The following is a 72,089-nucleotide window of genomic DNA, read 5'->3' as shown; positions in this document are numbered from 1 at the left end:
GCGGGTGCAGGCTGCCCTCTGCTGGAAACACTCTTGCTTTACAACTCCTCGTCTAATTCAAGCACAGCAAGAACCAGGCATTCAACACAACAGTTGCGCTATGAGAGGAGCTCATTACCCTGGGTCTGAAAGGCAAAATTTAAAGATGTAGATTTGTGGGTTAAATTAAAGGGATCTTAAAGACACTTTCATGGGTGTCTTCATAGTTCAAAGTCATTATCCAGGGTATTTCTTTCTCTCCCCTATCAGAAGCGTCAATTGATGAGACTTTTGACCCAGACTGGAATGTGATTAAGATAAAATGATTCATGCAAAGCCTGCCCAGCATAAAGGCAGGCACAGGGAAGTTCCTCGTCTATTTCCTTCCTTCCTTCCTTCCTTCCTTCCTTCCTTCCTTCCTACTCTTTTCTTCCCTTCCCTTCTTTCCCTTCTTGATCTCCTTCCTTCCTTCCTCCCTCCCCCTTTCTTTTCTTTCTTTCTTTCGTTCTTTCTTCCTTCCTTCCTTCCTTCCCTCGCTCCCTCTCTTTCTTTCTCTTTCTTTCTTTCTCCATCTTTCATTCTCTCTTTCTCTTTCTTTCTATTTATTTTCTTCTTTCTTTTGCCTTTGAGGCCACAAAAGCCATGCTCAGACCTTAATCCTGACTCTACACTCAGGAATTACTCCTGGTGGTGTTTGGAGGCTCATAGAGGATGCCAGGGAATCACACCTGGGTCAGCCACATGGAAGGCAAATGTTGTACCTGTTGTGCTATTGCCCCGGCGCCAATTCTATTATATCTTTACCATTGTCTTTGTCATAATGATATTAGAAGTACATTGTCAGACCAGATATTACAGTGTGGCTGAGAAATTAGACATTTCATTTGGGGGCTCTGGAGACCAGAAGTGGAAGTGTGACGTGTCGTCGGGGCTGGTTCAGGAGAGACCTCTCTTCCTGACGTGTTGACAGTCACTGTCTCACTATGTCTTCCTGGCATTTCCCCTGTGTGTACACAGAGAGAGTCAGCTCCTGTATCAAGTCCTTTTTTGATGAGAACACCAGTCTTATGGGACTAAGTCTCATAGTTCTAACTTTATTTCACTTTATGTTTTGGCTGTTTTTGACACTGCTTAAGAATTGTTCCTGACTCAGTGCCCAGAGATCACTCCTGGCAGTAGTTTGGGGTCCATATGCAGTGCCAAGTATTGATCCTAGGTTGACAGCATGCAAGGCAAGAGCCTTTCCTTGTGCTCTCCTTCTGGTCCCCATTACACTTTAATTCATGTCATAAAGACCTTATCTCCAATACTGTATAGAAGGGCACCAGTTAAAGCTTAACTGTCACTGTCACTGTCCTCCCGTTGTTCATCGATTTGCTCGAGCGGGCCCAGTAACATCTCCATCAAGAGACTTGTTGTTACTGTGTTTGGCATATCAAATACATCACGGGTAGCTTGCCAGGCTTTGCCATGCGGGCGAGATACTTTCGGTAGCTTGCCAGGCTCTCCGAGAGGGGCGGAGGAATCGAACTCCGGTTGGCCATGTTGGCAAAGCTTAACAAGGAAGAAAATAAAAACATTTCCTGGCATGTCTTGAAATGTTTGATTCCTTGTGCATATACATTAAGGCTCCAAATGGGCAGATGGAGCATCCAGGGAAAATGACCCTGAGGTCATAGGATTCACTCCCGCTTTTCAGTATAGAGTGGCAAGGCCTTCCTGGCCCCTCTTAGGAAGACTTCTAGTGAGAGCTAAAACAACTGGCATGTAGCATAAACAAAAGATGTGAAGAACTTCATTTAAACAGAAACTTTAGCACGAACAAATCAATCCTCAAAGCCAGTAACCGAAGTCTTCTGAGTAAGGTAAGTTTTGTTTCTTTTGGATTTTTCTGTACTTTCATCTCACATGTTACAAACTGCTTCTGGGGCTGACAATAAGCATAACTCAGCTTGTCCATGTTGATGACAGTGCTCCAGGGGTGTTAAATGACTCGTGGTTCATGGAGGGAGGAAGGAAGGGCAGTTAGGACTAAGAACTGATGTCATTTTATGCTCCCAGTACCATTTTGGAGGTGGAACTCTCCAATAACTATTTTATTTGCAAGGCATTTAGTATCCAAAGCATTTGGATTTACATTTGGCATTAGTAATAACTATAGTAGAAACACTGCAAGTGTTAGCTAAATTTTTGTGGGTTTTGTTTTTTAAAAATTTATGACTGCTTTGGCCAAAACCAGCAACTTTTCCAAGGCCCATTGCCACAGTTCTTCACAGTTCATTTCGAGGAAACAGGCCCTCACGTTTTCATATTTTCTATTTTGCTTTCTGAGATTCACGTTTTTCTTTGTGTATTGGGAATAAGAGATTAAGGAGGGGGAAATGAGTGCAGAGAAGAAAACAATAGATCTATTTTGAGAACAATGGGCATCTGGCTGCTAACTCATCCTTCTCTTCCTATGGAAAATATGTCATCCTTCGACAAGTAGGCTAAGTCTGTTGCTATGGAAAGCCTTTATTTTGGAAAAATAACAATCTTTGTGGTTTAAGGAAACCTTCTTGGTTAACTCACAAGTATCCTCATCAGTAGTTTGAGTTGTAGCAGATACTTCTGTGATTTCACTCACTTGGTGAAGTCACAGGGCTTTCTAGAAATGAGAAGCGCGTGGCTGAGGGCACAGTCTCAAGCTCTTACCAGATTCACTTTCTCCCCACCTTCATCTCTGCCTTCCAACCACCTTGCTGATCCTGAATATACCTTGATTTCTCTCTTCAATCCCTAATCTTTTAGGTTTTTGTTTCTTCTCAGATGTCTCCACTTCCATAAGTGACGATCAGATTTGCAATGATTTGCATTTTGAACAAAATCATTGGATGTCTTTAAGTATCTCATGATCATTAGAACACTTAGTTTGGGGTCCTGGACCCCCCGAGTGATTCTAGCTGGCCAAATGCCTGTGTGGATCCAAGTGCCCAAGGATGTGACACTGTTTGGGCCCTGTATTGCTGGAGATATCTGGGTCTCCCTTGTGGTGCTGGGGGCCTGCTGGTCTGTACCAAGAGATGCCGTGACACCATGTGATGTTGGGAATCAAATCTTGGTCGACACAGGCTAGGTATGTGCCCTAACTGCTCTACTAGCACCCGGTCCCTATGATACTTCCTATAATTAAAGGGAACTCTTTCTACCTTTTATTTCTTGTTGGCTTTAGGGCCACACCTGCAGTTCTTTGGACTTACTCCTGGCTCTGCACTAAGGGGTCACTGCTAGTGAAACTTAATATATCTTATGTAGTGCTGGGGATCAAATGTGAGTTGCCTGCCTGCAAGGCAAGTTTCTTACCTGCTATATACTATCTCTTCTGTGCACTGTCACTGTCCTCCCATTGTTCATCGATTTGCTCAAGCGGGCCCAGTAACGTCTCCATTTTGAGACTTGTTGTTACTGTGTTTGGCATATTGAATACGTCATGGGTAGCTTGCCAGGCTTTGCTGGCGCAGGCAAGATACTCTCGGTAGCTTGCTGGGCTCTCCGAGAGGGGTGGAAGAATCGAACTTGGCTCGGCTTTGCTGGCTGCACGTAAGGCAAACGCTCTACCACTGTGCTGTCACTCCAGTCCATCTCTTCTACTGCAATGTATTTTTTTCTGCCGCGATGTATTTTTTTAAACAGAATAATAGTAGTTCATATTTTTGAGCACACACTAGATAGGAACTCTGTTGTTTATACATGCATTATTTCTACTCCTTTTAAGCATAAAATTGTGTAAATATGGAAATAGAGTCTTGGAGGAATTGAGCTGTTTGTTTGCAAATGCATCACTTTCATGTGTACAGTTCAGATGTAAATCCTTTCCTTTCATGCTGTCACCTCCTTATGTTGGCATTCTAGCCACCATCCCTGTCCTTCTTGTCAAACACACACAATTCCATTTGGTACTTTTTTAACATCAAGCTTAGAACCCTGTATTGTGTCTAGATGCATGGAAAATGCATAAATTAAATTAAACACCCATTGCAAAAGCTTCCTGAAGCACAGAAGAAACAGAACAACTCTGTTTGGAAAGAAAGAGATGGTCCAGAGTCAACATCAAATCCTCTTGGTCCGACCATCTCTCCTGGTCTCCTGTCTGTTGCCCTGATTCCCAGCCTGTCCCTGCACCTCAGTCTGGCAGAATTGTTCAACATCTGCATCCTCAAGGCAGTTCTTGGAGCTGTCCAAACTGGATCAGATGTTCTCATGTCACTGGTCAAGCCCAAGCCCTTTGTCCTTTTCATCCATGGCAGCTTGTGAATCCCAAACTTCCCAATAGCAACACTGTGCTGGACTCATCAGACAAGGGGAAACTATGAAGAACTATGAAACTTAAGGCCTCGAGTGCCAAGTTCACAAGGGGCATTAATGTGGAACCATCATACGTGAGGGTTCCTAAGTTCATTTTATGGTGCAGCCACTAACATCCTTCGGAGCATGTGGAGAAAGAATTCTCTTTGGATATATTTTCAATTTTGCTTTTAAGATTGCTTCCCCTCCCCAGTTTTTATTTAGGTACCAAGACTTAGGATATTGTCAATTCTAGGGTTTCAGGTATAAAATGTTTCAAGCCCCCACCCATCACCAAAGCATCCGAATCCCTCAGCCATAGTCTCAAAGTTCCTTCCCACCCCAGACCCTTAACAGACTCACTTCTGTTAGTTAATTTTTAGGATCTGATTATTTTTTATTCACTTCCTAAGTTTGTCTATATTCTACATATAAAAAAATCATTCTGGATGTGTCCTCTTTTCTCAAACGGATAGAGTGGGAAACCCTCCAGTTTTATCTAATGCAAGATGCATCATTTTATTTTTTCTAATAGCTGTGTATCCACAATATTGTAGCATATATATTCTACAGCTGTCTCTTTAAAAAAAAAAAAAGACATGTCCTAGAGTGTTTCCAAGAACTTGGACCGCTAAAACACAGATTTTCATACAATATTGCATGCACAAAAATGCTATCTAATATTAGTTATATATATATATATATATATATATATATATATATATATATACACACACACACACATACATATGTTAAGAACATGTAACTGTTAGTAAAAGAGTACTCAAGCCAGAATGGGAGGAATGGAGTGGATTTACTTTATTTACTTTCATCTTCTCTCCAGGATTTGAGACATGCCGCTTGATGATCTTACTAAGAAACAGAACATTCCTGAAACATATATGGATGCAGTCATTCCCTAAATATACATAGATACATATAACTTTGGGAAAAGACTTAAACATGGCATCAGGAAACAAGCACTGCTGTCTTCCATATTTAAAACCAGGTAATAATTACACACCCTAGGAGTTTGGGCAAGGAGATTAATTCAAAGGCAACTGTCCAGGAAAAACAAGCCATTTCCTCTTGTATGGAAATGGTTCATAAACACTTGAACTGTGTAGTCTTTGTACTGAAGCATGTCAAGTCTCTAGTGACTCATGTTCATAGAAATTATTAATTGCAAGGCAGGATATCTCACAAATGTTGAGTCTTGTATAAAATTAACAATGACTTCTTCAGAGATGCAGAGAGGGAGCAAGTGGGTCCCGGAAAGAGGGAAGACGGCTCAACAAGAAAACTCTGGAGAAATATATGTGGAACTGATATCCTCAAGGTGCTTCATTTTTGACTCTTCTGTTTCTGTAAATTACTTTTTTCAATGGATCTTAGGTCTCTGGGAAGGAGGAGGTGGAGGAGGAAGAGGAGGAGGAGGAGGAGGAGGAGGAGGAATTGGAGGAAGAAATGGAGGAGAAAGAGGAGAGGGGAGAAGGTGGAGGTGGAGGAGGAGGAGGAGGAGGAGGAAGAGGAGGAGGAGGAGGAAAAGGGGGAGGAAGTGGAGGAGGAGGAGAAGAAATTGGAGGAAGAAAAGGAGGAGGAGGAGGAAGTGAAGGAGGAGATGGAGGAGGAGTAGGAAGTGGAGGAAGAAATGGAGGAGGAGGAGAAGAAGGAGGAGGAGGAGGAGGAGGAGGAGGAGGAGGAGGAGGAGGAGGAGGAGGAGGAAGAGGAGGAGGAGGAACTGGAAGCAACAGACTGTCATAGTCAGAGTATGAGGTTGAGGTTTAAAAAAAAAACTGCTGGATTTAAATCTCAACTCTCCCACCCAATAATTACAGGACTGCAGACTATTTACTTAACATCCTTGAATAATCACCATTTCAGACTATTTGTAGTTTTGGCACCCTGCAGCAGTGGCTTATAGTTTTGCCTTTGATTGCTGTATTTGAAATATTTGCATCAGCATAAAGTGGCAGATGACAGCCTTATTTCTTCACTTTCTAAAGTCTTAGTTACAGCAGATACAAGCAGATAAACTAAGAGCAGTTTATTTCATTCAGCCTTAAAGAAACAAATGACAAGTGCCATGGTTTTTAGAGACTTCCATAAACCTTCTTTTACTCCCTAAACTTTATCACCCTCCTTTTACCAGCCAAGAACTTGTCTATTATCAACGTCCACTGGTTTGTCTTTTATTTTGTTTCACCTTTTCATCAATCTTATATACCTCTCTGTAGTGCACATAGGTGATATCAACCAACACTTGTCTTTTTTCCTTCTGATTTATTTTATTTGCATAATTCCCTCAAGCTTCTTTCTTAATTGTCTTAAATGGAAAAAATTTATTCTTTATAACTCAATAGTTATACATTCTATACATTTACATCTCTTTATCCAATCACCTCTGACAGGCACACATTACTTCCATATTTTAGCTAAATAACGATCACGATCATCCTGTTGTTCGTCAATTGCCTCGAGTAGGCACCAGTAACGTCTCCTTCGTCCTAGCCCTGAAATTTTAAAAAGTGCCATATTCAAGGCTCCTTCAGGGTTAGGAGAATGAGACCCATCATTGTTGCTGGTATTTGGCATATTGGGTACTCCAAGGGGAGTTTGCCAGACTCTGCCGTGTGGGCAGGATACTTTTGGTAGCCTGCCAGGTTGTCCAAAATAAGAATGAGATTCCCGGCCGGGTTTTATAGTCTCTGAATCTTGGCCATTGATGGGATTACACGGCACCAGAGGCGGGGGTGGGGAGGCAGTTGGTGGGTGTGACCCCTGTCTACTGTAATATGGAGGATCTGGGTGGAGGATGCTCAGCCCCGATCCGAGAAGGCTTGGAGATCTCAACCCCGGGACCCGCATGCCTTTGTTTCTCTGCTGGTACCTCCAAGCATGTGGAGAGTGGTCTGAGCATGGTTGTGGCTGGTTCTGGAGGTCTTCAGCTGCCGGAGCTCTGCTCAGGGTGGGGAGGGAAACTCAACCCACCCCCCTCCAAGGGACCTCGGCGAGGAAAGCCAGGCACAGGGGCAAGAGACTCTGCAGCTATATAACTCTGCAATAAAAATGGGCTAGATATAACTTTCAAAAGGTTGAATTGCTGATGGTTCTATCTTTAGTTTAAGGAAGTTGCCGCAGCATATTCCAAAAATTTACATTCTCACTAATAGTGTATGAATTCCTTTTCCTCTACACCTTCCCAATGCTTGATGTTATTGCTCCTTTTGATATAAACCATTTTCAAAGTATATCATTGTCTCCTGAAATTATTCTCCTGATACTCATAATGATGAACTATTTTGATGCTCTTGAGCCATTGGTAAATCATCTTTGCAGATCTGCAGATGGCTCATAGAAATAGTATATCTCCTTGGATATCTACAGATACCTTCTTTGGATATTTACAGATGGCTCATAGAAATATCTATTCAAACTTCTTCCCATTGTTTTGCCATCTTTGTTGGGGGGAGCGGTATGACAGGGATTGAACTCAAGGTCTCATATTTGAAATGCATACACTATATTCCTGGCCCCAGGGTTTGTTTGTATTTTTGTTTCTTTCCATCTTTCTATGCCTAGGTTCTATGTATTCACAGTGTCTTATAGTTACATAGGTCTCTCATCTCCTTTATTAAAGTTATTTGTAAGTATTTTATTGTTTGTATACAAACGTAAATGGAATTTCCTTCTTAACTTCCTCTCATTTATCATTTGCATGTAGAGATCCAACATATTTCATTGTAACTAACCACTGTGTGGTACTAATGTTTCTAATAGAATTTTTGGAGTGTTTTCACTAAATATATTATCCTATCATTTTCAAATAATGCACTGTAGCACTGTCCTCCAGTTGTTCATTGATTTGCTCGAGCAGGCACCAGTAACATCTCCATTGTGAGACTTGCTTGTCACTGTTCTTGGCATATTGAACACGCCACGGGGTGCTTGCCAGGCTCTGCCAGGCAGGCAGGATACTTTCAATAGCTTGCCAGGCTCTCTGAGAGGGACTTTCAAATAATACCAATTTCAAATCTTTCCCAATCTCATTTTCTTTTGCTAATATCCCCCATTTCATTGAAATGTTTGAATTATAAATGTGTCCTGAATATTGTCAAATAATTTTTCAGTATCTATTGATATTATCTGATCATATCTTTCCTTTCGCTTATGTAATGTGTTACATGTATTGATTTAAATATTAAAAAATATCCTGTGTATCTGGAATGAACCTTAGCTGGCATATAGTTGATGCCTCATTGAATTTTATTTGCTAGCAATATATGAGTTGTTTTGCATTTATGTTAATCAGAGATAGTCATTTGCAGTTTTCTTTGTTATGTTCTTTTTTCGAGTGTCCAAATTAGCCTTCTTACTTTTTTCCCAATTTTATTTTAATTTTATAAAGTTGTTCACAATAATTTATTATATTCAATATTCCAACACCAATTCCACCACCATCACAACTTACCACCACCATTATTATTTTAAATTTTAAATATGGTGATATAACCAGAGATGATTTTGAGGTCCGAAGGCATCTCTGCAGCTTGTAACTCCCTTCCAAGATTTATTTGTGAGTCTCTGGATTATGGCTATTAATGGGCTTATATGGTGCCAGGGGCACCAGCTTCCTGGGAAAACAAGAAAATGGGGGGCGGTTGCCCATTCCCACCTCCACGAGAGCCTAGATATTTCAGTTGCAAAAGCCTCAGACCTGAGTCTTTAAGCAGATTCATTCTCATGGATGAGGCTCATCCTGAACCTGTGGAGATCGGCCATGAGCATGGCTGCGATTGGGTTCTGGAAGTTTTTGGCTGCCAGGGCTCTGTTGGGGCTGGGGCTGAGCTCACCCACCCCACTCTGGGTTGCCCTGAAAATGAGGTTCAGCCTGGTGTAGCATCCTTATTAGGGGTCTCTGCAGCTAGTGGCTCTCATCCAAGATTTATTTGTGAATCTCTTCGTTATGTTCTTGTCTGGGTTTGGTATCAGATCAATATTGACTTCATAAAATGTGTTTGGAATGTGTTTATTCGATTACTTTGAGGAATCTGAAGACAAGCTTAAATTTTTTTAAAGTTTTCTAAATTCACTGATAAAACCACCTGGTGAGGACTGCCCTGGTTTCATTTCTCTGGTTGTGATAAAATGTGTTTTCAGTTTTAGTTTATCCACAATTTAGTAGAAAGTGCACAGAAGAGAGCAGGTGAGTGTCTCTATTGTTTCTTAGTCAAAATTCTAAACTACTATTCAACAGAGATATTTTCAACAAAATAGTTGTAATTAAAATGCCTTTGTGATAGATCCCAAGATCTTATGATGATGTATCTATTTTAAATGCTTGACAGAAAGGATAAGTACACCCATAATGGTTGATCTATTTCCATATCAGTTGCATCACTGGAGGGAACAAAAAACAAAAAATTGCTAGGTGACTGTTAAGTTGAACTTACTGTGGCAGGGAAATACAACTTTTAGAGAGGCTGGAGATGCTTGCACTGATGTATCAAATGAAGGTAGAATTTGTTCCATTTGGGGTTCCCCCAAGCAGTGCTCAGGGAAATCCTCTGCCAATAGGCTGGTAGTTTCAATTTGCAGGCCTGAAGATGTGACTCTGCTCGAGTCCTGTGTACCAAGGCTTACCCAGGCCACTCCAATGGTGCTCATAGCTTCTAGCTTAGATTTAATTAGTGAATAAAACACTTAATTATTCCTAGGAAATGTGTGTTTGACTGTGCTGAGTGGTTAAAGCTGAGTCTGATTTGCCAATTCAAGGCCCACCTGAAGAAAGAATGCTGCTATGTGGAATTGGTAAAGGTTGTGTCAGACTTTATGTCCCCAATCCCTTGCAAGTGAAAATGTCACAAGTTGTGACTACACTTGCCCAAATGCGTACCTCACTGTCCTTGGCAATTTTTTTCAACATCTACTAAAATAGTTGGCAAGGACCTATGAATCATAATCTTCAGTAAAAAGGGAATGTCGTGAGAAATAATAAAATGGAATTAGTTCAAATTCAGTAAAAATGACTAATGGGAATTGCTGAACTTATAACCCTTCTCTCATTCTTCCTCAAACAGAGCCAAAAGTCTTTTTAAAAAATAGGGAGAAAATCTTGTGCTAAGTATCACTGGCAAGGATATACTCAAAAAATTGCTAGGTGACCGTTAAGTTGAATTTACTGTGGCAGGGAAATACAACCTTTAGAGAGACTGGAAATGCTTGTTCTTACTTAGTTTTCAGCATAGATTGTATCTGCTACGTTTAACTCTCTTCATTGAAGTCAGGGGAATAAAAAAGACATATGTGCATTTTCTGGGATAAGGTTCTATTGTAATGACAAATGTCTTACCTACTGCCAAGTAGTGTATTTACAGGAATAAAAACTAGCTACGGGAGAAATAAATAAAATTACTGGTAAGAGCTATCACATTCACCAGCAAGTGATCACTTCAACTCACTTCAACTTTTATTCTAGAAAAATAATATATAATATCCACGAACAAAAAAATTCCAAGAAGACAGATATCAAAAGAACAAAGCTTTAGTCTTCCTATATCCACTATATGTGTATGCTTCTGTACATCATGTTTCCCTAATGGTATAAACATGGTAAAAAAACTGTTAAGTCCAAGAAATTACATGCCCAATCAGAATGTATAGACAGAAGTTCTGGGTATTTAATAATGAAATTTATATTAAGGCTTGAAATTCACATTAAGGATTCTGAATATTAAGGAATTCTTCCCAATAAGAAACCACTTATCAGGATAAATGGGTTGTACGTTACTTTGATATTTTACATTCAGTCATGAAAAATTATAGGGGTTGGTGAGATAGTATAGTAGTTCATTAGAGTGAATGCTTTGCAATATGCCCTGACATCGGTTTGATCCTCAACACCACTTGACCCCCCTGAGTATCCTAAGGTGCAGCTCTGGAAGTTTCCAAGAATGGCAGAGCCCAAGCAACCCACATCAGTCCTCTGAGTACTGCTTGGAAAGTCCCTTCCTCCATAAAAAAAATTACAATAAAATTGGTGCCTTATTTTTCTTTCCTGAATCTCTCTCATCCTTTCAAAAGCCACCCAGAATTTTATGCTTATTATTTCTATGTATTTTTTATACTTTTTCTATAGATGCATTCCTAAGCAACACATGGCACTGCTTTTCCTATGCCTAACTTTCTTATACAAAAAATTATGATTTATTTGGAAATATTTTATTCTTATCAAGAAAAAATGAATTAACTTTCTTACATTAAAATTCCAAACTTCTGGACATGAAAAAATATCAATACAAAAGCAAAAAGAGCAAGCTTCACACAAGAAGGTATTTGTAAAACTTACAAAGGACTTACCCTATTCAGAAACCAAAGCACCGACTATGTCACATTACACCTGAACCACTGCCATGCTCACAGTTGCTCTCCACATGATCCGGCCGAGCCTGGCCCATGAATAAATCCACAGAAAACCCAAGTATGTGGGATTTTGTAACTGAAAACTCTGGGTTCAACTGGAACTGGGATCCTCCACCTGTATCCTCCTGCTTCCAGCAACTCAGCAATCACGCCCATAAGCCACCTCTGGCTGGAGCCAGATAATCTTGTCATTGGCTGGCTGGAGCCTGATAATCTTGTCATTGGCTGTGATCCAGAGTTGCATGTCCTTCTTTCCTGGAAGGGAGCATAAGAGGACACATGCCATAACTATGCCACCAGACCCCACGCCAAGCTGTTTCATTCCGGGTACCCTGGAGGGGGGCAGGTGAGGCCCATTCCCACACCAAGGGTCCCAGCCCCAGCAGCTGGAAACCTCCAGAACTCAACTACTGCCATGTTCACGGTTGCTCTCCATATGCTTAGGCCAAGCCTCACCCATGAGTGAACCTATTCCTGGACCGCAAGTTATCTTATACCTCATACCACTCATATTCCAAGAGTACCCCGAAATTCGATGGGGTTTAAAGTAGGAGGCAACCAATCTCAGAGGGAAATATTTTTTACAGATACATATATATGTATATGTATAACATGCCCACACGGCAGAGTCTGGCAAACTCCCCGTGGTATACCCAATATGCCAAATACCAGTAACAATGATGGGTCTCATTCTCCTAACCCTGAAAAAGCCTTGAATATGGCACTTAAAAAAAAAAATCTCAGGGCTAGGACGAAGAAGACGTTACTGGCACCTGCTCGAGGCAATCGACGAACAACAGGGTGGTCGTGGTCGTGGTCATATATATGTACATATATGTGTGTGTGTGTGTGTGTGTGTGTGTGTGTGTACACAAGGCTCAACCTTTAACGACATGCTAGTGATCTCTCATAGAAGGGCTTAATGGCCCCTGAGTGAAATACAACAATCCTCACACCCTTTCCCCTAAGGAAAATTTTTGTAGCATTTTCAGTGGTTTTTCATAACAAACAATACAAAATAAATTATTTCCGTTCTGCTTTGGGGCAACGTTGGGGTTCAGGATGGAAATATCCTGAACATCCAAAATACAGTGGTAGTCCAACAAAGAAAACGATAGGCCAATATCCCTGATATTGAACACGGATGCGAAGATCCTCAACAAAATATTAGCAAATAGAATTCAACAACTCATCAAAAAGATCATACACCCCGACCATGTGGGATTCATCCCAGGGATGCAAGGAGGGTTTAACATTCGGAAATCAATCAACATAATCCATCATATCAACAAAAGTAAAGATAAAATCCATATGATCATATCAATACACTCAGAGAAAGCTTTGACAAGATACAGCACCTGTTTATGATGAAAACTCTCACCAAAATGGGTTTTGAAGGAACTTTCCTTAAGATAGTCAAAGCCATCTACGACAAACCCATGGCAAGCATTATTCTCAATGGGGAAAAACTAAGGGCCTTTCCTCTAAGATCAGGGACAAGACAAAGATGCCTGCTATCACCACTTCTGTTTAACATAGTACTGGAAGTAATTGCAATAGCGATTAGGCAAGAAAAAGACATTAAAGGAATTCAGATAGGAAAGGAAGAAATCAAGCTCTCACTATGTGCAGATGATATGATACTATATCTCGAGAATCCCAAATCCTCTACCAAGAAACTCCTAGAAACTATAGACTTGTACAGTGAAGTCGCAGGCTATAAAATCAATGCCCCAAAATCCATGGCCTTCCTATACACAAATAATGAGAGTGAGGAAAGTGACATGAAAAAAATAATCCTGTTCACAATTGTGCCCCAGAAAATCAAATACCTCGTAATCAGCCTAACTAAAGAGGTAAAGGACCTCTACAATGAAAACTACAAAATGCTACTCCATGAAATAAAAGAGGACACGAGGAATTGGAAACATATCTCCCGCTCATGTATAGGACGGATTAATATTTTCAAAATGCAATACTCCCGAAAGCAATTCAACGCAATCCCTATAAGGATACCCATGAAATTCTTCAAAAAATAGATCATGCACTCCTGAAATTCCATATGGAACAACAAATGCCCATGAATAGCTAAAGCAATTCTTGGGAAAAAGACGTGGAGAGGCTTCACCCTCCCCAACCTCAAACTCTACTACAAAGCGGTAATAATTAAAACAGCATGATAATGGAACAAAGGCAGGGCTGCAAACCAGTGGAACAGGGTGGAATATCCTTACACACAACCCGAATGTATGAGCATCTAATCTTTGATAAGGGAGTAAGAAATGTGAAGTGGAACAAGGAAAGCCTCTTTAACAAATGGTACTGGTACAACTGGACAACCATATGCAAAAAAAAAATGGGCTTAGACCTGGACTTAACACCATGCACAAAAGTCAGACAAAAATGGATTAAAGATCTCAACATCAGGCAAAATCCATAAGGTACATTGAAGACAAGGTCGGCAAAACCCTCCATGATATTGAGGCTAACGGTATCTTCAAAGACAGCACTTCACTGACAAACCAAGTGGAAACAGAGATAAACAAAGGGAATTATCTTAAATTAAGAAGTTTCTGCACCTCAAAAGATACAGTGACCAGAATACAAAGACAATCTATAGAATGGAAAAGGATATTTACCCAATACCCATCTGATAAGGGGTTGATATCAAGGATATGCAAAGCACTGGTTGAACTCTACAAGAAGAAAACATCTATCCCCATTAAAAAATGGGGTGATGAAATGAACAAAAACATTTCCAAAGAAGAAATCCGAATGGCAAAAAGACATATGAGAAAATGCTCTACATCACTAATCATCAGGGAGATACAGATCAAAACAACAATGAGATATCATCTGACACCACAGAGACTAGCCCACATTCATAAGAACAAAAGCAACCTGTGTTGGTGTGGATGTGGTGAGAAAAGGACTCCCCTTCACTGCTGGTGGGAATGCTGACTGGTTCAGCCCTTTTGGAAAACAGAATGGACGATTCTCAAAAAATTAGAAATTGAGCTCTCATTTGATCCAGCTATACCACTCCCGAGAATATATCCTGGAGAGGCAAAAAAGTATAGTCAAAATAACATTTGCACTTCTATATTCACTGCTGCACTATTCACAATAGCCAAAATCTGGGAAAAACCGAGTGCCCAAGAACAGATGACTGGTTAAAGAAACTTTGGTACATCTACACAATGGAGTACTATGCAGCTGTTAGAAAAGATCAAGTCATGAAATTTACATACAAGTGGTACTACATGCAAAGTATCATGCTAAGTGAAATGAGTCAGAAAGAGAGGGATAGACATAGAAAGACTGCATTCATCTGGGTAATATAGAGTAACAAAATAGAAGACTAACACCCAAGAATAGCCTAGATAAATACCAGGAGGTTCACTGCATGGCTTGGATGTCAGCCGCACATGCTAGGGGAAACGGCAGCTCAGATAGAAATAAAGGGTATTGGGAGGATCTTCCCAGGATGAGAGATGCATGCTGAAAGTAGACTATAGACCGAACAGGATTGCCCCTCAATGCCTCTTTTGCAAACCACAGCACCCAAAAGGAGAGAGAAAACAAAAGGGAATACCCTGCCATAAGGGTGGAGTGAGATGGGGGTGAGGAGGTGGGAGGGATACTGGGAGCACTGGAGATGGAGAATGGGCACTAGTGGAGGGATGGGTACTCAATCATTGTATAACTGAAACCCAAGCACAAAAAATTGTAAGTCTACAACTGTACCTCATGGTGTTTCACTAATTAAACACACACACACACACACACACACACACACACACATACACACACAAACCCTATCAGCAAAAGGGGGAAAAGAACAAAACAAAAACAAAATATGGTGGTAGGAAGGTGTAATTGTGGTGGGATTGGTGTTTGAATATCAAATGTAATCAAATATTGTGAACTATTTTATAAAATAATAAAAAAAGACTCTGAATATACTATTCCCAGCAGCCCAGCAGACATCCATTACCTCCACTACCTCCACTACCCAGCCACAGACACGCTCCAGGATGCTTTTCAGACACTCAGGCCAAGACTCATGTACAAGTGAAGCCCCACAGAGCGAGGGAAGCGGAACTCTGTTACCTCGGACTCCAAGCTCAACGGAGCCAGGAACAGAGATCCTCTGCCTGCGCCCAGCAGCCTGGCAGACCTCCATTACCTCCACTACCTCCACTACCCAGCCACTGACATGCTCCAGGACACATTCTGGACACATCATAAAAAACTTAATACAAGATTACTGCACAATATTTGATTGCATTGAAATATGGTTTGAACCATGGGAACACCTGCAAGGATGATTAGAGGCCACCCTAAAATCCTCCATTCCTCTCAGAGAGTCTGGCAAGCTACCGAGAGTTTTCTGCCCACATGGCAGTGCATCACAATCTATCCGTGGTGTATTTGATATGCCAAAACCAATAAATACAATGGGTCTCATTCCCCTGACCCTGAAAGAGCCACCAATATGGCAGCATTAAGAAGGATAAGGAGAGGCTGATAAAATCTCAGGGCCGACCTAGGCTTTAAAAACGAAGAAGGACAAAAATGACAGCCTATACTTTCAATGCACGTATACTGGCTTCAGATGCATCCATCGAGGACCTGATGGTACAAGCGCGAAAGATCAAGTACGACATCATTGGTCTGCCAAGATAGGACCTAGAAGATCAGCCGAAGAACTCCACATTGGGACCCATGGCCTAGAATGGAACGAACAGGGTGAGAGACTGTCTGAGTTCATCATGTCGACCAAGACCATCCATGGTAACTCACAGTTCCAGAAGGCCGAATCTAAACATTGGACATGGGAGTCTTCCAGTGGATGGTTCCACAACAAAACTGACCACATCATATTCAATCGACAGTATTGCCTGACTTATGTTGCTGTTGTCCAAAAATTCCAAATGCAATGGACCACCGTCGTCTCCATGCAAAATTCTACTTCAAAGTACAGGGAGAAAGGGCTAAAAAGTTTAAGACGAGAACTCCCAGAATGACCACCAACTGGGAGCTCTTTGGCACTATTTCAGCAACATTGGAAGATGCTGTCATTGACAAAATTGACAAGGAATATGATTGACTGGTTCAGCACCTCCATGATTGTGTAAATAATGCCGAGAAAGAGATACCAACAAAAAGACGACTGTCTTCAAAAACTCTCAAGCTCATTCGCCAAGGTGGCATGGTGCAAGCCTCAGGCAACTGCAAGAGAATATCTAGGATTGCAAAGCAGTGCAGAGAAGTGATAAAAGAAGACCTCAAAGAGAGAAGAGCAGCAGTGCTGGTAGATGCGGCAGAAGCTGGGAAAAGCATTCACAAGGCCTGCCTATCCTTCGCCAACTACAAGACCAAGATGACTGCCCTCCGACATCTTGATGGATCTATCACATCTTCCAGAAGGGCAATGGAGAAGATTATCTATGACTTCTACTCAGATCTCTTTGATAGCCACGTCTACCTGCCCACATACCAAATTCCGCAGGATGGATATTTGTTCCCAACATTCTCCCTTCCAAAATCTGACACAGCATTTCATTGAAGAGCACCTGGCCTAGACAATGTCAGACCTGAACACTTGAAGAACCTGCCGTCAGTACTCATCAATACACTGGCTCGGCTCTTCACACACTACCTGTCTGAATGCAAGGTTCCATCCCAGTGGAAAACCAGCAGGATTGTTCTACTGTACAAGAAAGGGGACATCCAAGACATTGGCAACTATTGCCCGATCTGCCTTCTGTCTGTTGTCTACAAGCAGTTCACACGAGTCATCCTGAATAGGACTGGTAGAACACTAGATGAGGGACAACGATGTGAGCAAGCCGGGTTCCAAAAAGAATTCAGCACAATGGACCATATCCACATGGTAATCAAGTTCATTAGGTTTCTCGGGAGTTCAAGATGCCGCTCTGTCTAATGTTCATTGATTTAAAGAAGGCCTTTAATTCTGTTGAGGCGGAAGTGATCATCGAGGCCCTATCCAAACAGGGCATTCAAAGTCAATACATCAGGATCCTCCATGAGCTGTATTGCGTATTCACTACCAGGATCTCACCATTCTACAGGAAGGTGATCATTGACATCAAGAGAGGGGTTCGACAGGGTGATACCATTTCAACAAAAATCTTCAGTGTCACCCTCAAGAACGTCATGCAACGACTGGAATGGGAAGGAATGGGAGTGAAGATAGACGGTCAGCAACTCCACCACTTCCGCTTTACTAATGGCATCGTTCTTATAACACCAAACATCAGCCTAGCGGCACAAATGCTGGCCAACTTCGACTGTGAGTGTGGAAAGGTTGAACTACAGCTGATTCTCATGAAGACAATGTTTATGAGAAACGGTCTCATTCCTAATGTTCCTTTCACTCTCAACAAGACGAACATCTCTGAATGCAACAGTTATGTGTACCTAGGTCGAGAAATCAACATGATGAATGACTTGACACCTGAGTTGCGCAGGAGGAAGAGAGCGGCTTGGAACACCTTCAAAAAAGTCAAAGAAATCGCTAAAAGGATGAACAACCTCCAGCTCCAGGCATATCTCTTCTATTCGACTATTCTTCCTGCATTAACATACGCCTCAGAGACCTGGGCCCTATGAAAACAGGATGAGAATGTTATTTGGGTCTCCCAAAGAGGAATCGAAAGAACTATGCTTGGAGTATCACGCTTCACTCAAATGAGAGAAAGAATCTGGAGTTCAGACCTCCATTGATGGTCAAACATCAGGGATGCTGTCTTGTTTGCCAAGGCCTCGAAAATCAGATGGGCTGGACACGTAATGAGATTTGGAGACAACCACTGGACTAGAGCAATTACCGACTGGATTCCATGGGATGTCAAAAGATCGCATGGCCTCCCACCTATGAGATGGTCAGAGTTATTTATCAAGACACTGAACGATGAGTTTAAGGCTCTTTGTGTTCATAGAACAAGCAGACGCCACCTGGCTACATTAGCACACAACAGGGACATATGAAGATGTTACTGGCGCACACTAGAGCAAATTGATAAGTAATGGGATGTCAAGTGATCAAGTGATAATATTCTTGCATGAGTATTTGTATTCGGTAACTGGTATTTGCGACTGAGGCATTTGTGCAAGTGGAGCAATAGTCCACCTGACAATGTCACTAGAACTGTATCCATGAAGACCACCTGCTGCAATGCAAAGACTCGGTTTAGAGAACAGAGAAGAAATCAAGATCAAGTTCAGATATCTTGTTTGCCATTGGATGTGTTTTCTGTGCTAAATAATACAATTAACCCCAACCCCAGTCAGAATGAAGAAGTTATATGATATAAAAAGAAAATTTAAAAAAAAAACCTTAAGTCCCAAACAGGGTCATTGGTACTCCTGAAGTTCAAGGTCATCGGATGATCCATTACAGTATGCTAAACTGTAGAAACACTCTCCCCTTTTCCCAAAACAAATGAAAATCTATGCTCTAGGAATCTAAAAATGTTTCTTATTTGGAAAAATGTTCTTTGTAAATAAATACACCATGATGGTACTACCCTTGATAGGTGATTTGGGTAGGCCCCAAGTCCAATGAATAATATCTGATAAAAGACAAAATTTAGAAGTTGCATAAAGGAAAACTCATGAGCAAATAAGAGATGAGATTAGAATAATGTGACCAGAGCCATGGGTTTTCTGGAATCTACAGAAACTGATAGAGGCAGTAATCCCGTTGTCATTCCGTTGATCATCTATTTGCTTGAGCGGGCTCCAGTAATGTCTCCATTTGTCCCTGCCACATGCTAATGTAGCCCAATGGCATCTGCTTGCTCCAGGAACACGAAGAGCCTCAAACCGTTTGTTTAGGGTTTTGATGAAGAAGTCTGACCATGTTGCATGTGGGCAGCCATGCATCCTTTTGACGTCCAATGGAATCCAGTTGGTAACAGCTCCAGTCCAGCAGTCGTCTCTAAATCGCATTATGTGTCTTTTCGACAGCTTGGCAAATGAGGCAGCGTCCCTGATCTTCGATCATCGACAGTGGTAGAACTTCGGATTCCTTCTCTCACTTGAGTTATGTGTGATACTCCAATCATAGCTCATTTGAGTCCTCTTTGGGATACCCAAATAGCATTCTCATCCTGTTTTCGTAGGGCCCAGGTTTCTGAGGTGTATGCTAGTGCAGGAAGAACGGTGGAGTCAAAAAGATGTGCCTGGAGCTGGAGTTTCTTCATCCTCTTAACTTCTTCGATGTTCTTGAAGGTGTTCCACACCACTCTCTTCCTCCTGCTCAGTTCTGGCGCCAAATCGTTCCTCATGTTGAGTTCTCAACCCAGGTACACATAGCTGCTGCATTTGGAGATGTTCGTTTCATTGAGAGAAAATGGAACATCAGGGACTAGTTCGTTTTTCATGAATATTCTCTTGGTGAGATTCAGTTGCAGGAATCTGCAGATTCAGATCCAGGATTACACCCGTAAGACCTGCTGGTGCCAGATAAGTACCTCTTCCACCAACTTCCACTACCCAGCTACCGCCACGCTCCAGGCCACTTTTCCCACGCTCAGGCTGAGCCTCACACATGAGTGAAGCCCCACAGAACCAGGTAAGGCTGAACTTTGTGACCTTGGACTCCAGGCTCAATGGGACCCAGAAACAGAGATCCTCTTCCTGCTTCCCCAATCTCCAGTGATCCAGGGATAACATCCATAAGACCCACCCATACCAGGAGCAGCATCTGCAGACTTGAGCTCAGCAAATAAGGACAATGAGGACTAGAGTTTGGATGTAATGACACATGGGGGATAGATACAAGACTCAATGATTCTCAGCTTGAAGAAATTCTTTAGAACGAAGTAATGATATCTGTGAGTCTTCAGATGACCATTATAAGAATGTGACTGAGGTCTGAATGCAGAAACAGAGTTATGTAAAGGAGGATGTGCCTGTAAGAATCAAATTAGAAGTGTGTGGGGAGAGGAAGGGAGGCAGGGCTGGAACCATAGTACAATAGGTAGGGCACTTGCCTTGCACACCTGTAGGATGACACTGCTTTGTCCTTCCTCCACAAGGAGTTTATCTGGTTACACCCATCACAGTGCTCTTGAGGCACTTCCATTCCATTGTGTTTATCTGTAAACAGTCTTCCCTATGCTCCTCTCCCCACCTAGTTAATCAGCTTTCCCCCTTATCAGACCCTGTTAATTTGTAAGGTCAGATTCCTCAGAAATCTATGATTTTATATGTATGAGTGAAATATTGCCTTTCTCCTCTCCTTATGCCTTATGAACAGTTTACTTTAAAGCAATGCCCTTTTTGTATAGATACAGGAAGACAGTTAACATTATGCTTTGTAACTTAGGATTTGATTGGCTTTGAATATTATTCACTCCCAGGCATCTGCTTTCTCGACTTAAGCCTCAGTTGCCCTTAGTTCCTAACACCCCAAAAGCAGGATCCCGACAAGGGACTGAATGGACCCAGGGAAAGCGGTGAGCTACCCTGGCATCGAAATGGGCCAGGCGAAAGTTAAGAGTTTGATCATAGACAAATGCTGTCATGATCCAAAGTAACGACGAGACTAGGATCCTGCTAGGGGTGGGCAAGACTATCTAGCCTGAGCATTGTAGTCTGAGATCGAGATGGCCCTAGGAGAGCAATTCTATAAGTTTAAGATATTTCTTACTGTATCCATACAAAATGATTTATATTATATATGCTTTTATGCTTGTCAAACAAGGAGAGGGGAAACACACCCATAGGATTCTGCTCTAGGGTGGGTCGTCCTGCTGAGAGAGGATCTTTCCTAGGAGGGCTTTCCCTGAGGGAAAGAATTCTACCTCTACTGATTGTGACCACACCTATGTGTAATGATTACCCCAACCCCTCATGCTTTGGGATTTAACTAGACTGTAAGAATGGGCTGGGGGATCAGAAGGAACAGAAAAAGGGATCAGAATCCAGACTCCAGAGAAGGAGGATGAAGGGGAATGGAGAAGGAGAATGAAGTAGCATGGGGGAGGAAGAAGCAGGGGCAGAGGCAGAGAAGAGAGACTGATGTGGATAGAGAGAGGATTGGAATAAACTGCGACTAAGACCAACCAGTCTGGCCCTCGTTCCTTCCTTTGCCTGCCCATCGCCATCGACCTTCCTGGGGTGGGGGAAGAAGGGTGAGACTACTGAACGCAGGTGGCGGGGGAGATAGAGCCACCATCGCTATGTGCTGTACCCCCTTCATGAGTTTACACACACACCGTTGGCCTGGGTTCAATCCCCCGCATCCTGTATGGTCCATTGATCATTGCCATAAGCATCACCAGGAGTGTAACCCCTGGTTGTGGCCCCAAAACCAAAACCACAAGAAAAACAACAGCAAGTGGTGTGATCACAATGGCCAGGCTGAGTTGGAAGGGAGTTGCTGCCAAGTAGAAGGAAGGGATAGACCCCGGCTAGGCAACTGACTCTTTTCCCCCTCACCAATGTCCATGAGGACGGTTCAAACCCGTTGGAGATTAACCCGAAAGGTTTTAGGCTTCAGCAGTGAATTGCCTTTTTACCCTCCTCTAGAGAAACTTACAGTATTTTTTAAAAAATATTATTTTCATATAGTTGTTCACAGTAATTGATTATATTCAATATTTCAACACCAATCTTACCACATTACATCTTCCTACCACCATTATTTTGAATTTTCCCACCACCACCAAAGACTGCCCCAAAGGCAGATGCAAAATAATTTATTTTGTGTTGCTTATTATGAATAATTGACTGAAAATGATCCATAAAGTTTTCCTTAGAGAAAAATGTGTGAAAATTGTTGTATCTCATCTTGGAGCCATTAAGCCCCAGTATTAGAGAGATCACTAACATGCTGTTACAGTTTGAGTCTTATGTGCTGATAGATAGATAGATAGATAGATAGATAGATAGATAGATAGATATAGATATAGACATGTGTGTACATATACACCCACACGTATGTGTGTATGTTTTTAAACATGTTTGTTTGTCTTCTACCTTATGTCCCATCAAATGTGGTGTGCTACTCTTGCTATAACAGTGACTGCACACTCCTGGAATTCTAAAATTTTACATAGGGTGCTAGAACTGGAGTTAAATTTTTTAACTGGATTGTGATTTGGGTGTTTGGAGGCATCTCTGCAGCATGTTGTTCTTTTCCAAGATTACAGTATTCTTGCAAGCACGCCTAATCCCCTGAGTTTATCTTTAACCTTTTACTTTGTGCTTTAAAATTCCCCCAAGTCATGCTTGGTTATTTAGGTGAATCTGGACTTTGTAGTTGTAGTGAATTTTTGTAGTGCTTTTCTACTTCCCCTATAGCCTTTAATATTTTACTATAGAGCAGTGTTCTGTGCTTAAGCACAGAAAGACCAGTAATGCTATGCTCCTAATATTTGAGGGCTGATGAACTCTGAAATTTCAGTAGGGTGTTTGCCTTGCACGTGGCTGGCCCGGCCGAACCGGGTTCGATTCCTCTGCCCCTCTCAGAGAGCCGGTCAAGCTACTGAGAGTATCTCGCCCACACAGCAAAGCCTGGCAAGCTACCCGTGACGTACTCAATATGCCAAACACGGTAAGAACAAGTCTCACAATGGAGACGTTACTGGGCCCGCTCGAGCAAATCAATGAACAACAGGAGGACAGTGCTACAGTGCAGTGCTAGGCATCTGTCATAATTACTTGACTCAGACTATGGTTGCTGTAGTTACTAACACCCCACAAGGGGCATCCCATGATGGGACTAGGATGGACCCGGGATGAGTGCCAAAGCTACCTTGACATCGAAATAGGACAATCTAGAGAGCATAAAAGCACAGTCTTGGTGCAAGCTGTTATGACTGAAGAGACAGAACACCCCATGGGGAAGGACGAGCTGACCTGGCCTGTGGACTTAGCCTGGGATTTATGGTAAAGGCTTGCTTGCCCTTGGAGACCAGAGAACTAAGTTTTGGAATCTATACCTCTTATTGTGTTTATCTAAATAACTTCAAATATTAATAAGAAGTAAATTTAATTGTTTAAGGGAAAAACAATACACATGTCCCTGGGAGACAGTGTCTCCTTGACTTCATCTCCACAAGAAAATTGCCTCCGCCAAAATGCTTTACCTCTGTAAATGATCAATCACACCAACAAAGTCCTATTTCTCGAACCCACATCAGATGCTTTATAAGTATACGAGCAATTCTGTATTAAAATGCTATTTGACCATCAGTCTGTGGTCTCCGTTCTCTGTTTCTCTGCTGGGGAGGCCAAGGAGGCAGCTCTCAGCACTGAAAGCACATTTCACACCCCTTTTGAACTTTTGAACCCACACTCACCCCTCACCCACGTCCAATTCACCTCTGCCTCCATGGAGTGTTTCTATATTTTGCTCTTCAGCTTCAGCCAAATGCCTGTGAGGAACTTTCTTGAGGGCCACTGGGGTGAAGAAAATAAAGGCAAGGTAAAGGGTTTTTCCGTTGAATTAATAGAATCTTCACAATCTTCTGTGCCCCAATACCCTCTATTTTGCAAACATGCTTATAGTTAGAAACTGGCTTTTTAAAATATCTGGCTGAGCAAAATAAAAAAATTATCTTTGTAAAATTTTGAATCTAAAGTTAAAAAAGCAAAAGATTTTTACTGGAACCATAAACATACAGTATAGCAGTTAAGGTCATCACTTCAGGCATCTCTGGTTACAGCCCTGCCCGCCACTCTACTGCCAGTACTCAGAGTCAGAGAAGCCCCCAAGCGTTGGCCCTATCACTCAACCTAGAATTACCCTGAGAAGCTTCCACACCCCAAGCAGTGTTCAGGAGGAAATTAATTAATTAATTAATTAAACCCCCAAAACACCTTTTTCTGAGAAATCAAAAAGTCTAAGAATTTGAGCTTTACATTATCATCGAAAGAAAAGAAGATTGATTTCTTTTAATTAAAAGACAGTAACATCAAAATTAGTGTTGAATATCTCTGCTTTCTAAGCCATTACCAATGTTGGAAATTATGTTTAAAAGCTTAGAGTTTGAAAGCGTTTTATAATTCATAGGAGCTGTGAATTATTAATGAAGAATCACATAAATCAGAATGAGTTTTGGACTAGTTCATTGATAATGTTTATGTTTCTTGCATTCTTTATGATTGTCTAGTTTCAATCCTTTGTGCTGGCGAAGGAACACGACACAGGCCTTTCCCTGTATCATATAAAAGTAATTTACAGGAACTCTCTCGGAGATATTCTTGCATTTGCTCCATTTTATGAAAAAGGAATCTGAGAGCTTGGAGAAGTTGAGGAAATATAAAATAATTAAAGTTTACTTCCAGTGCGACTGTAATAACAGCCATAATAAAATAGTTTTCCCCAACTTTCTCATACCCATATTTCTGCAATACAACTACTAACCACAAGAGGGAAGTATAGACTCGAATTTTTAGAGGTGTTTTTTTTTTTTTGGTTGTTTTTAAAAATATTGCCAATTTTGCCCATTCTCAAATTGGTCATAATACCTCAAAGGGAAAGACATATGTCAATTTAAAAAAACTTTCTATCTTCTACTAATGTTTGAATTTTGTTGGAGCGAAGAGCCAAGAAAGAAAAAAGTGAAAAGATGAAACTGCACTCAAATGTGTTTTCTTATCTTAAAACACACATTGAATAATGAAGCAGTCATGGCTAGAAGGCACGCTTTCAATGAGAGAAAAAAAAATGATTCTGATATTTTCAGAAAGGTATGGAAAATTCATCGTGAGATTCATAGTTATTCTATGTTTGTTTGGGGCTGCACTGAGCAGTCCTGGCTCTGTGCTCAGCCATCACTCCCGACAGTGCTCAGGAGACTATATTTGGTGCCAGGGATCCAACCCTAATCCACTCTGTGCAAGGAAAGCGTCCTACATGCTGTACCACTGCTCCAGCCTTACATAGTTAGACCTAAAAACAATGCCTAGTTTGAATCATGATCACGATCATGATCATCCTGCTGTTCATCGATTGCCTTGAGCAGGCCCCAGTAACGTCTCCTTCGTCCTAGCCCTGAGATTTAAAGTGCCATATTCAAGGCTCTTTCAGGGTTAGGAGAATGAGACCCATCATTGTTACTGGTATTTGGCATATTGGGTACGCCACGGGGAGTTTGTCAGACTCTGCCATGTGGGCAGGTTACATTCGGTAGCCTGCCAGGTTGCCCAAAGTAAGAATGAGATAATAAGATGTCGCACAGCCAAGAATGCGGCCACACGCTTCTGGGAGCTGGGTTTTATAGTCTTTGGGTCTTGGCCATTGATGGGATTACACTGCGCCAGGAGGGTCAGTTGGTGGGTGTGACCCCTGCCTACTGGAAGATGGAGGATCTGGGTGGAGGATGCTCAGACCCGATCCGAGCAGGCTTGGAGATCTCAGCCTCAGTACCCGCATGCCTTTGTTCCTTTGCAGGTACCTTCATGCGTGTGGAGAATGGTCTCAGCATGGTTGTGGCTGGTTCTGTGGCTGGGGGCTAGGGAGAGTATAGTGGGTAGGGTGCTCACCTCGCACACAGCCGACCCTGGGATTCAGTCCCTGGCATCCCATATGATCCCCAGAGAACCACCAGGAATAATCCCTGAGAGCAGAGCCAGGACTAACCCTTGAGCATTGCTGGGTATGCCCCTACTCCCCAACTCCCCAACCAAAAAAGAAAGGGGCTCGTGTAGGAGGGAACCTGGGGACACTGGTGGACGGAAGTTGATACTGGTGGTGGGATTGGTGTTAGAACGTTGTATGTCAAAAACCTCAATTACCAAAACTTTGTAAATCATGCTTCAAAATATTTTTTAAAATAAATTCCTGTGCCCCTCTAGGAGAGTCAAGCAAGCTACCGAGAGTATCCTGCCTGCACGGTAAAGCCTGGCAAGCTACCCATGATGTATTTGATATGCCAAAAACTGTAACAACAACTCTCACAATGGAGACATTACTGGTGCCTGGTGGGCAAATCAATGAACAATAAGAGGACAGTGACAGTGACAGTGACAGTGATTTAAGTAGTGCGATGGTAGTACTTGCAAATTACTACAAGGATCTAAGAATGTAATGTAGTGGGGCACAGTTTACCCCTAATATTGATGTGAAAGTAAAACCCGGTTCACTTAATAAAGCCTTCTTGAATTTCCCAGAGGGGGGCAGAGATCACTTCCACAGGTTGCTTTCTTGAAAGCCACAGAGAAAAGTTTCCAAGGAACTAAACTGTGTTGAGCAGGAAGGCGGGCAGAATGGGTGTGTGTGAGTGCTATGATGAGAAGGTAGGGAGGTGTCCATAAGCAGGAAATCCGCCTTAGTATTATCATCATATGGAGACTTTGGAGGTTTCTCCTGCCTCTCTGAAAGACAAAGGCTGGTCTCCAAACTGCAACCTGCCATTTAACTGCAAATCTCCCATGTTTTCTGTCCCTCCTTCCCTGGCTTCCATTTCTCTCCAGATTTGCTCTCGTAGCATTGAGATTCCTGAGAGAGTGTTTTACTTCAGACTTTTGGAGGGAATTGAAGAGAAAACATAATGTTTTAAATTCAGATTTTCAAGGAAGCTCATAATTCCCATGCCTGCATTCAGGACCAGTGATGTAAACCATTTTAACTTGGAGGCAGGGTGGGTGTAGTGAGATTTGCTGCAACTTACACGTTGACCACTAGATGATGCCCTAATTGTCTCAGTTCAGGACTGGGAAACACGTGGAACTCACAAAGGACCTCCTACGCAATCATTTTTCAGAATGGATCTTGTGGGAAGTGCTGGAACTGAAAAACGCTCTCCAACTAGTGGAAACAGTGATTATGCAAGCAAATAATTCAGAGAGGAAATGTCCCTTGACACTTAAGATGACTTATTTTTTTAGTAGCTTCTTTCTTAAATCGAAGTGAAATTCACAATATAATAAGAATCATTTTAGAGTGAATAACTACTAATACATTAGTGTCATTTGCATTAACAATCTTACACAACCACCATTGGTATCTAGATCCAAAATACTTCCATCATTCCAAATTAATCCCCTGTCCATTAAGCAGTCTCTCCCTATTCTTCCTCATCTCATACTTGGCAATCAACCAATCTGCATTTTGTTCCAATGGAGTAATCTATTTTGAGCAGTTAAAGCTGAGTCAAAAAATGCCTTCTGTATCTGTCTTTCATTTAGCACCATATTTTCACGTTTCATGTCGTAGCGTATATCAGTGCTTCATCCCTTTATATGACTAAATATTCTATTGAATGTATGTACCACAACTTGTTTATTTATTCAGAAGCTCTTTGAGCTCTTTCCACAGCCAGGCTACTATGAGTAGTGCTGTTATAGACGTGCATGGATGGACCTTTTAGAATACCAGTTTTAAACTCTTGGAGTGGAATTGTTGGATCACATGGTAATCTGATATTTAACCTTTTGAGGCACTAGTGATCTCTTCCACAAGGGGTATACTATTTTCCATTTCTACCAGCAAAGTGGCTGAGTTTGAACTTTTTCCGCATCTTCAGAACATTTCTTTATTATTACAACCATGGAGGGTGCCAAGTCCCTCATTGTGGGCATTTATTTGCTTCTCCCTGATGAATGATGATATTAAGTATATTTCCCAGAAAAAGAAGACACTAAATGTCACTTGATTGCTTGATCACCTCTATATGGTTTGAGAAAATGAAGGTCTTTGTCCATTATTCATTTATTATTTATTTTTATTTTTTTGCTTTTTTGGTCACACCCAGCGATGCACAGAGGTTACTCCTGGATTTGTACTCAAGAACTACTCCTGGCGGTGCTCAGGGGACCATATGGGATGCCAGGAACTGAGTCTGGGTCAGCTGCATGCAAGGCAAATGCCCTACCCACTGTACTATCGCTCCAGCTCCTTTGTCTATTTTTTAAAAGAGCCTTATTTTCTCTTTTGTTATTTAGTTGTAAAACTCCTTTTTATATTCAGACCCTTATTAGAAATACAATTTGCAAGAATTTTATCCCATTCTGTAGGTTATCTTTTAATTTTCCTAATATTCTTTGGACTAGAGTGATAGCACAGCAGGTAGGGCATTTGCCTTGTGTGCAGCCAACCTGGGTTCGATTCCTCTGTCCCTCTCAGAGAGCCCGGCAAACTACAAGAGTATGCCACCCACACAGTCGAGCCTGGCAAGCTCCCAGTGGCATATTCGATATGCCAAAAACAGTAACAACAAGTCTTACAATGGAGACGTTACTGGTGGCCACTCGAGCAAATTGATGAACAACAGGATGACAGTGCTACAGTGCTAATATCTTTTTTTTTTTTTATTTTATTAGTGAAACACCATGAGGTACAGTTGTAGATTTACAAATTTTTGTGCTTGGATCTCGGTCATAGCACGATCAAATACCCATCCCTCCACCAGTGTCCACTTTCCACCACCAGGACAACATCCCTCCCCCCCCCCCCATCCCCTCATCCCCCCCTGCCACTGTGGCAGGGCACTCCCCCTTGTTCTCTCTCTCCTTCTGGGTGCTGTGATCAGCAAAAGAGGCATTGAGTGGTGAACATGTTCAGTCCAGTCTACTTTCAACCTGCATCTCCCCTCCTGGGAGGATCCTCCAAACACCCTCCACTTGGTGTTGCCCTTTCTATCTGAATTGTCCTTTCCCCTAGAATACCCGGCTGGCCTCTAAGTTATGGAGTAATTCTCCTGGTGCTGATCTCAGCTATTCTTGGGTATTAATCTCATATTTTGTTACTTTATATCCCCCAGATGAATGCAATCTTTCTATGTCTTTCCCTCTCTTTCTGGCTCATTTCACTTAGTGCTAATATCTTTTGATGAACAAACATTTTTAATTTTATTAGACCAAGTGCTATCTATTTTTTCTTTTGTTTCTAAGACTTAGAGGATTATATTTATTGACAAACCCAATGTCCTATATTTTCTTCTAAGCACTTAATGATTTTAATTCTTAGGTTATAGATGCATTTTGAATTAATTTTTTTTATATATGGTATGAGATAGGAGTCCAAGTTTTTGTATTTGGGTATCTAGTTGCTTCATTATCATCTGTTGAAAACATCCTTCTTTCCCCATTGAATGGTCTTGACACCTTTGCTGAAAATGAGTTAGTCTTAGTCATATGAGTCTCTATTAGCTTCACAGTTTAAGTCCTTTGGTCTATATGTATACCATAGGTCAGTAGAACATCGTTGTGATTAATGAAACTTAAAGTTAGCTTTGAGATTAAGACATGAGACTTATTAGCACTTTCTTCTTCTTAAACAAGATTCTTTTGGGTAATTGGGGTTTCTTGCAATTTCATCTGGATTTTAAGTCTCTTTCTGCATAAAAGGTCATTAGAATTTGAAATTGAGTCCTCAGAACTATCTGGGGCCACTCAACTCCTGGGGCCAGGCATAAGGATTAGGTCCTCTGACCCCAGTTAGCGGTCACAAACTTTCCTTTAATTATGGCGTAATAACCTTTGGTTAAGATCTAACAGTAACTACATGAATTGGTTTTTGTTTTCATTATTGCTAACCTTGAGGTTGAATACAAAGTAGATCATTTATGAGATACCTACTAGCTATGAAATTTTATGGTCTTGAGATTCTATGAAACTGATACTTCAAGTATCTAATTCCTAATTCCAAAAAAATGCCCAATCCCTAATCCTAGCTGTTTTGAAAACCTCTTCGTTGATGACATCATTGTTTTCCCTAATTCTCATAAGCTTCTATTCAGACACATAATCTCTTGTCCTGTCCCTGAGAACATGTTAAATGGTGGATCACCCATTGATAGCAGAAAGCTGTCTTTTCCTCCAGTTCATTTAAGCAAGTATTAATCATGTCTCATGTCTATAAATAACAATTCTAGAAATAACAGGGAGAAAATTAGGAAATTTTAAGGTCCTTTGCTCATGTTATTTTCTGCCCAGCTCATTTTTCTCATGGCAGCTCTTTTCTGATCTTTTCATTGGGTACTTCCTGTCTTTACTCCTGGGCTCTCTGGAGCGTGTCATTCTGTGAGCTAAAAGTCCCAGGAAAGGCTAGATCTATGCTGTTTTTAAATATTCAAATTACACTTTCAAAAATAATTTTGGTGAGGAGAGTAAAAAAAAAGTCTTATTATTCCATTGATAAATGTACTTAATAAAATGTATTTGATAACTACACTTGATAAATGTATTCAACTGAAAAATGTATTTGGCAAAATCTAACACTCTGATAAAAAGTAGTTAACAAACTGACTCTGGAGGAAATGTTCCACAGCATAGGAATAGCCCATATCCAACACAATAGATAACAGAGAAAAGATGAAAACTTTTCATTGATGGGGAAAAGGACAAAATGCCCACTCTTTCAATAGAAACTCTAGCTAGAGTAATTAGTCAAGAAAAAGAAATAAGTATACTTACTCAAATCAGATAGAAAAAAGTAAAATTGTTCTCTTTCTTAAAAATGCCATAATACTATCCTAAAAACCGTAGACTCCACCAAAACAAAAATAAAACAAAACTATTAAAGCTAACAAACAGTAATCTGGGAATAAATACACAAAACATATTGCTTCTATGATTTAGTAAGTTATCTTATAGAACAGCAGTAGGGCATTTGCCTTGCGTGCAGCCAGCCTGACAGAGCCGGGTTCTATTCCTCTGCCCCTCTCGGAGAGCCCGGCAAGCTACCAAGAGTATCTCACCCACACGGCAAAGCCTGGCCAGCTACCCATGACATATTCAATATGCCAAACACAGTAACAACAAGCCTCAGGATGGAGACGTTACTGGGCCTGCTCGAGCAAATCGATAAACAACGGAAAGGCCGTGACCGTGAAAGTGAAATTGAAAAAATGACTCTGGGGCCAGAATATACAGTGTATAGGGACATTGCCTTGCATGCAAACAACCTGGGCCTTCTCCCTGACGTCCCATATCTTTCCTTAGTTTTCCCGGAGCACACAAACAAAGTAAGTACCGAGTAACACTAGGTACGGCCCCAAAACACACACACACACACACACACACACACACACACACACAAAGATTTCATTTTATAATAGCATCTAAGCAAATAAATACTTGTGATTATTTTTACTTATGAATTTTTTAACCAAGATGGTAAAAGACTAATATTCTTAAAACTGTAAAATATTTAAAGGAAAAAAACACAAATAAATGGAAATATAAAATGTGCATATCCCCAATGCTATCTAAAAACTTGATGCATTCACTGAGAAAATTAAATTACATTTTTCATTAAAAATTTTTTAAAGACTAAAACTGACATTTACTGCCAAAATGCAAAACACTCCTTAAAAAAGATATGTGCACACCTATGTTTATTGCAGCACTCAGTACAATAGTCAGAGTATGGAAACAACGCAAATGCCCAAGAACAGATAAATGGATAGAGAAGAACAGATAAATGGATAGAGAAGCTGTGGCTTGGAATGGAATATTATGCAGCAATAAAAAATACACAATGGAATACTATGCAACAATAAGAAAAGATAGACTCTTGCAGTTCACTGAAATTTTGGTGAAAATGAAGGTATCATGTTGAGTGAAATTAGTCAGAGGGAGGACAAATATAGATGAACTCACTCATCTGTAATCTATACAGAAAACAAAACAAGGGGATGGGCAGTATCAAATGATGACAAACTCTTGGATCAGAAAACGCAGATTACCAAGCAGCACAGAAGGAGGTGGGGGAAAGAAGATGTCAACCAGAAATAACATAAGGACATTGGTGGGCAGTCACAGGTACTTTGTTGGTCATGGGGTGCAGTAAGTGTACACAGACACCATAATTGTTATTACTAGCGTAAACATGCTAATTTGATTACAATAATAAAAAATAAATATAAGAAATATAATCACAAAAGAGGAAAGAAATAATAAAGGAAGGAGGAAGGAAAAGGGAGGGAATGGATGGGAAGAAAAGGGAGAGGAGGGGAGGGGAGGGGTGGGGCGGGGAAAGGAAGGGAAGGGAAGGGAAGGGAAGGGAAGGGAAGGGAAGGGAAGGGAAGGGAAGGGAAGGGAAGGGAAGGGAAGGGAAGGGAGAGAAAGAGAGAGAGGAAGAGAGGAAGGAAGGAAGGAAGGAAGGAAGGAAGGAAGGAAGGAAGGAAGGAAGGAAGGGAGGGAAGGAAGGAGGGAAGGAAGGAGGGAGGGAAGGAGAAGAAAAGAAGGAAGGAAGGAAGGAAGGAAGGAAGGAAGGAAGGAAGGAAGGAGTGGTTTAGAGGTAAAGTGTTGCTTGGCATGCATGATGCCCGAATTATATCCCAGCTTCTCAAAAAATGAGAACGAGTCAAAGATGAACGAAGGAAGATGTATATACCTGTACATGTATATTGATACTGACTGTGAAGTATTATTCAATATTTTAAAAAGGGAAAGATTCTGTTATTTGTGACAACGGATATGAACCCTAGGTGGCAGTATGCTGAATAAAACAAGTCAGAGTAAGAAAAACACTGCATGGTATCTTATAGGTAAAAGTTAAAAACAACCCCCTCCCTCCCTCAAAACATAAATAAATAAAGTGCTCAAAGAAACAGGGAGCAGAAATGTGGTTACCAGAGGCTAAGGATACTGAGTAGAAATTGGTAAAAAAAATATATAAACTTTTCAAGTTACACAGTTATTAAGGTCTAAGGATCTAATATATAATAATCTGGCTACATTGGCAACACTTGATCACTTCACTGGACTTCCCGTTAATCGATTTGTTACTCGAGCGGGCGCCAGTAATGTCTCTATTTGTCCCTGTCGCTTGCTAGTGTAGCCCAATGGCGTCTGTTCATTCTAGGAACAAAAAGAGCCTCAAACCGATGGTTCATGATCTTGATGAAGAAGTCTGACCATCTGGTAGGTGGGCGGCCACGTGGTCTTTTGACGTCCTGTGGAATCCAGTCGATAACGGCTCTAGAAAATATTTTCTAAGAAAATAAAGCTTGAATGTTCTCATCAAAGAAAGGGGAGAAATACATTCTTAAAAATTAAACCAGTTGTTACTGGGTAAGAAGTGTCTTTCCCAGTGTTGTTTATTGAGCACTGCCAGCTAAACAGATAGCCCTGGTTTTATTCTCTTCCATCCTATTTTAAGCACTCAGACTGGACGTAACTATGGGGCACATATACTGTTCCAAGTTAAGTCTCAAGGATAAAAGGGCCTTGTAGATGAGTACCATATTTCCACCAGGTTCCTTCTGTACCTGGGGACCCACCTTGGGAGGGTAATAAGAGAGGGATGGCCAAGGATTTAGATTCTAAGCTAGAGTGGATCAGGTTTAAATTCTGTCTCTCTCCCCATTCCCTTGGCAAGTTACAGAAACGTGGTGAACCTAGCTGTAAACGAAGAGCCTCACAGACCTACTAATCGTCAAATGATGCTTCATTTCACTTAATTTTATTCACAGTGCTGGAGATTAAACCTTGGGCTTCATATGCTCTGCCACAGAGCTACAACCCCTTTTTGTCCCATGGTCTAATGAGAGATTTAAAGGGATGGGAACTCACTCTTCTACCGACTATAAGGCATATACTGCAAGTCTTAGCACACTGACAATATTCATTTGCCTCTTCCCATATTAAGGCTTTTGTCCTTCATTGAGCTCATTCAGTATGTTTTTTTGGGCTGTCTGAAGAATCCCAAGAACCACTGGATGACATGCAGAGAAGATGGGCTGTACCCACAACAGAAATTAGTACAACCTGTCAAGCCATAGTGATAAACTAATGTCCTGGTCATCCGTGATGACTGTATCTCAGGTGTCTCCCACAACAGACTTTCCCAAATCATTATTGTCTTATAACAGGAAAAATTTTAGACCTCAGAGTAGGGATACAGGTAGCCCCCACTTCATAAAAGTTCCGTTCACTCTACTTGATCGTTAACAAATGTCTTGCATCAGTACCTATTTTCACTGTGCTCAAAGACAATTCAAAGAAACTTTTGGAAGTTATAAGGGAAGGTGGTAACAATGTGCGGGCTGGTTTTACAATGTCCTCAAGGCTGCCAGCATCCTGGACAGCCAGAATGACCTGCAAAGCAGCTTTTAAAAACTGCACTCTACAGGCTGTATTTTTATTACATCAGTACTATTCTGAAAAGTGTTATTCTAGGTTATGTTTGTTATTTGATATGATATGACAGGTTATTTGGGGAGGGGTCTGGGAATGCTCAAAAATGCTTGAGAATGAATAGCACTCACAGCCTTGCTTCACTTGAAGAGCACTCACAGTAGCAGAGAAAACCCATAACTATTCTGTAATAAGATGATCACAGATCACAGATCATCCTGTTATTCGTCAATTGCCTCGAGCAGGCCCCAGTAACGTCTCCTTCATCCTAGCCCTGAGATTATATTCAAGGCTCTTTAGGAGAATGAGACCCATCATTGTTACTGGTATTTGGCATATTGGGTACGCCATGGGGAGTTTGCCAGACTCTGCCGTGTGGGCAGGCTACACTTGGTAGACTGCCAGTTTGTCAAAGTAGGAATGAGATGTCATAATAAGATGTCCGGTTCCAGGAGCTGGTTTTTATAGTCTCTGAGTCTTGACCGCTGATGGGATTACATGGCGCCAGGGGGCCAGGTGGTGGGTGTGACCCCCGCCTACTGGAATTTGGAGGATCTGGGTGGAGGATGCTCGACTCCAATCAGAGTAGGCTTGGAGATCTAGGCCCCGGAACCCACGTGGCTTTGTCCCTCTGCCGGTACCTTCAGGTGTGCGGAGAGTGGTCTCAGCATGGTGGTGGCTGGTCCTGGAGGTCTTCGGCTGCCGTAGCCCTGGTCGGGGCGGGGAGGAAAGCTCAACCCGCTCCCCTCCAAGGGGCCCTGGCGAGGAATAGCCAGGCGCGGGGGCAGGAGACTGCAATAAGATGAGAGTATGAAATATTTATTGAGGACATGCTTTGCACCAGACAACAGAGATAATTTCACAGAGCTACCGAATGGAAAGTTATGGTCCTTGTTCTGAAACATTTACAGTCCAATGAGAGGAGAAAGGTGAGTGCATGCAACAGAGATAGAAGCGCTGTTTCCAAGCTCTGTGTCTCTGGGTCAAAAAACCCTTGTTTCTCTTTTAGTTTTCAATTGTTCAATGAAGGTGTACCTCCTTTGAGACTGAAACAAAATCAAATTTGTTTGGAATCTTATTAGACAAATAGACAGAAGAGCTCCTAAATGAATGAATTCTAAATTCTAGAGTTCCAAACTAGCTCTGTTAACCTCTGTGATAAATGATGACTCATGAGGACTTTAGGTTCACAGTCTGACCCCATGCAGACATTGTTTAAGTCTTCCTGTCATTCATTACCCATGTCAAATCTCCATCAACCAGTCAATTCGATTCTAGCAGTTTGAATCCAGTCTTAGTATTACCACCACCATGCTGAGCCTGGATCCTCAGTCTCTCTTGCTTGCTCTGCAACCACAAGCCAGAGTGCTTTCTAAGAGTACAGAGACAGATGAATCACATCTTAAGATGTGACGCAATCTTAACGGTCTAATTTAAAACCACCAACAGAATATTTTGAGAAGTCACGGAAAAGGGTCAAAAGTGCTATCAGAAAGCAATGAGAAAATATCCTACCTAAAGGAGGAAATAAAATATCAGATTTCTAAAACTACTGACCACACTTTGACATTTCTCAGACTTCTTGATGTCTAGAGAAAATTAGTTTTGGTTTATACTCCATAATTTTTGCTAAGGAGTTCTTTTCCTTGTAATTATATGTTTTTCTACCTTTCTTATTCTGAAGAAAAATAAATGCAAACAAAACAGTATGTTTAAAGGTCTTACATATTTTGTCATTTTTAATACTAATGAAAAACCTCTTTTAGAATGAAATACCATATTGTCATGTTTATTTGATTACTATACAGAAGGATTTTATACTTTGCAAAACACAGTCTGTAATAAAAATGAGTCTGTGGTCGTCTATAATTGACAAGAAACTCTCATGACCATAACATGGTTGTATATGGTGATCCCAAGACAACTGAGGAGTTAGCTACAGTTCATCCAGAACATTTGACCTTTTGTCTTTCTGCTCAGGCTTCCAGCCTCTGCAACAGTAATGCATAAACTCCAGGAGGCATGAGGAAGATCCCTGAAAAACAGCACATTTAAAAAAATGTCAGACCTCTTGTAGCTCAGGCAGTTTCTTTTAGGGAGAAATCTAAGTCAGAAAAGCAAGCGACTGCCGTGGCCCACCCAACAAGCTGGGTTCTCACAGCACTCCGCTTGCCCCCCAGGCCGATGCTGAGTGCTAGGCTGGTGTATACCAGGAGCAGCTGCAGCAAATAGCTGTCAACAAGCCAAATTCTTCTGCACTGGTTTCTTCAGATAAGGGGGGCTCAGTGCCAAGGGGAATCTCAGAGTCTGTAAATTCTAATCCTGGAAAGTTCTGGGCAGAGGGTCTTAAATTTCTCTCCAGAGCAGAGGTACTGGGCTAGATTATGCGGTGTTTGGGTGGGGCAGAGAAAAAAAAACCAAGTGCAATTCCAGGTGACCCTGAGGAAAGCTGAATCAGCCTCACAGGTAAAGGCTCAGACTTTGCAGACTGAAAGAGTGGGATTCTGGTGGTTATGGGATATGTTCCTGAACTTTCTGGAAGCAGATGTGCAGATCCTTTCAGACTGGGCCTATGCAGATCTTGATACACTAATATTGTTTAACCACTTGCTCTGTAGCAGGTACTGTGCTAAATGTTCATATTTCTTCTTGCTTTTCACCTTCACAACAGTGCCAACTGAAAAATACTATTGTGTCTTCATTCCTTAAATGAGCAAACAGAAGGCTCAGTATTTCGAAGTCATTTATAAGACACAGTGAACTGTGCTAGACCAGATTTTCTTCGACTTTTACTTTGTGACCTCTTTTTCATCTGAAAAATGTTTATGTAACACCAGGTCACATAGAGGGGTATTAATCAGGTATAGAAAACAAACAACTGGGGCCAGAGAGATAGTAAAGCCCATAGGGCACTTGATTCACAAGTGGCTGACCCTAATCCTTGGCCCCAAATATGCTCCTCCAAGCCTTGCCAGGTATATTTCTGAGCACAGAATCAGGAGTAAGCATTCAGAACTGTTGGTTGTGTTCCCCACACCCTCCTGCCCCAAAAAGATGGAGAGGCAGGAAATCAAACAATTACTGATGAAAAAGTCACTGTCACTCTCCTCCCGTTATTCATCGATTTTGCTCGAGCAGGTCAAGTGAGATTTGTTACTGTGTTTGGCATATCGAATACGTCATGGGTAGCTTGCCAGGCTTTGCCGTGCGGGCGAGATACTCTCGGTAGCCTGATGGGCTCTCCGAGAGGGGCGGAGGAATTGAACTCGGGTCAGCCATGTTGGCTACGTGCAAGGCAAACACCCTACCTGCTGTGCTATCGCTCCAGCCCACTGATAAAAAAGAACGAGTACATTTCTCTCAAAATAAGTTTTCTAGATTTTTCTGTGACCTTTACCAGTAGGCGATGGGGCCCCTTATAATTTGTCACCCTCAGGCTAAGATACAGGTCTGGGCATTAATCCCAGTTACTGGAATAATATTAGAAGGTTTCATTACTTCACAAGTGTCTAGGTAAACACTTTTGCCTGGCCAGCTCTCTACCAATATCTGCCTCATTTGTCAGTTCTGTAAGAAGCTCTCAATGACTGTCCAAATCTAGCTTCTGTAAGAAGCTCTCAATGACTGTCCTTCCTCTTAGAGTACCATCTCTTTTTGTCACTGCATCGGCATTGAGTATTTCAATCATCAATCCTTGAGCTATTTGCTCCTTCATAGCCTCGCACAAGGCAAGGCTCTTCTCTCATCCTTTCCTTTCTGTCCAACACTGTCCTTCCTCATAGCTGATCCACGAGTAGTTCTTGAATTTTTTGAATAAACGGTCAATGTGAAAAAGGTACTTGACATTATGCTTTGGTTACTGATAGCTGAGTAACAAACTGCCCCAGATTTCATAGCTTGAAACAACAACTGCATTATCATCTCTGATGACTCTGTGGTTAAGAATTCTGGCAGGGTCCCTCTGGGATGACTCACCTCTCTTCTCCACCCTCAGTAGTGCCTCTCTCCACTAAGATGCCTCTGCAGCTGGCTAGATTGACTCTGCTGGGACCATGTGTCTGGGCCTCATTGTGCCCTGTCAGCTGATTCTGAATGGCCTGTTCATTGGCCATTTGTAGTCCTGAGGTACAGTCTCAAGCCTTCGCTCACAGGTGGCTTGAGTCTTCTCAAGAACATGTTGGGTTTATTCTCATGAAACTTCAGGAACCGAAGTAGGATCTGAAGGTTCAGGTCTAGGACCATCAGAGGTTGCGTTTGCCATTAAAGCAATTCGCTGACTCAGTCCCACACAGTGACTAGGTAAAGGAAACTGTGGCTCATGTGGACTATCTTGGTCACTGGGGCTCCCAGAGTTTAATAGAGCCAACTCTATCTCAGCCTACAACTCCAAAGAAATGGCATTTTTCAGTGGAAAATTATTCCAGACAGCTCAGCCTATTCCGTCCTCAGTTTGAGAAAAACCTTTTTATTACAGCACAGGAATGTTAGGGATGATCTGAGCATTTTGTGCAAGCAAACAGCCAAGAGTCCAGTCCCCAGTTAGAAAAGAGTTGAAATGTTCTACTTGGAATATCACATATAGTCTATGCTTAACAAAGCTCTCTGTAGAGAAATGCCAGATAACTGTGGTCTTACTCCCTTTAAGTGTCTTTCATTTCTCTGTGCGTTTCTAATTTATTTGTGTTGTCCCCTCTGGCTCTCAAGGCCTTGGCATCTACCTCTTGAATTACTTCCCTTGGCAATTTGGATATTCTTAATATTGGAGCTTGCCTGATGAGTTTCTGTTCTTATTTGATAACTTCCTGCCCACTCCCTTGGTCTTGGAACAGTTTCCGTAGGATCATCCAAATACCTTGGATTTGATATCCCCATGCTTTTTGTAATTTATTGGAAATATTTCCTTGCTTTTGGATGCTTGCTTCTACTTCATTTGAAAATTTTTAGAGTTCAGACCGGAAAGATAGTTACAGCTGATAGGGCACTTGTCTTGCACTTGTCTATCCCTGGCATCCCATAAGATCCCTTGAGCCCTGCCTGGAGTAATTTCTGAGAACAAAGCTATTAGTAATCCATGAACATTGCTGGGTGTGGACCAAAAAGAAAACAAGCAAAAAATTCTCAGGGTTTTAGTTGTTTGTTTGTTTGTTTGTTTTTGCTTTATGTCCTTCTCAAAATGATAAATATACTTAGTTACTCCAGTTATGGACCCTATATAAGCTAATCAGTAGTTAGCAAGAACAAATTGGTCACTTAACAAACCAATCAACAGATAACTATTGAGAGATAATGGAAGCTGTTCCCACATTTCTTTAAGTAAGTTTATTTCTTTAAAGGATGTAATCTATGATGTTAACAACACATGATTCACAGAATATTATGATATGGGAGAAAAAAATGGCACGTGATGACCTTAAGGTTTGGTTTTTAGAAACAGAGTTATACCTTGTTTTCAGATGTTCATTGGCCATTTGTAGTTTTGATATATCTTGATAACAATAAAAATCTTTCAAATAGTAACATGAAATACCAACATTCAAAAGCAGAAATCCAGCAGTAAGGGCTGCTAGAAGCCTGAGAAAATGTGAGGAAGGAGCTTGCCACTGACTCTCGTGACTTGAAAGAGAAGGGCACATGGCCCAATGCACCCATGACCCCACTAGATACCTAGATTCCCAAGGAAAGAGGTCAGGACTATGGCCAGACTATTTCCCAGGTCAGAGAGCCTGGTTCAACTCCTGGCTTCACTTAATCTGCTGTTGCTGTGGGCCTGTGACAAATAGTTTTCACTATGTAGAAGAAAACCTCTTTAGTCCCAATTTATTTAGAGTTTTGAGCACCACCTTTCCATTCATCTAAAAGCCAAGTCCACTGAATCCATATTAAGGAGAACATAAGCAGAAACCTTCATGACACTGATTCTAGATACACTTTCAATGACTCTATGCAACACACCAAACAAAAATAAAGATAAACTGGACGATAGCAAATTAAGAAGCTTCTGCAGCACAAAAGAAATCATGACTAGAATAAAAAGATAAACCTACACACTTGGAAGAAGGTATTTTTCCACCTCTCATACGATACAGGGTTAATATCCAAGATACATATAAAGCACTTTCAAAACTCAACAACAACTCACCAAGATAAAGAAACAAAAGTCAAGAAGAAGGGGAGTTAGAGCAATAGTTTTGTGGGTAGGGCACTTACCTTGCAAGCATCCGACCCCGGTTCAATCCCTAGCACCCAATATGGTCCTCCAAGACCTGAGAGAACCATCTTTCTCAGAAACAAGATATAAAGACACAATAAAGGAAAAACAAATGGTAGAAGACAACAAACCTTGAGAACTGGACTATCGAACTGAGCTTAACAATGCTGGAGAGACAGCAGAGAGTGAATGGGAAAAGACTTTGAGATGATGAAAATGGTGATGGTGTTAGAACAGGATATGTACAAAACTCTATAATTAACGGTATTGCAAGCAAAGTGCTTAAATAAATGTTTTAAAAGCCAGGTCCAGTCCTTAGGCCATACATGTTCATAACCTAGAGGCCTATAGAAGTCAGGAGAAATGTGAAGCAGGAGGAATGTGAGGTAGTCCAGAAATACTGTTGAGAGTAGTGGGTGCAAACTGAGCTCTGATACTAGTCCTGCTGATTTTTCTGTCAGGACTATAGTTGTGTTGCATGAAGAAAACCTGCCCCACCAATTATCCTAACCTTCCTATCCACTTAAGCAATCCTTTAAATTTTTGTGTCTGGGGTGAGAGTTTGGGCCATACCAAGTGGTCCTTTGGTGTACCTGCCTCTCTGTGCATGCAGTACCTTGTGATGCTAGTGGCTGAATCCAGACCTCCTCTATGCAGTGTGTGTCCTTAGCCTGATGAGCTATCTGTCTGTGCCCCAATCAATCTTCCCGGTCAAGTGGTTGTACCTATATCCAAAATAGGCATGATTGACAGGCTTTTGCTTACTAAAATTGCCATTAAATCAAGAAAACATGAAGTCTTATCAAATAAAATGGCTTTATGATCTAGACTGGATTTCAAGCTTCTTCATTCTGAGTCATCTCACACTTTTAAAAATTAGTAAGACAGATCATGCAAAGGTTTGCGTATGTGCCTGTTTCCTCTTAATTATAAATAAAAAAACAAGAGCTGAGCTTTGTTTGTCCATTTAAAAATAATAAATGACAGGTAAATATGCTAGAAGTTATTGTTTATGTGATACCAGGGATTGAACCAAGGCTTCACACATGGAGGCCACATCCCTAGACCTAATGAAGAATACTTATTTCCCAAAACACTTTATTGGGAATCATGGCATAGGTTTATATGTATGCAACTCTCCTTAATATCTGGTTTCACTTAAGACAAATGGAGTCCTTTTGGTAAAGAGGGGGAAGCACACCTGACAATGCTCAGGGCTTACTCCTGACTCTATACTGAGAAACCACTTCTGGTAATGGGGGACCATATAGGATAACAAGGATCAAACCGGGGTCAGCTGCATGTAAAACAGCATCCTACCTGGATTTACACTCTGGTCCTAACAAATGGAACCTTATACCTGCTTTCTGTTTGTGTGTGTGTGTGTGTGTGTGTGTGTGTGTGTGTGTGTGTATGTATGTGTGTGTGATGTCTTTCGATTAATGTAAATTAATATAATCACCCTTACATCCATGCATGCAGAGGCCCTTTTTTATCCCAGCAGTGTATGACTTGCCCACCCTCCACTGGGATGTTTACTTCTGAGCCTAGGGCCAGGAGTAACCCCTTGGATGTGCCAGGTATACCTCTCTTCCCCAATAATAAAGTAAAACAAGATGTTTGATTAGTTTGTTGTGCTTTTTATGAAGAGGAAATGTATATTTACTATTTTTGAAAAAAAATTATGAAGCATTTATCAGTTGGAAAGGAAACGGTGCATGAGCTTGCTAAAATCCTCTACTGTAAACTTTCATGGTCAGAGTTTACTGCTGCTGAAGGAGCCCTCAGACTAAAGTGACGTTGGGACAAGAGGCATTATGAAAAGATGATGCAAAAAATCAACTCAGTATCACAACCAAGAGTAAGGCCTAGATGTTTCAGAATTACAGGGGCCAAAGCAATTCTTTCAAAATAATTCATCTTGGAACTCAGTGAAAGGGGATTTTTTGTTCTTGTATATTGAGTCAGTAACAGTAATAATAATGCCTTAGTACCTCAGAAAGCCCCCTGAAAGTTTTTCAAGCTACTCATTTTAAGTGTTATTTGCTACTTTACACCCTATTTCTTAGGTTCTCCCTCCCCCTGCCTCCTACATATCTGTCACAGCATATAATCAAATTTGAAATGACTAACCCTACAGACTTATTTCTCTTTATCTCTTTTTCCAACCTCCTCCATTCTCCACGCTTCTATTTTTCCAACCAAAATACCTAAATAAAAATGAAGGGGAGGGGGGGAAATAAAATAAGAATTTGGTCTAGGGAATGGGGGTGGGAGGGATACTGGGATCCGTGGTGGTGGGATATGGGCACTGGTGGAGGGATGGGCATTTGATCATTGTATAATTGAAACCCAAGCACAAAAAAATTGTAAGTCTACAATTACACGTCATGGTGTCTCACTAATAAAAATAATTAATTAATCTGGAGTGGCCTCCCATCACTTGGAGCATGTGTGAGGGCACTGGTAACACTGTCCTCCAGTTGTTCATCGATTTGCTCGAGCGGCACCAGTAACGTCTCCATTTTGAGACTTGTTAGTACTGTTTTTGGCATATTAAGTATGCCACGGGCATATTCTTAGTTTACCAGGTTCTCTGAAAGGGAAGAAGGAATCGAACCCGGGTCGGCAGCGTGCAAGGCAAACGCCCTACCCGCTGTGCTATGGCTCCAGCCCATGTGTGAGGGCAGAGGAAGAAAAAACTGGCTTCCTGTCTCTGAGACTGTCTCCCAACAGTAAACCCTTGCCCTGAAGCTTGAACCATTCATACATTTTCACATAAACACACCAGAAATGGGCATCTTTCTCCTACTTAAAAAAAAAGGCAAGAAAACAGAAAAACATGATTGTTGGGATTAGACGTTTTAAAGAGAAATGACAGAGTCAAGTCTTGGGACTGATTCCTTCTCTATAATTTTAGGACTCCACTCCACAGTGATGTTTAAAAACTGAGCCCCCATACTCAGGACTCTGCCCAAGAGTCAGTAACTGCATCCCTCAAAGCAGTGGGGTGAGGCAGAGCAGGGGTTTACCTTGACAGGACCCTAACTGCGTTAGTTGTTTTTTTTTTTTAAAAAATGCATTTCTCTTTTATTCACAAAAACGTTGTTCGTATTTCCTTGTTTGTTCAAATGCTTGTTCTTTATTTTCCTCTTACTACATTAGGAGGTCATTTCCATTGTACAGTTCTAATACAGGTATCTTAAAATCAGGCCTAATCTTAAGACTGGATTCCCTGTTCAAAGTGTTCCCTTTGCTAAAGAATGCCTCCTCCCACTTCCTTAATTTGACAGTATTTAGGGAATGGGTCACTGTCCATTAGAAGTGAAGCTTCAAGATGTTTATCACCATCCTGTCAGAGGGTAGACTTCCCAGCAAGGCACCATGAACCCCTTTTGTAGACCAGGAAACTGAGGCTTAGGTATCCAGGCCCAGTCTATGGGCTTAAAGATGGAACGCAAGACCAACTGCAGTTTGCTATCTTCTTAGTTTGAAGAGAAACTCATTAGCTGGAAACTTTGGGAATGTCTTTGACAAGAGCTGGCCCCTAGGGATCCACTGTGCCCCAAAAAGCCATCAGCCCAGAGCTGAAGGCCTGGTAAGTGGAACCACAAGAGTTCCAGTACTTGCCACCCCAATATTTCCTTTACCAGAAAGTCCCAATTTCTGCAGAAACCAGCTAATAGAAAGCTGGCGAGTGGGCAGGCTGTCCTGCAGACTCATCTGAAAGACCAGTTCTCTGGAAACTTACAAACCAACCCAAGAAAAGGATCTCAGCAGTCTGTATTCCAGAGCTGGGCTGAGTCTCCTGGGAAGGAGAAATTCTGTTGTAGCTCTCCTCCCTCCCCCCAACTCAATTTTCTCTGACCAAGGAAAGGAACTGCCTTTCAAGTTCCTAAATATAATGAGCACACGTCAAATGGGGCAGCTGTTTGGGTCTTTTCTCCTACAGACTTCTCTAAATTTTCTACTAAAAGGATGTATTTTTTTTTTTTTTTTTTTTTTGCTTTTTGGGTCACACCCAGCGATGCACAGGGGTTACTCCTGGCTCTGCACTCAGGAGTTACTCCTGACGGTGCGTGCTCAGGGGACCATATGAAATGCTGGTAATCGAACCCGGGTTGGCTGTGTGCAAGGCAAACGCCCTACCCACTGTGCTCTCTCTCCAGCCCAAAGGATGTATTATTACTTTTAAAAAATTTTTAAATAAACGAAACCAGCATTTCAGAAATCCTATGATCAGCTTCCCAAGTTACAATGTCTTTGCAAACAGTGCAATGAGTGTAGAAAACACTCACACAAACACAAAATAAAAACAAGGACTATCTGAAAACTTGGCATTAATATGATTCGAATAAAATGAAGTTCCCACTGAAATAGGGTGAGCTGTGGTATTATACTTTTATTTGGTCACACTTGACACTTGTGGGAAAACTGTGAGCTGTATATTCTCAAACTACATACAAGTACTCAAGTGTGTGCGTGCGTGTGTGTGAGAGAGCATGAGTAAACATACTGTATTATCACTTTGCAGTGTAAAATAGGGTCTCTCAATGTGGCCCTAGCCTGTGAGGATTTCTTTTTGAGTCACACCAGCAATGCACAGGGGTTCCTCCTGGCTCTGCCCAGAATCAAACCCAGGTCAGCATCATGCAAGGCAAAAGCCCTACCCGCTGTGCTATCACTCCAGCTCCTTGCGAAGACTCTTAAGGGTCCAATCTCATAATTCTTGCTATTCAGTACTAGAATCCTGGATGTAGAGAATCAAAGTCACATTTGGCCAGGGTTCCACAGGAGTCTTTCTTCAGGGAAGGGCATCTTTAAGTGCCCCCTCCAGACCCACCTCAATCCAGGCAACAAAGACCACATTCTGACCCGACAGGGGGCGTCTGATTTCCAAACTGTATTTTATTGTCCATAAAAAAATAAACTTATTTACATTTGCTAATTACTGCCTGCTGTAGGGCAGCCACTCATTCTCTCAACTTGACCGCTAGAAATCTACAGCCTAAGGGGTCCCGTGCGATTTAGTGGCTGGGGTGGGCTGGGGTGGTGGTAGTGGTAGGGGAGGCTGTATCCAGAAGAGGGACTTTGTAGAGAGTGTAGGGGCAAACTGGATGGGGAGAGGTGGGAATGGCTGGTGTCAGCAAGGAGAGGAGTGGCACACTCCATTAGTGGCCTGGGGCGCTGTCCTTGCACATAGCCCCTGGGTTAGATCCCAGCATCTTTGCAGTCCCCCAAGCACGGCCAGGGGCAATTCCTGAGTGCAGAGCCAGGGGTAACCCTGAGCATCGCTGGGTGTAGCCTACTCATCCAGCCCCCCAAAAAATAGTAGGAGAAGAGAAAGTAGGGAAAGAGGTGAGCACATGAAAACACCCAGCTTTAGAGGGAGCCCTAGCAATGTGGGGTGAGACTCAATGCCTTAAAAAGGGTGAGAAGAAACATCAATAGGATCTGGGCCCCAGCCAGAGGCGTGTGTGTAAGCAGCTGGAGGGCAGCAGGAAGGGGAACCACCCAGAACCAGAATGCAAACCCAGTCTGGGGCTTGGAGGGAAAGGGGGGGCTTGAAAGCGTGCTTTCTCCGCCTTGCTCCGCTCAGAGCCGGCATCATCTCGCGTGCTGGGCAAAGTCAGGTCTCAAAGCTGCCCCACACAAGTCACCGCTCCTTGAGGACTTAAAAAACGCACCCTCCGTGCAGCCTTCCACGATTGAAGCCTTGCCCGAAAGGGGAGGGGTGTGTGAGAACCCCGCCGAAGCGCACAGATTCCTGCTTCCCGCTTGCATCTTGGCGCGCGCCTGCGGGGTTCCCACAGTAGCACGTGTGCGGGGCGGGGAGTCTGCCCCGGTCAAGTCCCTGGTGTCGTCTGGGTTCGAGCTGTGGAGAAGAAAGGGGGGCTCCCTGCCGAGCGATCAAGTGGGAAGTGGTCGCGAATCGCTGCAGCCTTCGGGGTGGGCGCCGAGAGAGCGACTGTGCCCGGGCTCTGCTATCCCCCCCATCTATCACCTGCTGAGTCCACAGTTTCAGAGTGGGCAGGAGGATCTAGACGAATCCACGGAGAAGCGCCTTTCATTCTGGGGTTCTCGTCCTCTCCCCCTTCACTCCACGGTCCCCAAGTACACGTCCGGCCCAAACACACCTTTTAACCAATAATCCCATCAAGCGCCGGGGAGTTCGAGCTATGCCGTGGTCCCACAAAGTCTATTGGCTGCCGCCGAAACATCTTTGCTGTCGGAGTCGGGTCTCCCGGAGACCACGAAGGGCCAAGTCTGTAAGGGAAGAAAGTCCGATCAGGAAGGAGACACAGACCACCGGCTCAAACCAAAACCGCTCTCCTCCGGGGAACAAAAATGAGTTGCGGTCGCTCAGATTTTAGGACAGTGTCCTGGGAATTTGCGTGGCTTCTCTCGAAAACTAGGACTTAAATGTTACTGCTCGCCGATCACCTGGTAAGTGAGGTGTTCCTCAATACCTTCTTCTGGAGTGTGACCTCACCCCCCAATTGGGTGCACTCTGCATCAGTTAGGGGTTTGTCTCATTTAATTCCCACTTCCCAGCACGTGCAGGCACGCGCGCCAGCGGGCGTACAGAGACACAACAAACACCCAGACCTCTGATACAAGTAAAACCTAAAGGCCTCTAAGCATTTTGGATAGGATTTTTCCCAATTAGGCAGAGTTGGCAGATTGGAGAGGGGCTTTCCAGACAAGCTCCATTCAGAGACACCTCCGACAATCCCCAAGTTTCCTCCTCCCTCCCCCTCCACCCCCACCCCAGCCCAAAGCAGAGCCCGGCCTTGCCGCCGCCTCTGCACCCAGCTGAACTTGCCTAAATCAAACCTGTTGGGAGTCCTAACTGGGAAAAGAGTTGGGACTCCTAAGTAGGGCGAGATTTTTTTTAATTCAATTTGCAACCGGGTGGCGGCTCTGCTGGAAACCCGACTCACCCCGGAAGTAGGACACCGGCCAGCAGCTATCACTGGGCTCAGCAGTCAGCAGGATGAGGCAAACGCCCAAGGGGGGACAGTTCCCCGGCAAAACGGCTGGCCCGTCCGGTTAACGGGGGCCAAGGAGAAGGAGTTACCAGGATCCGCACCTCTCCCACTCGGTACCAGAAACCCACAGCCTCCGGGAGGGGGGACCGCCCGTCCTCCATCCCCCCGGCCCAGCCCCCGCGCTCGCCCCTACCAGGTTCACCGGGTGCACGTAGCCGTTCTCGTAGCGATCCTCCTGCAGCAGCTGGCGCAGGTGCGCGATGTAGCTGGACGCCAGGCGCAGCGTGTCCAGCTTGGAGAGCTTGGTGTCCGGGGGCACCCAGGGCAGGCTGGTCTTGAGGCGGGAGAAGGCTTTGCTGAGCACCCGCATGCGGGCGCGCTCGCGGGCGTTGGCTGCGTTGCGCTGCGACTGCCTGCCCTCGGCGGGGGCGCCCCGGACCGGGAGGGGTTTCTTGCCGCCGCCGCCGCCCCCCGCCGCGCGCGCCCGTTTCCTCCCGCCGCGGCCCGGGCCGCCGCCGGCCGCGCCCAGCGCGCCCCGCCGCTCGTCCTCGCCGTCGGGGTCCTCCTCCTCCGCCGACGAGTTGTCGCTGGGCGATGCGTAGCCGCGCGGGGGCGGCCGCTGGGAGGCGGGGGGCGGGTAGCCTCGCGGCAGCCCCCGCGGCTCCATCTCGTCGGGGTCGCTCACCGAGCCCGTGGACATCGTGCCTCCCCTTCCCGCCTCCGCCTTTCCGCGCCCCGCGCCGAGGCCGGGGGCCACGCGGAGTCCCCCCCACCCCCGGGGGACACGGGCCACCTGGGTGTCGGGGCTCGGAGAAGGAGGCGCGCGGCGAGCGAGCCCCCAGCCCGGCCTCAGCACGAGCCCCCGCGAGCTGCGTGCGCCTTTGGACAGCGACTATTTATCTGTCCTCCTCGGAGCAAGCCACCCGGGGCAAAGACTAAGGGGGCTGAAAGGGGGGGCAAGAGGTGGGGCGGGGGCGTGGAAGGGGTGGGGACCGCTGATAGGGGAGGGCGAAGGGAAGTTTCTGCCCGCTAGCCGAACTTTGGACCCCGTCGACCCACGCACCTAACTTTTTTTTTCTTTCCTTTTCTCGCTAAGCCGTCGGAGGACGGGTGGTGGTGTCCCCACTCACCTCCCGCTAATCTTAGCCTTGGCCAAGGCGCCAGACACTTAGAAGCCCCGAGATGACGGGCTTGGTTTCTGTCCCAGTCATTTAGGCAGAATCTTCCGCCCACCCGCAACCCTGTCATTCATCAAGTATGAATGTCTAAGCGAGGACTGCGGACTGCTGAGAACTAGCAAAGCACAGAACCCCCCCCCCCCCATTAAAAAACAAAACAAAACTCTTTCGTCCTCCTCCTCACCCTTACTCATTGGCTTATGATGAAAAACCCACCTTTATCTGCATCAGCTTGATTCACCCTTCCACAACATGTAATGACTTTTTGAGCCTCCAATTTGCAGAATTGGAAGCCGCAAGAGAGAGATACTAAAAGGGCGCAGGGTCGCTAGACTGGTATGTAGGATAAAGACTCAAATCTGTGCTGAGAATCTTACTCTGGCTACACGCCTCTGGACCACACACCACAGGATGTTGAATCTGGTACTTTCCACAGACTTGAGGATTCCGTGCCTGATTTTTTTTTTTTCATTTCACAATGCACGAGATAGAGAAAATAAGGACCCAATACTCTTGAGTTACAGGAACGATTTTTAATGTTGGCATTGCATGTTGGAAAATGCACTCCGGGATGCAGAAGACTAAATCAGAAAATGATGCAATGTGAGGAAGAAAAACAACAACAACAAAACTTGATTAAAAGAAAAATCTCCCAGAATCTTAGTGGGATTGATTCCCAGGCCAAAGGAAAACAAAACACCCTGCCTCTTCCTACAAAAAGCAACAAAACTGTAATCTTCTTTCCTAACTTTGCAACACTCGCTCCTGGGAGAGTCCTTGTTTCTGAGTCCTTAATGCCCCACAGTTCCTCATCTGCAGCATCCCTAGTCCGCCAAGAAATTGAAAACAACAAAATAACCCACCGCTGTCTCCGAGGTGGGTCTCTGGTTACTCTGCTCCAAACAAGGAAACTGAGTGTTGCCTTTCGTGTTAGGTGTTTACTTCTTCTCCCCCTAAAAGCGCAGGAGCTCCCTAGCTGACTGAGCAAAGTGCAAAGCGCAGATGTGCAGTGAGCCTCCGGGCCAGCCATGGCTCCTGCTGCTGCGCGCCTGAAGTGCTACAACAGGTGGCTGGTTCCCGTGACTTCATCACTTAGGCACGGGTCCACCTTCATCCCTCCAGAACATGCCTTCCTCTGGTGGGGCATGATTCCCAAACCTCTCCTGCTTGCCCCCATGTGCAGGGATTGTCTGTCTGCGGTTTTCATCATTTTGCTAGGGGGTGCGGTGCTCTCATGGGCTCCTTCAGAGATCAGTTGAGCTCAGAGATTGTTCACTCTCAGTTCTCTCTGGGTTTGGAAGACACCAGAGAAAGGTAGATTTCTGAAGGGGTGGAACTTGAACTTGACTCTTGCCCGCCAGGTGAAGGAGGGAAGCAAAATGAGCGGGGTGAGGGAGAAACTGTAAAGGGAGATCTAAGGTTAGCTTTGAACATCGCCGATTGATTACTTGAAGCTATCAGTATAAATACGTGGTCTCACACTGTAGGGCAGGCATATAGGTTTTAAAAATCTGAGTTGTTTATACAGGTGCAGAACAAAGTATTTCTTTAGAAAAGATTAATGGAGGGGAGCATGCTAGTTTTTCTCTAAACAGTTGTGTCCAGCCTCAAACTGGAGAAGCTGATCATGGCTAGCTTTTTCTTGAAAGAACTGCCGGCCCCCCAATGATTCATTATGTTTTTGCATAGCTCTTTGTCTTTTTCCTTTTTCTTTCTTTCTTCCTTTCTCCGCTCTTCTCTCTGCTTCCTTCTCTCCTTGTTCTAGGTAGAAAATAAGCTATTTCCTTTCATCTTCCGTTTTCTTTCCCCTTTGTTTCATTTCTTTCTAAGGGTCATCCTTTTGCTGCTTTCTTCAGTTGTAGATTCCTAATGAATAGTAGGAAATGGGTCTCTAAGTGCACTTTTTATTAGTATATAATGCAGTTTGCTTTAATATTGTAATATCTGACACCTGACCTCTACACTCACTTTTCTGAATAGTTATAGCTGTCCCATGAACTGAACAGTGCAAGTATAATGATCTCATTTGAAAATCTGGTTGTTGTAAATGTTTGGCATATAAAATGTTATCACATATAACAAATGGATAATAAATACTTTGGTTTTTAATGTAAAGGAAGCACATTGGGAGAGTATAGTGTTGGATAAATATTAGAGATTGATAGTGAGAGGTTTGTAATATATACAAATGCCGAGGTACTATGTTATTAGCCTGGAAGCTATATAATGTACTTAGCTAAATGTTAGTTCAATTAAAAAAAAAAAAAAGAAAGCCATTAAAAGAAGCAGTAGCCAGAGAGAGTACCGGGATTAAGGTACTTGCCTTGCATGTGGCCAGCCCCAGTTGGATTCCTGGCATTGCATATTGTTCCCTGAGAACTGTACGGAAAGAATCCCTGAGCACTGGTCAGTGTGGGTGTAACCAACCCCTCAACCCAGAGAAAACTTTATTTTTTAATTTAAAGAAAAAAAATGAAGTCCCTTGAAAGAAAGTTCCTATTTGCCCATGTTTGGGAATCTTTTAAGTTTGTAAGATGTCTACTACTGTAATTTATCGTATACAATGATGATCTGAAAACTCTTTAATATATTCTTTTTAAGTATGTCATGGAGGTAGGGCTGAAGTTACAAGGCATTCAATTAAATAAGAAATAAACTAATTATTAACTTTACAGAACAAATAATACAGTTCAAGAATTTTCCAATCCTGATTTCCTTCACAGGCTATATGGCCTTTGGAAATTTACTTTCTCTGAGGCCTAGACACCTAACATAAAAAACAAGCTCCTTGAAGAGAGAAATTGTATGAACCTAAACCACAACCTGGTACATGAGAGAAGATAAAGAGATGTGGGTTATTTCTACACTGTAAATCAACTTGCCCAGGGCCTGGAGTTGACTCAGGCTTTGTACTCTAGGGATGGGTCTGGGTTTTGAATGGCACTAGGTGTTTACTTCACCATCCCTGCAGGTTTCTTGGATCTGACATGCAGTGTCCATTGCTCAGCTTTTTTCACAGGTCTCAGTGAAAAACTGATGAGGGAAAGTCGGTGAGCTGACCTTAGGAACTTTCTCTCTATACATTCACTTTCCATGAATATAATATCTTTCCAAGTCTTACTTTCAATGTAGAAAAATCCCGTGTAAGTTATTGATACATCTTCAATGAGATAGTGATGTGACACGTTCTGTTTTGAAATATTTTAATACGTAAAATTCATTTTAATATGAAAATTTTATATTTTATTTTTGTAGGGGTTTTGCTATTTTGGGACCACACCCTGCAGTGCTTAGGGCTTACCCCTGGCTCTGTGATCAAGGATCACTCCTGGTGACTCAGAGAACCATCTGTAGTGCCGGGGATTGAACCCATATAGGTCGTGTGCAAGGCAAATGCCCTGCTCTACCCTCTATCCTATTTCTCCTGGCCTATTTCTCTGCCCCTTTCAATTAACTTATTTATTTATTTATTAAAAATTTTTGTTAGTGAAACACCATGAGGTACAGTTGTAGACTTACAAATTTTTGTGGCTTGGGTTTCAATTATACAATTATCGAATACTCATCCCTCCACCAGATCCCATTTTCCACCACCATGGGTCCCAGTATCCCTCCCACCCCCCATTCCCCCCATCCCACCACCCTGCCTCTGTGGCAGGGCATTCCCTTTTGTTCTCTCTCTCTCTCTCCTTTTGGGTGTTGTGGTTTGCAAAAGAGGCATTGAGTGGCAATCATGTTTGGTCTACAGTCTACTTTGAGCATGCTTCTTCCATCCTGGGAGGATCCTCCCAACACCCTTTATTTGGTGCTCTAACTGAGCTCCCTTTTCCCCTAGCATGTGTGGCTGGCCTCCAAGCCATGGAGCAAACCTCCTGGTACTAATCTCGGCCACTCTTGGGCGTTAGTCTCCTATTTTGTTCTTTACGTTCCCCAGATGAATGCAATCTTTCTATGTCTGTCCCTCTCTTTCTGACTCATTTTGTTTAACATGATACTTCCCATGTAGTACCACTTGTATGTAAATTTCATGACTTCATCTTTTCTAACAGCTACATAGTTCTCCATTGTGTAAATGTACCAAAGTTTCTTTAACCAGTCATCTGTTCTCGGGCTCTCAGGTTTTTTTCCAGGTTCTGGTTATTGTAAAGAGTGTTGCAATGAACAAACAAGCACTCTCTGCCCCCTTTTAAAATATTTTCAAATGAAGACTCTTTTAATTTTATTTTTATTTTTTAATTTTTTTTTGGTGTAGGGGCCATGCCCAGCAGTGCTCGAGACTTATTCTAGGCTCAATGGTCAGTGATCACTGCAGGCAGGGCTCAGGGGATCATATGTGGTCCTGGAGATGAAATCCAGATAATGCAAGGCAAGTACTCTATCTGCTGTACTCTATCTGCTCGGCCCCTAAGATGCAAGAGGAGAATGCAGTAGAAGCACAATCACTGATCAAGGAGAAATAACAAACAAGCATTGCCACTCCGCATTTCATCTCTATTCTTTGGGAAGGTGTTTGGAGCCAGCTAGGTCAGTTGGGTTTAGGGGTTAGGAAAAACTCAGACTGTCTGCTTCTATCTTTGAACAATAAGTTACAATGTGTAGTAAATAAATACTATTGGAGAGAAGAGCTCAATGGCTCGTGTAAATGCTTGGAAAGTCCAGGATAGACCCTCAGCATTGCATAGTCCCCCTGGCACCCCTGGAGTTCAGAGCTGAGAATAGTTCCTGAGCACCACCAGGTGTGGTCTAGAAACAAATATAAAAAACAAATATAAAAAACAAAACAGAAAGGGTTAAGCACACGCTTTGCACACAGAAGTTCAGGTTTAGTTCTTGGCTCTGCAAGATCACCTGAGCATGGTGACGGAACAAGCCCTCACACCTTCCACTGCCCCCTAAACATGATGGTTGTGAGAGCATATTTGCATGGATCGGGCCCTATCCACAGGATTTTTCTGGTTTTTTTCCTTACCTGCTAATATCCGTCGCTGATATGATGCTGATGGAAGGAATTACCCATACTCTGGAGCAGCTTCATCCCTTTATCTGTGAAGACAGATTAGGACTGGAAAATAGGAAGCCACAAACCACAGGAGGCTACTGAGCACTTGAAATGCAGCTAGTCAGATGCAATAGTGTAAAATACACAATCAAGGCATGTGAATAAAAATGGGAAATGGGGGCTGGACCAATAGCTCAGTGGGTAGGGCATTTGCCTTGGGGGCTGGACCGATAGCGCAGTGGGTAGGGCATTTGCCTTGTATGCAGCTGACCTGAGTTCAATCCCTGGTTCGATCCCCAGCATCCCTATGGTGCCCTGAGCACCTCCAGGAGTAATTCCTGAGTGCATGAGCCAGGAGTAATCCCTGTGCATTGCCAGGTATGACCCAAAAAGCAAATAAATAAATAAATAAAAATGAAAAATGGAAAATGCTTGGTATTTTAAAATATTGATATTGCAGCAAAAAATGATAATTTTTTAAATTATACTGGGTTATAGAAAATGCAATATTAAAATTACCTATGGGACTGTGAGATAGAACGGCGGGGGAGGCATCTGCGTTGCATGCAGCTGACCTGAGTTCAATCCCTGATACCCTATAGGATTTCCTGAGCACAGCCAGGAAGGAGTGATCCCTGATGGCAGAGCCAGAAGTTCTGATTTGAGATGTGATTAAAGCACGTGCACCCACACCCACACCCACCCACACCCACCTACACAAACTGAACACCACACATACACAAACACACACACACGCACAAAACAAACCAAAACCAAAAAAAAGAAAAGATAAAACCCTTGAAATTGTGACTGAGAGCATTTAAAATTATCAACATGGTTCACATTCTATTGGACAATTTGAGAATTTAGTTCATGGACTGACTATGCAACTGTGATCAGCTACTAATTTGCATTGGGCTGTGGTCCAGAAAGATTCCAAACTACTGAGATGAAACATTTTCCCAGAAAAAGTAAAAATAACCTTTTGGGGGTAGGGAACACACTTCACAACAGGTCTCCTCTCACTACCCCCAGCCGCACTCTACAATTGTCTCACCATATGGGGTTGTACAGCTTTTGGAAGGGAAACATTCCTCAAGAGGCACTGATTCCCCTCCCCTGGGGATGTAACCAGTGCTCCTTGGCCGGATCATGGGCCTTTGCAAAATAACTCTGGGTCCAGAGCACCACACCCAGTCCTGGGAGAGCTCTGTCTGGGTTATGTGGTGCAGAGGTTACTTAATGTGCAGGTCACGTGGTGCGTCCATGACTCACATAGGTCCTGTGGGCCAGGGAGCCCAACTGGGTCAGTGTCTTCGTAAGACTGAGCTCTGGGGTCCCATCTCCATGGAGCTCGCCCTCTGTTCAGGGTATCCCTGTGTCTAGAGATCACCGGTCACCACACTTCTCATTGAGGAAAGGAAAGTAATCCCTGGCACCCAGCCAGGTTGTTGGGAGCTGCTGTGGGAACTGCTAGAATTGACCCAACCGAATCCTCAGCTGCTGGCTTATCAAAAATTTGGAGAAAGAGTTTTGCTTCCTCTGAGCTCAGTTTCATTTTAGAAGTTTGAACACATCAGCTTGGTAGGTGCTGAAGATAGGAAAGTCGTTTAAGAATGAGAGGATAGAGGGAGGGCAGAAACTCAGAGACTTGGGTGTCTTTGCTGTTCAGGACAGAAGACAAAAAAACTTCCTTGTCCTGAGAGCTAGAAATGCAGACAACTTTGGGAGAAAGTTTTCTTTCTTTCTCCAAAGTGCTGTTCTTGACTAGCCAGGCTGGGACTTTAGTGCTTAGAGAGGAGAAGGCAGCCTTGTGCTGCTCAGCCACGAGGTGCCTGGGACCACGGGGACCACTTAAATACTGCTCAGAGGCTGCCAAAGCCATATTTAACAATATTGGGGGTCTTTCAAGGCTTCTCTCTGTGGTGCTCAGGAACCAATAAGCACTAGGCATTGAATGAAGATAGAAGCATGCAACAAACCCCCAATGGGGGAGGGGAAACGGGGAAACCTTCCTTCCTTCCTTCCTTCCTTCCTTCCTTCCTTCCTTCCTTCCTTCCTTCCTTCCTTCCTTCCTTCTTCCCTCCTGCTGGTTTTGGCACCACATCCTGTGACGCCTAGGGGTTATCCCAGACTCTTCACTCAGGAATCACCTAGCGATGATGCTTGAGGACCATATGGGATGATGCTGATAAAAACTAGATCAGCTATGTTCAAGGCAAGTGCCTTTTTTGTTATACACCTTTCTGGTCTCTTGCTGTTGATTTTTTATGGGCAATATTGGAGTGTGGAAATACATTATCAAAATGTCCCATGACATCCTGCCATATGGCATGTACTAGAATAGCTCTGTCTGCTGTGAACACTAAGAGATTACTGTATTTATCAGCTGAGTGCCCATCACACACACACACACACACACACACACACACACACACACACACTCCTCTCTTTTTTTATTGAATAACTGTGAGACAGTTACAAAGTTTTCATGTTTGAGTTTCAGTCATACAATGATCGAACACCCATCCCTCCACCAGTGCACACTTTCTACCACCAATGTCCAATGTCCCCAGTATCTCCTCCAATCCTAAAGCGCCCCTTGCCTCTATGGCAGACAATTTCCCCCTTACTCTCTCTCTACTCTTGGGCATTATGGTTCACAGTATAGATGTTGACACACTCTTCTCTTGGTGTGTCTAGTCCACTGTCAGGTAGTGGGAGAATCTAGAGACTGCCGCCTGCAGCCTTCTCTGGAAACTGCAGAGCATTTTATCAGGCTAGTCACTGTCCCCATTCTTTCCCCAGGGAATTCCCTCTTTCCCACTCCAACAGTGAGCCCTGCTCAGAGTAACTCTCATCTCAAGCATCTTCCAAGCCCACTACACCACCTCCACACAGTTCTCCTCCATTTTAGAACTCCAAGTAAAACTAAAATGCCTCTTGCCCCCAGAAGGAAGTTCTCATGTAATGGCTACTCTGTGGTGCTTTAAAGGCAGGATTCTGTGCATTTTGTCAACGAATTCCTTTCAACCAACTCTTCTGTAAAAAGGAAGGCCTTGCTACTTACACAAAACCTTTTCTTCTTGAGCCTTAAGCACCTCTGACCTCCAATTCTAAAATGAACTTTCATGGACAATCTGAGAACTGGAAGTTGTTTTGGGAAATGTGCTGGCTTTTTCTTGAAATCCCTCCACCCCTCCCTTTAGCTTATCTGTGTTTCTAGGCCCAATTAACGGGGATAATGAGCCAGTTAGTTTGCAGGGCTGGAGTGGGGTAGCCTCCTGACTGCATTCCTTCTAGGTTTCAGTCTCCAAGGAGATGGTTCCCTGAGGATGTTGGAAATAGAAATAGATAAGGCATCCTGTTTCATCTTTTCTTTCCTCTGCCCCCTTCCTTCTTGTACTGTCATAATCAGGCAGTGTCTGTAAGGGAAGAAAGGAGCAGAATTAGATAAAAAATGGAAGGGCTAAACCCTAAAACTCAATCAAGTCATTGCTTACAGAGGCTGTGTCTTCTTTCTGTACCTCTCGTGTCCAGCAGCTTCTGAAAGAAAGTCACTTGCTAAATAGCCGATGATTGGAACGTTCACAAACAAGAGAAAACAAGCCAATCTGCACTTGTGACTAATGGCATTGCAAGCTGAGCTGTTATTTGCCCTTCATATAAGGATTCTGCTTATTCCTCTGTGCTTTACTCTTCTCTTCATCCAGAGATCCCAATTATATCTCTCCTTTGGTGAATGCACTTCTAAATATCTTGTGTTCGTGTGCAATTTAGAGTACCTACATAACAAATATTATGCTTGTCACAACTCCAGAGTTAATTCTAAATAACTAAAGGATTGCATTTAATTACGAACAACCCAGCAGAAACATTTCTTCTTATAGTAATGATGTGTAGCTTTCAAAAGCACGTGTAGGGACAAGAGAGACAGTGCAGGGTCTAAGGCATATACTTTGATGGCCCTGGTTGGATCCCGGCATCACATGCTATCATTGTTGGCCTCAGCCCTGGAAGTCCCGGATGGCACTGGTGGTCCCTGATTACCACAGGGCTGGAGCAGCACTGCATCATTGGGCCTTAGCATTGGCCTAGAATAGTGAGGAAGGGTCTCTGAGCCCCCTTTCCACCCCTAGTGTAACTTTTCTAATTGAGAAAAGGATTTGGAAATCTTATAAAATCTTAAGGTGTCACAGATTTATCAAATCTTTCATGCATCCTTGTGTCAGAAGTGAATGCCTCCCCTAATGTTCACACATTCAATAGGTGAACAGAGAAGGAAATTCAGAGAAAGAAAGGCAGGGACCACAGACGGGAGAGAGACATAAAGTAGAGCTGTGCTCTGAAAGCAAAGGGGTCGTCTCAGAGAGTCATGAGTAGGACAGTCCGGGTGAGGTCACTCAGCGGAAACTTCCTCTGTGATTCTGACATTCAGCAGTTAGTGTTTAGCTGTAAGAATTGCAAACTAAAAAGACATAGCCAAGTATCCAATCAAGAATAATCCCTCTGAGGACGGGACCAAATAGTGCATAGATATTAAGTGGAATTGAAACACAGGCTAGGGCCCTGGGCTTAGCTTGAGGTAGGAGCTTCCAGAAGCTGAGTTCCTTTTCAGATAAGAACTAAACTGTCCTTAGTGAACTGAAGGGTGGACCTGGATCACTGCTTAAATTCGGATGTTGCTTCTTGGCTCCTCTGAAGTGAATGCACCCCATAAGGAAGTAAAGGGAAGTTAGCAGCGTTTTTTAGCAACTTATTGGCTCTGTGACTAGGTCAGTTTCAGTTCATTTTCCTCTTAATCTTGGCTCACATTTTCTTGCATTTTTGTATTCTTGGATAACTTTGGTTTGGATGCAGGACATTAAAAATTTAGCCTGATGGGTGTTGGATATCTTTATTATTCCTATAGTATTACTGATTTCTGCTGTCGTATGCAGTTAAGTATCCTGGAAATAGTGCTATCCTTTGGGTCTTCTGTATCAGAGGAGTTATAGGAGTGCTGGAACTAGTGCTTATTATTCCACTATTAGACCAGACCCTAATTCAAATGCCCATGACTCATGAGAGTTTCCCCTCTGACTGAAATAGGAATTATTCCCAACCCTGGGAGCTCCAGACACTGCTTCATTTAGTCTTTTTGGGGTCTCCTTTCATCTATCATAGATTTCATATGAGCTGTTATTTTGTTTTGTTTTGTTTTTGCTTTTTAGGTCACATCCGGTGATGCACAGGGGTTGCTCCTGGCTCTGCACTCAGGAATTACCCCTGGTGGTGCTCAGGGAACCACATGAGATGCTGGGAATTGAACCCGGATCAGCCACGTGCAAGGCAAACACCCTACCTGCTGTGCTATTACTCCATCACCTCATACCTCATGTACTTTTGCTTATGACCTAAATGCCCCAGAGGGATACTCTAGAGCAGCATCCTTCAATCTTTCTATACCAGCAGACCGGGCAGCAGCCCTGCATACTGCTGAGTAGACTAGTAGCAATAACCAAAGTGGTAGATGGATGGATTTCAACTTCCCTATACCTGTGGACCAATCCATGGACCGTGGATGAAGTCCACAGCTTTCTAGCTCTCTAGAGTTCCATCTGTCAATATTGTTACACTGGAACTCTGTTCCATTTTTTTTTATCATTTTTTGGTTGTTTTTGAATCACCATGAGATACAGCTACAGACTTACAAACGTTCATGATTACATTTCAGTCATACAATGATCAAGCACCCATCCCTCCACCAGTGCCCATTCTCCACCACCAATATTCCCAGTATCTATCCGGCTACCCTCACCCCATCCTACCCCCTGGCTCTGTGGCAGGCACATTTCCTTTAAGTCTCTCTCTCTCTTTCCTTTTGGGTGTTATGGTTTGCAATATAGGTACTAAGAGACCAGTCTACTTTCAGCATGCATTTTCCATCCCAAGTGATCCTTCCAACCTTCATTGACTTAGTGAATTCTTCTCTATCCCATCAGGTGCTTCCCCCAGCATCTAAGGCTGACTTCCAAGCCGTGGAGTTCCGTGTATTCTACCCAGCCATGTTCTAGCCATTGTCTCAACTCTCACCTCAATTTAGCAACACAGTCTGCTTTATATCTTTTGGCTCTAGTGCCTGGAAGCGTCTATCATGGCAAGAAAAGAGGCAGATATGCAGCTGGTCTTATTTCTCAGGACCCACTTTCCTTCAGAGCCTCAAATGAAATATTTCTGTAATTATTATTTCGCACATTCTGTCCATTTTATGGTGTTTTGTCTTTGTTTTTAGATGCTAGGTGTGAGTCTATCTCTGTTACTCAGTGTTGACCACAAATTTAGCTTTGTAAATGGTACCATAATAGGTAAATGTTTCATCTTTGTTTTGATTTTAAGGGTGAGAATTCCTTAACAATAGATGTATTTTATAAAAGAAAATTGTGTGTTTCTTTTGGGATTCCACCTGGTTGTATGCAGAGCTTACTCCTGTCTCTGTGCTCAGGGATCACTCCAGTGGAAGCTCAGGGAACTATATAATGGGTGCCAGGGATCTAACCTAGGTCCACTACTTACTAGGCAAGCACCTTACCACTGTATTCTCTCTCTGGTCTTAGAATACTTGTATTTTGAGGAAGAGATTAAAAATGTTAAAATATGAGAAATGTAATAAAATTAAAGTGAGAGATCCTATAGTAGGAAGAAGGAGATGCGGGGAGGGTTGGTTTTAAAGAACAGATCAAATGAGAGGAAAATAGATAATGTTGAATAAAGATTGAATTGAATATTCGGTCTTCTTCCAAGTTGTCTACTTTCACTGGTACAACAATCAGGGCAATGCAGGAGAACCAACGGGCACCTTGTTATTGAGATTCATCAAAATAGTGTGTCTACCACATTCTCTTGTGTGAGCAACACATCTTCATGTTTATTTGTATTGTTGCTTCTCCATTTTACTCAGGGATAGTTTGCATTTAGATTGTCTATGGCAGGAGCTAGTAGCATTACCTTGTGAGAGTCTGACAAGATATGTGTGTGCAAAGATTCTCCCCTCACATCCAAGAGGAAAAGTTAGAGGAAAGGGTGAACTTCACAGAAGTTTGTGATGACAAGTTGATAACTCTCTGATAATTTTGGATAATAGTTTCTAGGTAAATAAAAAATAACCAGAATCTATTTTGCTTGTTTTTCCATATCCCTAATACTTTCCTATAACAGTGTCCCACTATCAAGGAGCAATTGTCAGTTTAGTATGCAATTCATCATAAATTTCACAATGAACTTAATTAATTTAAGCTCATTCTTTCAGCAAGGAAATATGAGCATCTGCCTGATTTGAGTTTTGTTTTTGTTCTTACCGAATTTTTACTTCCACATCATGGTTGTTAAACATAGGTAATGGGGTTGATCTCATTTGCACTGCCTTTTGCTTCATCCACAAACACAGAGGAATGTGATGCAGATGTCACATAAAATATATAGTATTTGCTCTCTGTCTCCAACTCTGTCACACACACTCATAAAGTGAAGTAGGAAAACTGACAAGGAATCTTAGGTGAAAGTCATTTCTTTAAGGACATACACACACCTTCTAGTATGGAACAAGCAGAATCAGAAGTGTCAGTACTATTTCTTTGCTGAATATCCTGAGCACTATTTCTTTGCTGAATTTCCTGAGCAGTTACTAATTTGAGATCTTGATATTGTGGAGAAATTCTTCTCTTGAAATGTCTGAGTGAATTTTACTCTCCAAATTTTACAGTATTATATATAAATGGTGCGTCAATACCAATTATTTTTAAAGATAAATAAAAAGAGAAAGAAATAAAATATTTTTAAAATGTTTCCTGGAAACATCCCAGACTACAATCTTTCTCTGTCTTCTCTCCTTCCTTAATGAAAATGTCTTTGATTATTCCTTATTCCAGTTATCTAACTCATTTACTCACAAGCACATGTATCAATTATTTTCTTTGCTTTTCGTCTTTTGGGTTTTGGGTCACACCTGGCAATGCTCAGGGGTTACTCCTAGCTCTGCACTCAGGAATTACTCCTGGTGATGCTCAAGGGCCCATATGGGATGCCAGTGATCGAACTCTGGTTGGCTGCATGCAAGGCAAACACCCTATCCACTGTACTATTTCTCCAGCCCCCACAACTATTTTCTTATAAAACAGACATTTCTAAGTGTTTCTTTGACTAAGGCAACTTAAGGGATCAGAATCTATTTTTTTTTCTCTTTTGCCCTTACAGAAACTTACCTGTCAATCCTTATCAGCTGGGCAAAAGAACACAGAGCAGGAAAAAAAATGAGTTTAACACAAGTTTATCAAAATAAAGGAGAGATTTCCCTGCTATACCAAATGATTATTTTTGGTGTTTTCAAAACAACTTCATGAGATTTCTTTGCAGTGTTCAGAATTTTCTCAATACAGTTAGACTTCATGTTAGGCTTCATGTCAGACGTAAAGCAATTGCTTAGACTTTCCTTTTTCACTCTCACCTTGTTTCCTCTTTAGCACAGGAGCAGATGTGTGTGGCATGTTCTATGGGAGGTGGTGGGAACCAAGACAGCTGCTGGAGCCACTGCAGAGAACGGCTGGATGCAGGTGCACAAGCTGCCTGGATTTGACAGGCTTTAAGGCTCGCATTATGTCTAGTGATACCCAATAACCCTTCCAATATGGTCCTAAAAAACAAGAGGAGCAACACAGTGACACATTTAGGGCATACAACTCTATTACAATCACCCAGATCCCCATGGAAAAGAACCTGTATATATAATTTTTTTGATCTGCACAACCACAGTTGTAGTGACTGAAGATTAAATTATGTACCTGACATATTTTTCTTATCTGCATTTTCTGCCTTTTTTGCTTATACTAAATAAGTATACAAAAAAGATTGGAAGTCTTACCTTTATGTAGCAGTTTCTTGGCAGAGACGTACAGGGATTAGTAGTAATTATGAGATATTATTCTTCTGATGGAACATTAGTCTAGAATTTTGAGCAGTGACATGTGAGTATACCTCTGATTTGGAGATTCTATCCTTAAGTGTCTGATAACCAGAAATTAGTCCCTCTCCACCACTAACTAGACCAGAGACGAGTCACTTAATTTTTCTCAATCTCTCAGCTGTATTTTAATTTTAGCCCCTGCCTGGCAGTATTACACGGTGGATTTGAAAGTTAAAATGATAAGAATGCACATGAAAGTAGTTTGGAAATGGTTACTAGAGGCACAAGGGCTAAAACATACCTCTCTTTCTTCCCAAGTTCTCATGTATGAAGAAAAGAATCACTAACCTATGAGGGCTCAAAGTATTATTTTTTGAGGCAGAGACATTGCAAACAAAATTCAGCATTGGGGAAAACTCTAGATGGGAAATGTGACATAGATACGAGAACCAACTTGAGTCGCGTCCTTCCCAGTTCAAATGAAAGCCCGTGTTTGCAGAAAACAGAGTCCACTAGGTAGCTGTCCTCCCTCTGACGGCAAGTTCAAGGATTGCTTCTAGAGAGCAGGAGGAGTCTGAGAGTGAGATATAAGCCTCTGAGAGGAGCCGGCCAGTGACCTGTGATCTCATCACTCGTCACGCAGGCCCACTGGTGGGAACCAAGAGGCCACCAAGCACACAAGCACCTCCTGTCCTGGCAGGAGGATCAGGTAAATATGAGCATTTGCTATGTGATAATGTAAATTATTCCCATCTCTCTCTCTCTCTCTCTCTCTCTCTCTCTCTCTCTCTCTCTCCTCACCATAATTTAAACAAATCTCTTTAAATAAAACTATTTTATTTCACTATAAGCAGCCTCTTGCTTTCATCCAACCATAGAAGGGAAGCATCAAACAAATGAAAGTCTTGTGTCTAAAAAATCTGAGGAAAGTTTAACATATCCTTATTTTACAAGAAGAAGGAAGACTAGTGATGTTATGTTAAAGATGTGACGTCATTCACCCGTATCCAATGATGATGCTCTGAAAACAGGACTCTCACCTGGGAGGTTAGGACTTTGAGTGGGTGGATGTGTGCGTGTGGAGCCTTAGTTCTTTACAAGAGCAGGCTAAAACCAAGGGATACATGAAAAAGCAGGCGGTGTTCTCTCAAAAGAGAAGTGGGGAAACACAAAATGGATATGGAAGAGATACAAAGCTTAACTTTTTGTTTTGTTTTGTTTTGGGGTCAATACCCAGAAATTTTCTGTGCTAACTCCTTGCTTTGTGCTCAGGGATCACTCTTGCTGGTGTTTGTGTGCCTGGAATAGAACCAGGTTTTTCTGTGTGTAAGGCAAGCACCTTGCCTGCTATACTGACTCTTAGGCCCCCAGATATCATTTTGTTTAACGTCATTATTATTAGTAAATCAACAATTGTGTAAACAAAATGAATTTATTAGCATGATCCTGACTGGGCAAGAAGGTAATAGAAATGACTTCTCCTTGCCCTTTAAAGATTCTTTTGTGTCTCTAGTATTTTCCTCCAGTTCTTATTCAGGAAACAGCATGGTGATATTAGGGAACCATATTTTATGATGCTGTCTGTTGCAAGTTTGCTTTTTATTGGCGGGAGAGGGAGTCACACCCAGCAATGCTCAGGGGTTATTCCTGGCTCTGCTGCACTCAGAAATTACTACTGGCAGTGCTTGGGGAACCATATGGGATGCTGGGGATTGAACTCATATCAGCCGCATGTAGGGTAAACACCCTCCCACCTGTACTATCACTCTGGCCCCTCTGTTGCAAGTGTGGTTCCAAATAAGCTGTTTTATTTTTCTTCACATGGATCAATAGAGTTACACGGATATGCTTAGTTGATGGTTGGCCTGCTCTGGAAAATCCCAAATGACTTATCCTTTGTATCTTGTTGGAGATGTCAGGAGATTAGGGTTTAACTTGGTCCCTTTCCCATTTAGCCTAGGAGTTTCGTCACATATTCTTTCATGGTGGTACAGGACTTCCAATAATATGGGTATCCCAATTATGGAGGCATGAAAGGAATTCTTGATCATTCATGGAAGTGAAGATATCATACCTATCGCATTAAGTGGATCAAGAAGAGAGCCCTGATTGGGGATGATGTTGGCTTGATGTCTTAAAAATACCGACATTCAGGTTAATGTTTCTAAGGAGGAGGAGGACAAGGAGGAGGAAGAGGAGGACCATGGCATGGATGCTCATGACTGGATAGTGGTACAGTAGCACGGAGGAGCTCCTGGTGCCCAAGCAGCCTTGGGAGCCAAGTCTTGATGAGGTTCAGTGCCAGCAGCTCAGATTCTGAAGAAATGGACTATGATCTAGAACTGAAAAAGATTTCCACTCTGTCCCCAAATAAAAGCATGAAAATAACTATGTAGACTGATGAAATGAAATCTCAGTTGAAAAGTATTAGGAGCTCCATGAGAGCAGCTACCCTTTCTATAAGCAATAGCAAACACCGAATTGGAAACAAATTAGTATTTTTGTGATTGTTCCACCAAGTGTTGGATGTGAGATGCAAGATGTCTTATAACCTTGATTTGTCCAAGGATGTCATATTCACTTATTCTGTTGGTCTTGAATGATAGTTAAGGTCAAAGCAGATTAAAGAGGGAAAGGAACAAGACTTATTTCACTTATTTCATGAAAAGAATACCATATATTTGAAGCACTTACCCTAGCTGTGATTATTTAGCCCTATTGTAAAAAGTAGTGAATAATACAACTTCCCAGAAAATTCAGTGAAGGGATTTGTGTGAAGAGACCTAGGACAATGCTTGGTATATAATAGTCACTCAGTAAATTGTTGTTGGGTTCCTTTAAATTTATCTTTTGACTCCAAATTCTCTTTGTACTAAGACTAAGGTCTTCTATAATTTTTTATTATCACTGTCACTGTCCTTCCGTTGTTCATTGATTTGCTCGAGCGGGCCCAGTAACATCTCCATTGTGACACTTGTTACTGTGTTTGGCATATCGAATACATCACTGGTAGCTTGCCAAGCTTTGCCGTGCAGGCAAGATACTCTCGTAAGCTTTTGGGCTCTCCGAGAGGGGCAGAGGAATCAAACTCAGGTCAGCCATTTTGGCCACTTGCAAGGCAAACGCTCTACCCACTGTGCTATTGCTCCAGCCCAATTTTTTATTATAGTTAACATAATGTGTTTACAATTCTGTTGACATTTATGGTCTTGGTGTTCAATTATTTTGACTCACCAAAGTGCTCCAAGATTTCCAACTATGCCACTGTGATACATCTATACACCTCTTCCCCCTGTAATCTGGATTTGGCAGATTTTTTTTAAGTGAAGTATTTAAGGAAAGGGGAAAGTAGTAAAGACACACAGGTAGTGGGGGGCCAGGTGGAATGCCCTGTTATAACAGATGATTACACATGCTGAAGTTGGTCTCCATCTGCTAGTTATCACCCCGCCTGGCATTTTGGGAAATCCAAAGCTAACTCATGAATGCTAGCTACTGCTTCTCGGTCCCAGAGATGCTGTTGTGTGTTACAGAAGATAATATCAATCTATGTCCTGTCAAAATAAATTTTAATTAAGTAATAGTCTCATTAAAAGGTAATTAATTCAGTATCCTCGGCTGGGTTGCAGTTCTCTTCCAGTCTGTGATTTGTCGATCGTTGTCCTTACCACAAACTTGATTCAGGGCTGTGTATGACTCAGCCATGCACCATCTTTGGAAAACATTAGAAAGTTCAGTTGAAATTTCAACAGCATCTCTATGTAGAAATATCACTGGTGGCATCTGAGGTTCCCAGACTCAGAATTCCCTTGGTACTGGGTTCAATGCAAAGAGGTTGCTCTACACTTAAATAGTCTCCTCCTTTAGAACTATACCATGACCTTTATATTTCTGTGATTGCAGTAAACTGACATGGATGGAAATGACTCTCATGGTTCTAACATCATAGAAAAAAAGAAAGTGACCTGGTTAACACACACTCAGTACCAAACTCTGGGAACCCTTATTAAATACACAATTTAATCTACGGGTTTGGATTTAGTTTATAAATTACTAAGTGCTACTGCTGGAAAATATATACTGGGGATGCTATTTATGAATAACGAGTCTTATTATGTAGCACTCTCCTCCCACTGTTCATCGATTTGCTCGAGTAGGCCCAGTAACATTGTGAGACTTGTTGTTACTGTGTTTGGCATATCAAATACATCACGGGTAGTTTGCCAGGCTTTCCCGTGAGGGTGAGATACTCTTGGTAGCTTGCCAGGCTCTCCGAGTGGGGTGGAGCAATCAAACTTGGGTTGGCCTGGTCTGCCGCGTGCAAGGCTTACTCCCTACCCACTGTGCTATCACTTGGGCTGGAGCAACAGCACAGTGGGTAGGGTGTTTGCCTTGCATGTGACCGATCCGGCTGACCTGGGTTAGATTCCTCCAACCCTCTCGGAGAACCCAGCAAGCTACTGAGAGTATCTCGCCCACACAGCAAAGCTTGGCAAGCTACCCATGACGTATTTGGTATGCCAAAAACAGTAACAAGTCTCACAACAGAGATGTACTGGGCCTACTCGAGCAAATGATGAACAACAGGAGGATAGTGACAGAGTCTTATTATACTACATGACTTAACCATGTCATGTAGTATAATACATGGTTAAAACATGGTATTAATCGTGTTTAGTATTTTGCATAAGTGTCGTGATTAATGCTATCTTTTTTTTAATGGGTAGGGGTAATGAGGCCAGAAATCAAACCTCAGGCTTCATATCTGGGACACATGTATTCCACTACTAATCTGAATCACCCATACCTTTTATTTAAGTCATCTTGAATAAAAAATATCTTTTAAGGCTTTATATTTATTTTTTTTGCATGTGTTTTGTTTTTAGTAGTTCTCAGGCATCACTCGTGGCAGGGCTTGAGAGACCTTTTGAAGTGCTTGGGATTGAACCCTGGTCGCTGTTAAGTGCTCTACCCGCTGTATTATCTCTTTTTCTGGCCACTGATTTTTATAAAATATTCATAGTTTTAGTCTCATTGTCTCTTAAGATACTTGTGTTTTCACTTCTTTAAACTATCTCATGTTGCAATACTGAGGAAATAATGGGATGTGGCTTTGCAGATCTGTTCTAAGCAGCAGGCCAGCTGGGAGCGCTTGCATAGAAGGGCAGCTCTGATGTGAGAAATAGAAACCTCCCTCATCACTAATGACCCCAGAATTTCAGTAAATTCAATGAAAAAAATGCATTTTCAACTGCAGATATCAAACATCTAATTATTTAGTGAAGATAGTTAAAATATTTGGAAACCTGAAAGTTGTAAAACAATAATTTTTAGAATTGATGGTAATATCAGATACAAAATAGATCATTGAACAAGATATTATACAGCTCATCTATCTTCTTTCAAAGTTTAACAGAAATTATGTAAAAGATCTAGGCTGAAAATTAACCCATTAGTATGCAGCTGTATTATTTTCCTTAAGTTCATGCATTAAATTCAATTTCTAGTGAAAAAAATCCAGATTTTATTCTACTTCAAGAAATAATTTGTAGTCACTACAAACTCAGTTGAGCTGTGTTGATTCTAGTAAACTATATATACAATAAGATCTTTATTCTCTTTTTTTGTTTGTTTTTTGTTTATTTTGGGCCACATCCAGTGCTATTCAGGGCTTTCTCCTGGCTCAGCACTCAGGGATCACTCCTTGTGGGATTCAGGAGACCATATGTAGTGCCAGGGATAGAACCCAGGTCAGCCACGTGTAAGGTAAGCACTCTATCTTCTATACAACCTCTCCAAACTTGATCTTTTATTCTTTTACACCAAAATATTCATTGGATAATATTTGTGAAGTGTTCTGAATTACTTTAAAATATACAAATTATTCTTATATTTCATATAGGTTAGCTTATCTTAATAAGATGTTCTAATTAAGTCTTACAGATGCACAAAACAGCACAATTTTTGAATTTATGTTGATTAATTAACTGAAAAGTCTACTATCCTTTAATGTTATCAACGTTTCCACTGTTTATTTTTTAATTTTCTGAGTAAATTTTATACAAATTTTATATGTTAAAGGAAAAAGAGTTGTGCTAAAGCTATTAAAGTAAGCCAGTAAAGAATTAGCTGAGAAAAATCTGCGGTGTTTTATGGATGAGATGGCATATAGAATATTGTACATCACATTATCATAACTCACAGACTTCTTACTTTCTTAATGAGTGACAATAGCAAATCTGGAAAACATCTGCCTTGAAAAATAACATTAACTGCTCTCGGCTTAAAAAATGTTGCTTGGCTATATGGCATAGCAGCCATGCGTATCATATTGTGGTATGAACTGTCTTGGTTGCAAGAAATTAATATTCTCATGTTTGATTTCCAATTGTCTAGAACTGAATCCCTACATAATTCAAGTCATCATAAATCACAGTTGGAATAAAGATTATGATTTACTATTTGCAAATCTTCAACTGTTAATTCCCAACAATCATGATGACTTGGGTGAGGAAAATTTAGCAAATGATTACATGATTTTGTACCATCTAAACAGAAAACTCTAAAAATAACCACTCATTTATATAGCTAACCATTTCCGCTGTTAAGCATGTTTTAAATTGCTTGAATAAAATATATTCCTTAAATCTAACTGTCACCACAAGAGCAGCTGTTGACTGAATAAATTTATTAATATTTCCATCTATGTTTCTATATTTCTATAATGGATAAGAGAATTCTTCCTTTCTCTCATCATCAATTGGTGTTTGGAAGAAAGAATGAATAGAAATTAGTTCAGTATAACTGTGCACTCTGTAATTTTCCAAGTTGTTGAATAATTCTGAAAATTGAAAGTTTCATTTATTTACTTTTACTTTTTAAAATGTGAGGCAATATTGTGGCAAATAAACTAGTTCTGTACTTAAAAGTCATATTATGATTTACTGATACTACATTTTTTATTTCTAAATTGTTGCAAAACTCTGGAGTTTGGCAAAATGTTAATTCTTTACAGGCCTGAAAGATAAATTCAGTCATGGAAAGTAATTTATTTCCAAACTCTCTCAGATAGTAGTTATCTTGTGTGTGTGTGTGTGTGTGTGTGTGTGTGTGTGTGTGTGCTTTAAAGTAGTGATGCAATATTACTACCAAGTGTGAAAATTTTCATTTAAGAGTGATTTTTTCCAAGACATTATCTAATATAACAGCTGGCATTTTAATTCAAATTGTCCCTGAACCATAGAAAAGTTTTCAGTTCTCATAGATTTTTGACTTGCCTTTGTTCTAAACAGAGTAGGATTTGATTTACTTACATTAACTACTTAGACATCTATGTTACATTTGATAAAATAATTCACTATAAAATAAAGACAAAAGTTTTTCATGCATTAACTAAGTTTTAAATTATACAATTCATTTAGCCTGAAACATTTAAAAAATATTCAACATCAGGAATATATTTACTTATTTTTTATTGTATTTGCATTGTTTTTGTTTTTATTTTATTTTATTTTTATTGAATCACCGTGAGATCCACAGTTACAAAATTGTTCATGATTGGGTTTCAGTCATACAATGTTCTAACACCTGTCCCTTTGCCATTGTACATTTCCCATCACCAATATCCCCAGTTTCTCTCTCATCTCTACCCCCCACCCTACAGCATGCCTCTATGGCAAGCTCTTTTCTTCTCTCTCTCTCTCTCTCTCTCTCTCTCACTCTCACTCGCTCTCTTTCATTCTCTCACTCCTTTGGGGCATTATGACTTCCAATACAGATATTGAAAGGTTATCAGACATATCCCTTTACCAACTTTCAGCACTCAGTTATTATCTAGAGTGATCATTTCAAGCCTGAAACATTTTAAAAATAATAAAAATGTTCTAAAATAATGCCTTTTATTATTATATGTGAACATTATATATTTAGACAATATACACATTAGATCAAAATACTAGCAAATTTAATTTTTTTTATCTTGTTGCCTCCCAAAGACAAACTTAGGCAAGTCTAAAGAATACTGAATCAAGTTTGATATTAACTTGTGAATGCTTATGACTCTGAATAGATTCATATCCTTTTTACTGTGACCTTGTGCATGCAGGTGCATGATGGGAAAGTAACTCGCCAGTAAAGTCACAGGAGTCCTTTGCTTAAAGTCTTTTAGTCACAGAGAAAGAAATTAACAATGCTGCATTTGCTTTCTTTTTAATATTTCTCATATTTCTTATTCTCATTCTGTAGGAATGCATTCTAATCCAAGGACACATTCTCATACATTCATTAATCCTTGTGCTCCAAAATGATTCACATGAAAACACAAAATCAGATGGTTTCATGTGTTCCAACTTAGCTTTAGTTAAAATAGGGTCATCCTTGAACTTGTCATCTGCTGAAGTATTGAATTCCCTATTTCACTCAATTACATGAACTTAAGAATGTGGCCATTTGCCATTTCTGTCACAACTTTGGACACATGTTATTGTATATAATTGTTTAGCTTTGGGAACCCTTCAATTACAAGTGACCTACTGGGAAAAAAAGAATAAATAATTTAGGGAGCTACCTAATACAATTTTTTTTTACAAAAAATGCTTTTGCTTAAAAATAATGCACTATTGGCGTGATATTCCTAGAGTTGACAAATTTTAACTTTTAATAACAATATTGTAATTTAGGAGATGCAAGTTAATTTTTTAACTGGAAAATATCTTTTTAGATGTTAGAAGAATTTTTATCTACATATTGAAGTTGTAATAAGGGTGATGTTTTGAGAGAATTTCAGATCTTGTTTACTTTTACTTTAATCCAGTATCCTAATATGGAATGATGTGAACATTTTTATAGATGTAAATGATGTTACTTCCTTGGTTTATTTCTAAAAATAAAGTGAATAGATGTTCATTCTCAATATTTATAATTAAATGATATGTTAAATTGAACACACATTAGGTATCAGATTGTCTGTAAACTCCAGAGG

General features: G+C 41.9%; 1 protein-coding gene across 1 annotated transcript; it reads right to left on the bottom strand.

The window, feature by feature from the left end:
* Positions 1-47,126: 47,126 nt before the first annotated feature.
* On the bottom strand, positions 47,127-48,694 carry MSC (musculin). The gene is made up of 2 exons (XM_056113249.1): positions 48,188-48,694; positions 47,127-47,269 (listed from the first exon to the last, which is right to left on the bottom strand). Exons 1-2 carry the CDS (start codon positions 48,692-48,694, stop codon positions 47,180-47,182), a joined length of 597 nt encoding a protein of 198 aa, XP_055969224.1. The 3' UTR covers positions 47,127-47,179.
* Positions 48,695-72,089: the final 23,395 nt, after the last annotated feature.

The sequence above is a fragment of the Sorex fumeus genome, unplaced genomic scaffold (assembly GCF_029834395.1).
Source record: "Sorex fumeus unplaced genomic scaffold, SorFum_2.1 ptg000002l, whole genome shotgun sequence".
NCBI classification, from domain to species: domain Eukaryota; kingdom Metazoa; phylum Chordata; class Mammalia; order Eulipotyphla; family Soricidae; genus Sorex; species Sorex fumeus.
The sequence above is the reverse complement of the archived record's forward strand: the minus strand, read 5'-3'. Positions and strand labels throughout refer to the sequence as shown.

Excerpts from the sequence above, each read along its gene's own strand:
- MSC (XM_056113249.1), bottom strand. The coding sequence starts at position 48,694 with ATGTCCACGGGCTCGGTGAGCGACCCCGACGAGATGGAGCCGCGGGGG. Across the intron at positions 47,270-48,187 it reads ACGTGCACCCGGTGAACCTG|ACTTGGCCCTTCGTGGTCTC; the intron begins GTAGGGGCGAGC and ends CTTCCCTTACAG.